At 40.2% G+C, this 71,777-nt stretch overlaps 4 protein-coding genes across 6 annotated transcripts in view; 1 reads left to right on the top strand and 3 right to left on the bottom strand.

Moving 5' to 3' along the window:
• The window catches only part of acat2 (acetyl-CoA acetyltransferase 2), a 6,678-nt gene extending 433 nt beyond the window's left edge, over window positions 1-6,245 (bottom strand). Inside the window, exons 1-9 of the mRNA XM_054618553.1 lie at window positions 6,122-6,245; window positions 4,620-4,754; window positions 4,256-4,437; window positions 1,513-1,630; window positions 1,267-1,410; window positions 1,059-1,181; window positions 760-914; window positions 559-669; window positions 1-473 (exon numbers count right to left, since the gene is read on the bottom strand). The exon at window positions 1-473 is cut by the window's left edge and continues 433 nt beyond it. Coding sequence (XP_054474528.1) covers window positions 303-473; window positions 559-669; window positions 760-914; window positions 1,059-1,181; window positions 1,267-1,410; window positions 1,513-1,630; window positions 4,256-4,437; window positions 4,620-4,754; window positions 6,122-6,170 — 1,188 coding nt within the window. The 5' untranslated portion in view covers window positions 6,171-6,245 and the 3' untranslated portion in view covers window positions 1-302. The remainder of the gene's footprint in view (window positions 474-558; window positions 670-759; window positions 915-1,058; window positions 1,182-1,266; window positions 1,411-1,512; window positions 1,631-4,255; window positions 4,438-4,619; window positions 4,755-6,121) is intronic.
• Window positions 6,246-6,828: 583 nt separating this feature from the next.
• On the bottom strand, window positions 6,829-13,501 carry wtap (WT1 associated protein). 3 transcript variants are annotated; one of them, XM_054618115.1, is made up of 8 exons: window positions 13,259-13,501; window positions 12,658-12,695; window positions 12,484-12,539; window positions 12,325-12,383; window positions 12,029-12,159; window positions 10,790-10,968; window positions 8,185-8,339; window positions 6,829-8,036 (listed from the first exon to the last, which is right to left on the bottom strand). In XM_054618115.1, the coding sequence occupies exons 2-8, from the start codon at window positions 12,685-12,687 to the stop codon at window positions 7,378-7,380; spliced, it is 1,269 nt and encodes a 422-aa protein (XP_054474090.1). In that variant the 5' UTR covers window positions 12,688-12,695; window positions 13,259-13,501; the 3' UTR covers window positions 6,829-7,377. The 3 variants fall into 3 exon arrangements, with proteins under 3 accessions (XP_054474090.1, XP_054474091.1, XP_054474092.1); XM_054618116.1 differs by having other exon boundaries at window positions 13,388-13,501; XM_054618117.1 differs by lacking the exon at window positions 13,259-13,501 and adding an exon at window positions 13,074-13,244.
• Window positions 13,502-14,796: 1,295 nt separating this feature from the next.
• sod2 (superoxide dismutase 2, mitochondrial) lies at window positions 14,797-18,230 on the top strand. Its single transcript, XM_054618118.1, has 5 exons — window positions 14,797-14,911; window positions 15,921-16,126; window positions 16,332-16,448; window positions 17,294-17,473; window positions 17,559-18,230. Exons 1-5 carry the CDS (start codon window positions 14,877-14,879, stop codon window positions 17,702-17,704), a joined length of 684 nt encoding a protein of 227 aa, XP_054474093.1. The 5' UTR covers window positions 14,797-14,876; the 3' UTR covers window positions 17,705-18,230.
• Window positions 18,231-39,043: 20,813 nt separating this feature from the next.
• fndc1 (fibronectin type III domain containing 1) lies at window positions 39,044-69,773 on the bottom strand. Its single transcript, XM_054618571.1, is given in 24 exon segments — window positions 39,044-39,813; window positions 40,088-40,210; window positions 40,320-40,481; window positions 41,266-41,295; window positions 41,595-41,674; window positions 44,309-44,417; window positions 46,510-46,746; window positions 49,894-50,028; window positions 51,006-51,080; window positions 52,585-52,938; window positions 53,123-53,234; window positions 53,813-53,928; window positions 54,111-54,193; window positions 54,245-55,229; window positions 55,232-56,404; window positions 56,498-56,686; window positions 56,951-57,058; window positions 57,653-57,840; window positions 57,949-58,066; window positions 58,321-58,419; window positions 58,632-58,877; window positions 62,129-62,197; window positions 63,698-63,889; window positions 69,701-69,773. Coding segments are annotated over 24 exon segments (5,172 nt in total). The 3' UTR covers window positions 39,044-39,697.
• Between the last annotated feature and the right edge of the window lie 2,004 nt (window positions 69,774-71,777).

The following is a 71,777-nucleotide window of genomic DNA, read 5'->3' as shown; positions in this document are numbered from 1 at the left end:
GCTGTTAGTATTCACTAGATTTACATTATCTAGACATTTTAAATCATAACATTAACTCACATGCCACACAACTATAACCTGAGGAAGGGTTAATTTAATTGAAGTTTACAGTGAGAATGGTAAACTATTGTTAAATAGGATCCAACAATCACAACTCTTATCACATTTGCCTTATGCCCAGTGATTGAAGGACCCAGGTAAACCATTTAATATCATATCCTGCACTGTAAACAATGAGTTAAGTATCCCTTTATACAGTAAAGATGAGAGTGCAATCCATGGAGCAGCTTAACGTTTTCTTCTCAAGCCCTCTCCACGCACATGGCGATGCCCATCCCTCCTCCAATGCAGAGGGACGCCACGCCCTTGGTTCCTCCAGTCCTCTGAAGAGCATGCAGCAAGGTCACCAGCACTCTGCAGCCGGACATACCGATGGGATGGCCCAGAGAGATGGCACCACCATTCACATTCACCTGAGGAGGACAGACAGCAGAAGTGTTGTGATGCTGTTCGATTCTGGAGTGAAATTTACACACATTTCAATGACAAGATAGTTACCTTGTCTATATTCAGGCCAAGCTCCTTAACAACAACAATAGACTGGGCAGAAAACGCTTCATTGATCTCAAATAAGTCAACTTGGTCCAACTGCCAGCCGGCCTTTTCAACCTATGAGAGGAGAACAAGAATGAGAAAATAATAGAAAAGATGCATTTTATCAATATATTCTTTTGATTTTGGTGCCTCTTGATTTCTCACCGCCTTCCTGATGGCTGGTATTGGTCCAGTTCCCATGATGGATGGGTCAAGTCCAGCTTGAGCCCAAGATACAATTCTGGCCATGGGTTTTAGGCCCCGTTTCACAGCCTCTGATTGGCTCATTAGGACAGTTGCTGCTGCTCCATCGTTAATACCTAAATAAAAAGTAAATAAACATGTTCACTTAGACAAAAAGTTGCCACTCAAAGTTAAAGCAGTGGCACTGTTATGTTAGGTTAAGAAGATAAGCTTCAGTGAGATCATCTCAACATGTAAAAAGAAAAAAAAAAAGACAGTACCTGAGGAGTTCCCGGGGGTGACGGAGCCACTGCTGTGCTTTATGAAGCAGGGTCTGAGTTTGGACATGCTGTCCATGTTGCTGCCGTGGCGAGGAAACTCATCCACCTTCACCTCCACCGGACCTGAAGGTGACACACTATTGTTACAGCTCATGCACACAGACAACAGACGAGAGAATTCCTCAATGATAAATCAGTGACAACTCGCCTTTTCTGGACGACACCATCACCGGGACAATCTCTTGATCGAAATGTCCCGCTTTCTGTGCGGCCTCCGTTTTGTTCTGGGACTGGACAGCAAACAGGTCCTGCTCCTCCCGACTGACTTCCCACTGCTTCGCCACATTCTCAGCTGATGAAAATATTGTCAGAAGATTTGTCATAATTATAAATACTCATCAGGATGTGTGAGAATCAGGTGTTTTTACATATGTATATTCTCAGCCATGCACACCTGTGATGCCCATGTGGTAGCCATGGAAGCCGTCTGTCAGGCCGTCAGCCACCATGGAGTCCTGCAGGGAGGCATCGCCCATCTTCACTCCTGCTCTCATTTGCAGCGTGTGAGGAGCCTTAGGTGGAACCAGGAAACAAAACAGTTAAGACGTCGTATCATCAAGGAAACATAACTCTTCCCTTGCATGCTGGAAAACATTCAGCCGTATGCAAAAACTGTTTTTTTAATTATTATTATAAAAACTTCTTGGTACAAGTATTCCAAGATGTATTCACCAAAATGTCTTTACTGCACAACAATCCTTTGTTTCAACTAGATTAATGTCCAACTTTGTATAATCAATGCCCCGATAATTGCCATATAAAAGGCTACTTGTGGGCAAGTTGAATTCACACAAAGGTCTTACAAGAGTAAAAAGAAATTCATGAATTTAAATGCTAAAATGTCTAACAGGAAATTGTACTGTGTGTGTGTAATTTTGCATAAAGTTTGTCTTAGTTCAATATTTGATTTTTGTCAATGTTGGTATAATATTTACACTCTGATTAGGACTCTTACTTTGCCTTACTTGTGAGGCAATCAATGACTCATACAACACGCTTGGACCACTCCAGTATTTTTTATTTTTTTTATTTAGTTCCTTATTACAAGTATGATAAAATGGATAAATGCAAATTATCTTAAATAAGACGTACATACGTTCTTCATGCATGTGCACTAACATCATAACTAAGGCATTTACATCTATGAGTGGGTACCTTTTCAAAATATACACACGTGGACAAAATTGTTGGAACCCTTCTGTTAAAGAACGAGAAACCCACAATGGTCACTGAAATAACTTGAAACTGACAAAAGTAATAATAAATAAAAATTTACTGAAAATTAACTAATGAAAATCAGACATTGCTTTTGAATTGTGGTTCAACAGAATCATTTTAAAAAACAAACTAATGAAAATGGCCTGGACAAAAATGATGGTACCCTTAACTTAATATTTTGTTGCACAACCTTTTGAGGCAATCACTGCAATCAAGCGATTTCTGTAACTCTCAATGAGACTTCTGCACCTGCCAACAGGTATTTTGGCCCACTCCTCGTGAGCAAACGGCTCCAGCTGTCTCAGGTTTGAAGGGTGCCTTCTCCAGACTGCATGTTTCAGCTCCTTCCACAGATGTTCAATAGGATTTAGATCAGGGCTCATAGAAGGCCACTTCAGAATAGTCCAATGTTTTGCTCTGAGCCATTCTTGGGTGTTTTTAGCTGTGTGTTTTGGGTCATTATCCTGTTGGAGGACCCATGACCTGCGACTGAGACCAAGCTTTCTGACACTGGGCAGCACATTTCGCTCCAGAATGCCTTGATAGTCTTGAGATTTCATTGTACCCTGCACAGATTCAAGACACCCTGTGCCAGATGTAGCAAAGCAGCCCCAGAACATAACCGAGCCTCCTCCATGTTTCACAGTAGGTACAGTGTTATTTTCTTTGTATGCTTCATTTTTGCGTCTGTGAACATAGAGCTGATGTGACTTGCCAAAAAGCTCCAGTTTTGTCTCATCTGTCCAAAGGACATTCTCCCAGAAGCTTTGTGGCTTGTCAATATGCATTTTGGCAAATTCCAGTCTCGCTTTTTTATGATTTGCTTTCAACGGTGGTGTCCTCCTCGGCCGTCTTCCATGAAGTCCACTTTGGCTCAAACAGCGACGGATGGTGCGATCTGACACTGATGGACCTTGACCTTGGAGTTCACCTCTAATCTCTTTGGAAGTTGTTCTGGGCTCTTTGGTTACCATTCGTATTATCCGTCTCTTCATTTTGTCATCAATTTTCCTCTTGCGGCCACGTCCAGGGAGGTTGGCTACAGTCCCGTGGACCTTAAACTTCTGAATAATATGTGAAACTGTAGTCACAGGAACATCAAGCTGCTTGGAGATGGTCTTATAGCCTTTACCTTTAACATGCTTGTCTATAATTTTCTTTCTAATCTCCTGAGACAACTCTCTCCTTAGCTTTCTGTGGTCCATGTTCTGTGTGGTACAAACCATGATACCAAACAGCACAGTGACTACTTTTCACCCTTTAAATAGGCAGACTGACTGATTACAAGTTTGAAGACACCTGTGATGCTAATTAGAGGACACACCTTAGTTTAACATGTCCTTATGGTCTAATTTTTCAATCTTTTCTAGGGGTACCATCATTTTTGTCCAGGCCATTTTCATTAGTTTGTTTTTTTAAATGATTCTGTTGAACCACAATTCAAAAGCAATGTCTGATTTTTATTAGTTAATTTTCAATATTTTTTTATTTATTATTACTTTAGTCAGTTTCAAGTTATTTCAGTGACCATTGTGGGTTTTTCTTTCTTTAACGGAAGGGTACCAACAATTTTGTCCACGTGTGTAAATTATAATACTAGCTACATTTGTATACACAGATTTTGGTAAAGATACTGAAAAGATTATATCCCTTAATTTGAGAAATATCCTGTTCCCTGCAAACCTATTTTTCTGTTTACTACAAGACCAATAGTTATATAATATTAAATGTTGTAAAAACACAAGCAGAGCAAGAAAATAAATAAGTCTGTATTTTTTTAATATAATCAGATACTATGTAATAAATGAATAGGTTAATTTATAATCATCTTTTAAAGAAGATACCCACAGGCTCCATTATCCATGTGATCTGATTGCAACTTCCTATTCCTCTCTAACGCTCCTTGTGTCGTGACCTACCCTGCTCATGCTCTCCATGCCTCCCGCCACCACCACAGCAGACTCTCCAGTCTGGATGGACTGAGCTCCCAGACACACAGCCTTCAGCCCAGAACCACACACCATCTGGCAGCTCCAAGCCGGGACAGCGTAGGGGATACCTGCCCCGACACTGGCCTGACGTGCTGGGTTCTGCCCATGACCTTAAGGACAGAAAGGGAACAAATACAATGGAGGTGAACGGCAATGAGACAAAAAGAGTTTGAGGGTTGGGTGAGTGGAAGTATAGCGAAAGGGAAGCCATATTTAGTCCGACAACTGTTAACACAACACATGTTGTAGGGGAAATAGAATATGGGACCTCTACCACACTTTGAGCTTTCACCTGCTGTTAGGACATGTCCCATGATAACCTCAGAGACCTCATCTGGATTCACCCCGGCCCGCTTCAGAACGTCCTTGATCACCGCTGAGCAAAGGTCAGGCAGAGGCACTGTGGACAGAGCACCGTTCAAGGACCCTGTGTGAAAAATGGAGTGAAAGACATAGTATTATTAGGACATAATCAGGGACAAAGAGGCGCTAAACCCACTGGAACACCATTAATCAACTGTTTTACATGAAGAGGAAACTTCTAAGTACATCTGCTGTAACTGAATTGTAATCCAACACAACACGATTTATTTTGCCAGTATCTCTGAAAGATATAATCACTATATTTTCCATGTAATATCCCTTCATTTAGCTGCTTGTTAAATGGATGTTTCTCCTGATTCATTTTCTTTTTACCGTTCCCTCTTCACCTCATCAGCCAATGATGTGACGGGTCTGGAGGAGTCAGAGAAAAAGTCTTCACACAGAGAGCAGCAGGAAATTCAAGAATGCACAGTATGTAGCTATTCCTCCACTTCCTTAATGCTTGGTTAGTACTTGAAGAAATCTTCATCAATTATTTATGAAATATTGTAAAAGACAAGATCATCCTTTAATAGTCCCGCAGCGGGGACATTTACAGGATAACAGCAGCATAGGGTATAGTGCAAACAAGAGACATAGTAAAAAAAACAAGTATTGTAAATAAGTAAATTAGTAATAAAACAGTAAAGAATATTAAATAAGTTAAAAAAAAGTAAAAAAATAACTAGAATATTGTAAATACAGACAGAATAATTATAGTATTGCACAGTGTATTTATATTGTATACAGCAGCAGGAAGGAAGGAGCTGCGGTATTTTTCTCTGGGCTGACTCATTTATTAATTTAAATAATTTTAGCACCACACTTTATTTTGTATTCATTAATTATCATTGTATGTAGGGTAAAGGTAACTTGTATCAAGGAGGGCATCTTTAGCTTTTATCTTGTTATTGACAGCTCAGAGATCAGCCAGTGGCTTGAGGGGAGCACTTTCCACTCTTACAGGGCAGCGTAAGTGTTCACAACACTCACGGGTAGAGGTTATCGATATTGGTTCAATGCTTCTAACACCTCTTGTAGTGGAAACACGCCCAACTGGCTCTGACACGCTGGACATGATTGTTGGTAGCCAATGGTAGGACGCTCGTGCTCCGTGGCACTATTAACAGCCGGCCAATCACCGGCCACAGAACGCTCCGAGCACACAGCGGACCAATCAGAGCTCCGCAAGACTCCACGCATGTAATTGAATGACTTCAACCACTTTGCCAAATTAAACAGGACCTCTGATAATACATCTTTAAAAGCAGCTATTTTGTAAGTATAAACACAGAAACATGATGGCTACATTCATAATTAATGCACACAGGAAGTTAATGTAACTACTGCGACAACGTAGCAGCAGAGTAGCAAGTTAGCAAACAGTTTTAATTAAACGTGTAGGGCACTAAGTGGGGTGTTAAAGGTTACCTATAGGTGTCCGTGCTGCAGAGACGATGACAACAGGCTCGGTGTTCATTTTGATAGACGGCTGGTTACAGTTGGAGTGCTTTGCTTGCAGTAGTTGTTCCTGTATGTCCAGTCAACACTGACTGCACTGGGATCTGTTGACTGCCTCTGCGTGCACTGAGTAGGATATGTGCGAGTGTAACTGGTGGGGGATGCACCACAGTGCCCCCTTGCGTTTGGGAGGATGATTCTCAAATTCATCATAATGCCCATTTACTATTTAAATAATTTTTCATATTATGCTTTATAAATATTAAGATCTACTATACCACATAGGTCAGGGTAACATACTTTATATAGCTTTGATTTATCTACATTTTCTAATGTCTTCATCTGTATCCTGTTATTTCGACCACTGCAGTCTTTGGATGCTGCAGTTATTTAAATTAAAATAAAATATTTAGAATTAAGACTGAGTTACAACACAAGCAAAACACCTATTCTATTTTTTATACATCATCCTCTCATTATAGTAAATTTGAAATAAGGCATAAGTTGAATACTTTTACTAAAACCTACTAAAGGAGCAGCCTTTCAGATCCAGTGGGGTAGATTATAGGGTGAAGACTTAATATTTATGCTTCAGATGAGCCAATTTGTTATATAAGTATTAAGTTTCCATATTGATTGGGTAGTAATAATGGGTTTCACTCTGTAGTATTAAAAATCTTTATTGGTATTTGGTCAGTACATGAAAAGGACTGAAGTCAGAATAATATGAACATCGCAAATAAACTACTCACAATTCAACAGAGTCTTTTGAACAGAATTTTTTTGTCAATGAAAAATTAAAATTGCATTAAAAAAGAAAAAACAAAACACAGGCCGACATCTAAAAAAAAGACCTTGAATATTGCGAAGCTACTGTAATTCAGTGATACTTACTGACTTTTGACGATGAGTTACAACACCAGATGCCTGATTTCAGTGTCAAGAGCTCAAACGAGAACAGCATAGACATGCTCAAAGAAACAGCAGAATGAAACGTACTAGTTTTAAATCATACATCCACTCAATTCAAATCTAACATTAACCCATACCTGTTATATCCCTGTTTAGCAACACAAATGTGACAGAGGCATCACGATAGGCAAGGGGAGGAGGGTGAAAAACCAAATGTCTTGGACAGCAGCGCTGTGTTACAGACTATGCATTTGTTGCCTTGTTTGTATATTGTTTTAAAAAAAAGGGGAAAGACAGTACATTGTCAAAGTACATTACAAAACCGCACTGTCGCTCGTGCTGGAGTCCAGGCCGTTCTGAGTGTGCCGTGACCCTGCAGTCCTGGTGCCCTTGGTCACCAGGGCGGCCTTGTCCTCGTGGGGGTCGGTGGTGGAGTCTGTGTCGTTCGAATGCTGAGTCAATGACGTCTCGCTGCCTGTCGGAGAGTCCACGCTCTCGTACCCTGCACTCAGCTGGCTCCCGAAACCCGCTGGTCCTCCAGCTCGCCCAGCAGCAGTCTGACTCCCTGACGCCTCCTCCGAGTGGTTGGACAGTTTGGTCTCAGTTTCACCGGGGCTGGAAGCCATGGGGGACATGGGAAAGTCTTCCTCGGTGCTGCTGACCTCCCGGTACAGGCTGGGTGTGGTGGTCTCGCTTCTCTGGGATGAGTTGCCGTTGCTTGGTCCGTTGGAGACCCTCCCGTAGTCTTTTCCCGTTGGTTCAGAGGGTGTGCTGGCCTGCTCAGGCTGGGCGGACGGCTCAGCGGACGAGCAGGCAGCAGTGGGTGAAGTCCTGCTGGGTCCTGCTCCGGTCAACGCCCCCTGAGTTTGAGACAGCTGCTGACGGGAGTCTTTTAACTGCTGCTGCAGGACGAGGATGGTGCTCTGCATCCCCTCCACCTCCTCGTCTAGCTGGATGATAAAGTCATTCAACTCTGGGAGGCACAGAGATCAGGAACAGACAAAAAACAAAGCTCAACATCAAACAGACAGAATGTTAAAAGATGTACACCTGACAAAGGTCACATTTGGCAGAGTAGATATGGTCGGGCTGTGATATGTGGATGCTGCTCTTGTTCTCACCGTCTTGACTGCTCTTGAGCTCCTCGCTGTATTTCTTCTGCAGGGCCAACTCGGCCTCCAGCTGGGCGATGCGTCCCTGGGACATCTGCCTACCCAGCTCCTGGTTTTCCTGAATCAGCATTCGACACTTGGCCATCAGTTTCTTCCCCGTTTGGCTGTAAGGGGAAACAAGTCTCACATCACGTAGTGAACCAGGGGACAAACACAACAGGTGGAGTGATGCCTAAGTGACTATCTGTTCTAAAGGCAAACTAACTGTCTAATCTGGCCAACCCTGAATGACTCACAACAAGACTTTCATTATATTCCAATGCAATATAAATTACGGACAGAAACCTGTTCTGTATAAATAAATGTTAATTATTTTCTTGTTACTGTACAAACTCACATATTCTCTCTCTAACTGAATTAAAGGCTTAATTATGAATATGTATGAAATAAATAAGTTGCCCATAGTTGCTAAAACCCAAAACAAGCTACCTAGACCCACATTTCTGTGGAACTAATGCATCCGATCTTAAACTGTAACTCAGTTCACCATGTTGCATGTTGAAGAAAAGTGAGCACTTTAAAAACAGTGGCAATTCTGCAGCAACCAAATAGTCAAATCCAAACGCACCCACCACATCACTGTGTGTGAAGACAAAGCAGAATAAAAATGTAACAGAGTTATATTAGATTGACACACTACAAGAAACCCTAAAATGTAAATATCAACCATTAACTAAAAGTAGCAAAAAAGGAAATATTTACTACAGAACCAGGCACTGGTTTGGTGTAGTAATCCCTTTAAAAACACACAGGAGCAAGTATTTCAGCAGGAAAATCAAATAGCTTAAGGCGCTGCTTTCTTTACTTCACAACATGTTAAGAAATTCTCCAACAGTCCATCACACCTGTTAGATTTACATTAGCTGCATTTGTGGCTATGCTTCACAAAATCCCTAATCAAGAAGCCAAATTAAAGAACAAATGACAGGCATACATGTTATTTAAAACCATAACTAACTGCAATCTATTTAGCTTAAGATGCCTTAGGAAGTCAGCTGCCCAAAGGAAAATATTAACAGCAGCAGCTGTTAGAAACTCAGCAACTGTACCCTACAGAAGAAGTCATCACAGTCATAACAGCTCATAAAACTGGTCAAAAACTAGTGGTGTTCTTGTCATAAGAATGCAACTGTGCACTTAAAGTTAATTAGTTAACTGCATTTACTACGTGTCTTCTCAATCGATAATTATCATAAGCACTCATTTCCCTAGAGGACTGGGGAGACATGCTTTTAGCTCTTGAAAGGCTGTGTATACACTGCCAGCTTAAAGTCTCACATTAGTGTGAGAGACCAGAGTATAAATTAGTTTTAAAGACAGGAAAACACATAACAGATTCCATGTGTTTCATTCTGAATACAGTGGCCAAAGATCTGTGCCACACAGGTGAGAATAAAGGTATAATGAGCTACTAGCGTAAAAGGCTGAGGGAGAGATTGTCAGGTCAATCACAGAAATATACAAAAATACAATAAATACATTCTCATCAACTCATAACATGACTTGTTAAAGACATTTGCATTCACAACTTGAAAAACAGGACTCAGTGCACCTACAGCAGTGTGTTTCAGTATGAATCTGAAAAATTAAGCAAAGCTTAATTCATCTTAAAAGTGCAAAATATGTACACAAGTGTAAACAATCAAAGCCAATCATGCGTCTCGGTTCACACACTGCAGTAAGTGTTTGTCTTGGAGAAACAAGAGAAAGATCAAATGAAATGGCAATCAAAAGAAACAAGTCACAAAATAAAAACATGTAAATACACTCTACCGTGAGTGGGCCCATGTTCAAAGACACAGGCGACTGGACCCTCATCCCTGAACCACAGTCCTCTGTGGACCGAGGATCTGGCTCCGCTCACAGTCTTAACATCATTTCTAGTGGCTCTTCCCCCCCACAGTCTTACTTTTAATCCTAGAAGCTTTCCTCATGTTACTGCATTGTATCTAGACTGTCCAAAAAAGTCTTTACGTTTCTCAGGCAGACTACGGGGTATGTGTGTGGTGTAATCCACAGTTAAATGTCTTTTTAAACCAAGTTTGGGAATTGTCTGTAAAATGTTCAATTGCTTTTTTTTTTTTTTTTTTTTTTTTTTTTTAGGCTAGGGATGCTCCCTGCCTGACTCAACCTCCACCATAACCCCCCTATTTAATAAGTGAACTGTCTGGTTTGAGCTGAGGGGGCGGGGAGGGCATATATCCGTGATGGGGAAGTGAGGGACCACCTCTTCGGGGAACAGTCCGGACTCCTTCAGGCCCTTGGACGGTGAGGGGATACGAGGGGAGAGAGCTGAAAACACAAGTGTCACCTGACCATACTGTCTTTTCACTTTAGGTTATGTGATATGTAGCTGGCACAGTGCAAGAGTACAAAAACAGTTTTGTTTTGCAGTGACTGGCTTTCTGTAAAGTCTGAGCCTCGTGGTGAGTACAGCATTTGTCAGCCTTCCCCCCCACCATAGTCCCTGCATGCCTGCAGTGAGAGTGAGGGTGGGGGGCATGAGGAAGTCTTGACTTTTTTGGGGGGAGGGGGGTTATTTTGATGTCTTTACCTATCAGGTGTAAATTTCCAGGCACTCAGTTCATTTTGGGCCTGCTCCAGTTTGTCTTTAGTCTGTTCTAGTTCAGCCTTCATTTTGAGGAAAAACAAGTTGATGGCTGGGTCCACCATGGATGACCGCAGTTGGGCTGCACTCGGCTGCTGGACTTGCTTGAGGTACTGGATCTGGGTCTGCAGGATAAAACAAACAGGTGTTACTGACCAGTAAAGTGTAGTATACCACTACTAAGGAGGAACTTTTGATTGTTATGAGTACCAGTCCTTTAGCTTTACCAATCTTCAGTCAATGGAGCCACATTAGCAATTTCCCCCAAAATCAGATGCACCTAAAAGTTCTGGTTCTAAAATCCAGCTACATTTTAGCGTTCGACAGTTTTTCAATCCCGATAAATTGGCCCCCAAGAGACAAAGATAAGGACACAAGCAATTTCTGCATGTGTGATCAGTTTTAAACAGCATCTAAATAAATCATAGTCACAGCTATTAAGATTAATCCTATATTAAGCCAGAGCCGCTTCAAATCTTTATCAAAAGCTTTTGTTAGATACGAGTTGCTTTCCTGGACACACCCAGCAAAGACTTTTATCAAATTTAAACAAAAACTCACCTGCCAAAGTCACAGACCTTGAATTTTACTGAACTTTTTATATGTTAAGGGGTGTAAGTAAAAAGCCTCAAAGCTAATAATTGAACCATCTCAACTCAATGGGTAGAATAGAAAGTGACAACAAACCTTTCTAACATATACATGTGTGTGTGTGTGTTGGGTTCTCGTCAGCTGCCCTGTAAGAATGGCATGTGCTTCCATAAAGCCACTGAGTGATCCACTGAGCTGTCAATCTGATAAGAGCTAAAGATGCCCTGCTTGACACTATTTACCTTTAGCCTACATACCATGATAATTAATGAATATAAAGGCATAGTGTAGAGCTGAAAGTACATCAATTAATAGATCAGTAAACTAAGAGGAAATGAGAGGATTCCAGTTTTAATTATTAATTGATCAATCCACTATACAATAGTCACAACCAACCATTCAGTCAGATTATATCATATTTAGTTTTTTGTTGTTTTTTAACATAACCTTTACTGTGTGATAACTACTTAATCTTGTTTTTACACTAATTTCTCTTGTTTGTTTGCACTGCCCACTGTGGGACTATTAAAGGATTATCTCATCTTATCTTATCTTTTCATTAAGCAGTAAGAAAGTGGAGGAATAGATACATACTGTGCATTCTTGCATTTCCTGCTCCTTGGTGGCAAGTCGCATGACCAAGATGTTCTCCCTGCGCGCAGACTCCTGCTGCTGCTGCTGCTTGAGCTTCTCCTCGGACTCCTTCAGCACCGTCACATCATTGGCTAAGACGGAGAAGAGGGGAGGAAAAGAAAATCCATCAGGGGAAGCATCCATTTAACAAACAGCTAAATATGAGTGCAAAATGTAGTGATTGTGGCTGTCTGAGATACTTTCTAGAGGCATAGTGTTGTGTTGGATTGCATTTCAGTCACAGCAGGTGTACTTACAACATAGCTCTGTATATTTTGCCTCCAGGACCTGGACATATGCTTCATGCTGTTTCCACCTGAGAGGAGCAGAACATGTGTAAACATTAACAGCTCAACCTAAATAGATCCCGTTTCCCCACAGAACAAATCCGCTGTAATGGTAGAGCTGTCATCTACCTCGTGCACAACTCCTCTCTGGTCAGGGTCTTCATGTCAGATTCACTGAGGCGAACCTGTAGCCAAGAAACAAAACGAGAACTGATTAAATAAAGAAGAATGCATTAATTAAGCTCACATTTAGACATGAAGGGGCTCGTGACACATGATTAATACACTAGAAATGACAATCACCTTCTTGGGCAGAGGCTCCTCGTTGGTCATTGTGAACTCTACAAGTAAGTATGAGAGAGAGAGAGAAATGATCATTAATCACAGCTTGATGTCGTCTGTGTGAAGAAGACGCTGGCTGACCACACGCAGTACAATAAGACATGTAGGGTAAGTTTGCAAACTTGCACAGAAACGCTGTGGTATCCGACCGACGAATGCAGCTCATAGATAGTGTGTGTGGCAGCCAATTAAACCACATGGCCGACCAGATAAAAGTTACCATTAGCAGTCAATAAGAGCTGTCGTGCTCAGTGTTAGCTGGTGTGGCAGGCAGCAACGATGCCGAGGAAACAGAAATAAGCTGACCGAGGCTACCTCTCTGGTGCTAATAACACATAGCATTCACTGGCTAAATAAATAAAGGCTATACAAATTACAGTGTATGGCTGCAGTATTTTCTTTATGTTCAGCTTGGCAGCATGCAATTCTTGGCTCTGTTTTCGGCTCCTTGTTATCACAAAATGGCGGTGAAGGAAATGACTCCCTCCCTTGCGCTCCTTTTTCCTGAAACTAGCGGGCTCTTGGCTGCAGATTTCGGGCCTTCGGTCATCAAAGCACATACCGGGCCCGTTTCTTTCGACGTTTCTGGAACCTCTCGGCTTCGCGGATTCTTTACAAGTGGATGAACTGCAACTATGTTAAAACTAAAGCTGTGAATTTATGTGTGGCAGGCTCGCTTCTGCGTAATCACCATCATCTTCGTCACTGACGGGGGAAACAGTGGCCGAGCTGCTGCACTCGCGTTGCTGCAGAGCACAACCAGAGACTGCGAGAAGAACAGCAGACCTCTCACTCCGCCGAGGTATTCGGGATCTAAAATGTGACTGACTTGACCATTAATAAATTCAGCTAAAAAAAACACAACAACAAAGTTAATAGTTATTTCTTTAGAAGAAATTAATGGGATATGTTTTTTTCCCCTCATGCACTTATTTTTTACTTTGTTGTAAGTTCAGGGTTTGTAGTGTAAGTGACACAGTTTGGTGCTCATCATACATGGGCATATTTGAAAGCTGTGTACATGAGAGGTGAAACAATAATAGCAACTGTATATTTTGAGAATCAATGAATTCATAATTGACAAAAACTTTTTGGTACCAGCTTCGTAATTGTAAATATTTGCTGGTTTACTTAGTCAACTATCATAATTAATTGAATGTCTTTTGATTTTGGACTGTTTGTTGGACGAAAGAAGCAATTTAACAGCCTTCTTTGAGCTCCTGGAAAATATGACAGATATTTTCCCGTTTTCAGTCAATATTTTATAAATCAAATTATAAATTAAGAAAAAGTTTGCAGATACATCTATAATGCTAATCATTCATAACAGTCTTTGTGTAGTTTATTGTGACAGAGGTTGTAGTGCTGGGCTGTGACTATAACTACATTATTTTAGTTCATCATCAAATGTGAGTTGAGGCTTTTCCCTGGTTTTTGAGTTATGGATATTTGTGTTATGTTGTTAGCGTGGGACATTTATTGAATGAGATGTGAGGAGGTTAGGTAATCCAGATTTTAGTTTGGCCTTCAAGCAGACCAGCAAAAAACATGCACTTATTTGTCCATAATATCAAAGTCTGTAGTCCAGATGAATTCTTAGGTAATTTATTACTGTCTCTATGGTTGGGGAAAATTGTGAACCAACCAATCAAAACTACTGAGGTGTCGTTGTTTCTTTCTGAGTGATTCATTTGACTTATTATAGACGATCTCTGGCTTTGCCTCCTCTGTGAGAGAGGCGTTCACGTGATCTGGTAGTTTTGATAATTGTGCTAAATTGTCCAAATTATTCACAATTATTATGTACATATTTTATTTTATTATGCATAACTCGGTGTGTTCTGACATTGTATGTTCCCTAAAAAACAAAACAGAGTACAATATAAACTACAGACATGAGCAGATTGGTTCTATAACAAAAAAATGCACTTTTTGGGTGAGGTATCTCCAAAAATGTAATATGTTTAGATTCAGTCCGAAAAATGAATCACATATGTTATCATACATAGACTATCAATATTTCTGAAAGGAGGACTGGCTTCAATCACCGCGGATGAGGAGTACCTCAAACCTGAACACCCCCACAGGACGATAATGGTACGGTCCGCTGCGCTGTCAATGTGCACATTTCAAGGGCAGTACTGTGTCTACTCTGTCCTATCTGCCCCGAGAGCACTATTATGAACATGCTGTGCAGAGTTGGCCAAGTACGCAGGTAAAACTGATAGCAATATACCATTGAGTGCCATTGTTTTATGATCAAACGACCACAAGGCATCAGAGCTCCTGCTAGCAGCGACTGTGTATCAACTTGTTTAAACATCAGAGCTAACAGTTAGCTAGCCGGGAGGCTAACCTCTTTTAGCAGCTGAGCGAGCCTTGTGGCGCACCAGGTGAAGGGTTTAGTGTAACTATTGCATAGTGCTGTACTCATGGCTTTATGATTGAATGCTCTTACATGTGCACAGATCTAGGTTAAGCCGGTGCCACCAGGTCATAGGTTAGTTAACTCACTGTAATGGTAACTTAACCTGCAATCAACACCAGGCAATTAACAGGTTACTTAACTGGTTGTGCAAGGCTTGTTAAGCTATTGAACCTAGCGGTGCCAGGCTATATTGGGCTAATACTGCAATGTAATCAGACAGGTACCACTGTTAGCTTAGTTAGTATTGGTTAAATGAAGAATCCCAATGTGTTTTTAATTTTGGAAAGTTGAATCATCAGTAATTGTGAAAACGAAATACTTCTTAGAGCCAGAAAGCAGAGAAGTTAAGTTAGATGTCTGAAGTTTTTATTTATTTTTTATCATCACCCAAATGAGTTTAATAATATTTGCAGTGTTTTCCGTTTTTAAGCAAAAAATGTATCATATAGTCAGAAGTATCTTCTATAAAATCTTTCCCAATTCATTGTCTGGAGCAGTTTCATTCTTTATACTTAATGACGTCACAAATGTGAGTTTTAGGATTTCAGAGAGAGTTGTAATAATATATATATATATATATATATATATATATATATATATATATAAATACTAATATATTTGGACTGTCATAAGCCATAGGAATACTGTATTCACTTTGAAATTTGGGAGTAGTTACCTTTTTAAGATCAGTCACATGCCAATTGAGCTTTTATGCTGGCTACTCTGAGCCAGACTCAAAGCTGTATTTTATTTCCAATGGTAACAGTTGGTAAGTTTGTCCTCTGCTTTGTTTCAGGTGTGCAGCCAGCCTCAGCCTAAATATAAGGCAGGTAGCTGCATCGCGGCAGAAGCACACGCTCCCTGACCTGACCTACGACTATGGTGCCCTGGAGCCCCACATCAATGCAGAGATAATGCAGCTGCACCACAGCAAGCATCATGCCACATATGTCAACAACCTCAACGTTACGGAGGAGAAGTATCAGGAGGCACTAGCAAAGGGTACAAATCACAAATTCGCTTTAAATAATCAGGAAATGGCTTTCGTATATAAAATATTGAACTACATCAAGTTGTAATCTAAATGATGACGATCAGGGTACAGTTTTTTAACATTGTTAAATGTGACTGTTGATTTAAGAGATACATGAATATAATTACAGACGTGTCTTTGTATTTAACTGCATGTATTTAACTTGTATTTCAGGGGATGTGACCGCTCAGATTGCCCTCCAGCCTGCTCTGAAGTTTAATGGAGGAGGCCACATAAATCACACTATTTTCTGGACGAACCTCACCCCAAATGGTGGAGACGAGCCACAGGGTGAGGCATTTAAAACTCTGAACAGCCCGTCGTTTCTTAATTTTCATGAATTGCTTTGTTTGGTAGTTAACTTAAACCTGCACACATGAATCTGTAACGTGAAAGGCTTGATACCAGTGCTGGACCTACTGTGAGTGAACAGCCAACTCTGCACCTCTGTGCAGCTTTAAGCTCATTGTTATGATTTATAACCTTTTAACAAACACTATTTTAAAGTCTTGCTTTTGACTAAAGCTTTGCCACTCGCTGAAAATATACGACCATTCCAAGGTTAAACAGGAAAGAGTAAAATAAATAAGTGGCTCGTGAAGCACCCAGTAAGCTAGTGTCTAAGATGTGTTTATGAGGATTTGGCATACTGAACCAGAGTTAAAAGTAGAACTTATATTTATCAGGTGGGTGGAAACATGACTCCAGGGCTTGGCTCTGGGAATCTCCACATTGTGTTACACTATGGTTATTTTCTTTTATCATTCTGCCTCCTAGTGGTCAAAGATGCTGCCTAGATGTGTTTTGTGAAGACTTAATTTAGCATACATCGTATCGATTGACTTGCCTCAAATTAAATTGCAAAAAGCATTAGAAGAAATTATTTCCAGACAGTATTAGGTCGACAAAGCAGCTTTGTTCCAGATCACATAGAATATATAGACCCTCTCAAACACAAACATTCTGAATGGGCCGTTCCTGTTGCAATGTTTCCAAATGCAGTAGCTGACAGGTAGTAAAAGGTCTACAAACTATGTAAAATTAAGTTTACTAAAAAAGGCTTTTTGAGTTATTATTTTTGCTTTTAATAACTAGTATTTCCCTGAAGTAGCACCTGTCTGTGTCACTACTTGTAGGGGAGCTGATGGAGGCCATTAAGAGGGACTTTGGCTCCCTCCAGAAGATGAAGGAGAAGATGTCTGCTGCTACGGTGGCAGTGCAGGGCTCCGGCTGGGGCTGGCTGGGCTACGAGAAGGAGAGTGGAAGACTTCGTATCGCTGCTTGTCCTAACCAGGACCCCCTGCACGGAACTACAGGTCTGTTGAAAACCGCTTTGATGGCTTTGTTTCATAAGTGCCTTATCTTTACCTCAGAGTAATGTTCCCTGTCTCTGACCCTCAGGTCTCATCCCCCTCCTTGGTATCGACGTATGGGAGCACGCCTACTACCTTCAGTACAAAAATGTGCGGCCGGACTATGTCAAGGCTATCTGGAACGTCATCAACTGGGAGAATGTGAGCGAGCGTCTCCAGACTGCCAAAAAGTAGAACCTGATCTTCAAATAGTCCCTTTCATCCTGACCTGGAGCTGGGTTAAATAGTAGTTGCAAATAATGATCAGTTTTATGTTTCATTAAGTGATGGTGTTTTCTGTATTCAGATTTACGACTGTTTGGCCGTTCATATGATCAGCTACATTAAAGTTGATTAAATGAACTTTAAATGATTTCCAACGTTGTTCCAGATAATGTTGCCTTCATGGCAAACTTAAAGCCCTGAACAAACACAGTCCAAAGCTTACTTTATAAAATGATTTGGCAATCGCTTTTTAGCTCAGGTCTGCTCCCGACTACTACTTTTTTCAAGCGCACAAATTAGCCACCTTTCACATCAAGGCTGGCTATCGTTAATCTCACTCAAATATTGGCTGCCATTAATGTGAATTAGCTGTCAGAAAACCAGAGTGCATATTCAGTGAGTTTTGTCAGAATGAATCACTCTAAAATCAGACTATGTTATTGCAGTCCATGTTGTTGATGTATTATTATAATAAATATATATTTCAATTGTACAAGCTTGATTATTGGGGCTTCATTCTTCTATTTCTATGTACTGTGATGGACAATCCACTGAGATTATTTTTAAAGCTGTTGTTGGGGAGTTATTTATGTCAGAGAAGGGTGACTGAGAAAATACAACACAGCGGTGTCTGGTGATAAACAGGGGTCAAGGCATTTCAAAATGGAAAAACAAAACGGCATAAACTTTGAATGCAAGCCTTAGCGCATTCTTTTATAACCACATTTAGGGAGTAATGTCAGACATTTAGAAACCATTCCACTTCAAAGAGTTCTCCCTGGCTGTAATCTTTGGCTTTTATCTTGTGTTACGCTACATAATGGCTATCAAATTCCGATTTGTTTCTCCAGCACGGCCAAGTTGGCATCAGACCAATGCAAAGATTTATATTTATCTATGGGAAAACGGTGCTTGCTGAGAAACCACAGCCCTGCTGCTAAAGTCAGCTCTTGTTCACACACTTTTGTTTGGAGAACATTAAACACTATTTAGCTAAAATGGCTTAAAAATGGCTTAAAAACTCATGAACCTGTGTTAGCTGAAATATCAGACTTGAAAATGTAGTTTTTGGCCACATGGTTGCCTGCATACTGAATGATCTGACTTCTTTGCAGTGTTACCAAAAGAGGGCAGTGTTTCCCAAGTTGTTCTGCTGTAGATGCTCTTGACAACTCATTGAGTTGTATGCACAAATTTTCTTAACAAAAATACGTTACTCTCAAGTGTATTAAAGTTATATATAATGCCACTGGCTCAAACAGTCTTTCAAAAGATCATCGCCTCTTCATCCATACAACATACAGTGGATTTCAAAGGGCTTTAGCAGTACACTTTGTGTGAGTTATGAGTTTAATCTTCAAAAAAGTAGGTTTCCTTCCATAAAATATCAAGGACATTACTTTAACTGAACAAATTGTTTCCAGCTGGTTCTTCTTCGGTTATCTAAGTGATGAGGCTCTTCCTGTTAGTGATTAGGACTGACCAGTTTGCCAGTGGGAATTTCACATTTCAAGGATCTCTCCCTTTTCCTGGAGGTGGTGTCATGATGCAAAGGTGAACTGGTTTCCAGTGGACACTGTGAGTTCAGGCACATGGTGACCAGACTGGAACCAGCTCCCTTTTTGTTGTGTTAGGTTATGTTTAATTTTGGTTAGGATTGTCGAACTAAATGAAGTTACTGATAAAAAAAAAACATCTAAATTTAACATTTCTGAATTAAACTTTGCAAATGCATCAGTTAATTATTACATATTGGTTGTAGAATGACTCTATCGTTACATGGGTATTGATTGTTAAATCTGACCTACAAGCCTTTTGGGACTTACATATCAAAATATTACTAATGTGGCAGTAACCAGCTCCAGCCGAAAGCCTGTGTGAAACCAGACAGATTAACAACAACTGACTTCTTTCTGCTTTTGGAATAAACAACAAAGAATTTCTTCAAGTTTATCTGAGCCATAAATAAAAGTAGACAAACTTGAGTAGTTTAATTTGGGAGACTGGCTCAGCCTTTAAAAAATAGAAGTCTCCCCATATATAAGACGATGGTTTGTCTAAATTTGGCCTACTTTTGCTCTGTAAAAGTTCGGGTGTGCCAAAAAATGATTTCCCTCTTCCTCAACTCGTAAAAACGATGGAACTGAGTCAGGATAAAGTTTCTTTAACCTCTGGAAGGGAAGAAAGAAAAATATTGGGACTGAGTCTAACTCCTCATTGAATTCTGTCTTTCTTCTTTCTCCCCTCTCTCTTTTTATAGTGCCTTTTCCTGCAAAACTATTTCATGCAAAAATCTGACTTTGTGAAATACATTCAACTTTGTGGACTATCCCATCAGGCACTTAAAGAATGTCCATACAATACTGCCTTGTTTTCACAAATATTGATCAGAAAGAATTTTCAATTGCTACAGAGGAGACCGTTTTGTTTATATTTCTTCAAACACACACAAGTTCCTTTGTTGGTGTGGTTTTTCAGTGGGTGCACACAAGCATGCAATTAGACTTTCACGTGGCTTGTTTCACATTCTTTTTGTAGTTATCAGAGTATTAGGTATTTTATTTTTCTTCTTTCATAACATTGTAAATGTTGTTCCACATTTCAAAGATAAATGTTGGGAGCCACGAGAGAGAAAAGTATTGAAACCTTCAAAAACAAAAGCACATTATTTATTCAGACTTGTGGCCAAAATCGATTTCTCTCTGGTCTTTTGTTGGGTTTTTGAACACAGAAACAGTGTAAAAGTACTGTGAACTAGAATGTATTTGTTTTTGCTTTACTGAGGATAAGGACTCTTTCTTTTGCACAGCACCCCTAGCAACGCTCAGGCCTGCATTTTAATTTAGATTTTAAGGTGTGTGTGTATATGTGGTACAATGGCGGGGTTTAGAGTCAAGTATACCCTGAACGCATCATCACAAATTTATTAGCAGTGTTTTAACTTGTCACGTGACAGGCCATGTTACATCCCACTTTAAGGCCATCCTCACATGGTTCAAGGAAGATTGAAAGAGAAGATGTCTCAGCTAAATATGTTGTCAAATAATGTGTGCAGTAAATCGGGTCTGCACGTGCTGAAAAGGTTCACTAGCTGGCACACGATCAACATGAGGATGATCGATCTGTGTCACTGCGGTGTCTACAATGCTCATGTGTCTCAAGACCGTGTCCCAGTCTTCATTCAATAGCCTCGTCACAATCCAGCTCCTTCATCTCTATCCAAAAAAATGGGATGAAATCATCTTCTGTCATTTAACCATCTGGAAAAGTTGATTCACAACAAAAGCCGAGTCAAGTTAAATTGTTTAATGCTAAGTGTACTTCATTTAAAATGCAAAGTTGCCTTGAAGTAACACTATAACTTTTTATGAATTCCAGATATCGCATTTTTTTGTATTGTGTATTTAGGATTATGTACTCTATAAAGCATAGCAGTCTTCATAATAGTCTTATCTTTACAAATTAACCTAGATAGATTTGATCCCTCTGTATATGAGAGTGCAGACATACCTAAATGTCACATTTGCGGGATCTATTTCCCTTAACAGCGGCATTTTGCTGCTGCTGTCTCTGGGCATTACAAGCCGCTTCTCTGCAAGGGTGGTATTTGTTATTTTGGTAATTTTGTTTAATGTTATTTCGAAGGTGACTATTTGTAACTTTAAAGTTACTACAAGGAACTTTCATTTTATGTTGATTCTGGCGTTCCCTGTGGACGAAAGTGGTAGTGTTTTTATTGAGCACCAGAGTCCCTTTGGAAACCTCCTATATTACCGCAGCAGGGTCTGACAGTCTGCCTCGCTCAGTCCTGGTTCTGGTTCTCCCATGCCTCCCTTATGTTTGTCATATAGAAGCATCTGTATTAAAATGAGACAGTTTCATAAACAGTTAAAAGGTCCTCACAGTAACTTAAAAGTTGTCTGATTTGTTTTGAACCTCAATAGATCCTCTGCTTAGTTTGCTCTACAGCATTCACACCTGCAGAGAAATCTCTGCAATGTTCTTCTCTCCCTCCCCAAGCCTTATAGCTTTGTCATCACATTTCTAGGCTCCAGACTATCCTCCGCCTAGCAAAGCTGTCCCACATTGTTCCCTGATGTGAATTGCTTTAGCTGTTTGCTCTACAAAAGCTGTCATTGTCCCATCTGGACTGGAAAGCCAATAGAAAAAGTGAAGTGTCAACATTTAAGGAGGTAAAACTTTCCAGCATTTTCTGTCCGTTGTTCCTGGCAGAGAGGGTGACGGAGCTAAATTCGGGGCACCCGTTTGGGGCTGAGCCCGAGTCTGAGTGCTTTGGAAAAGGGAGCTCTCCACCAGGCGCTGAGAGACAAAGCCAGAATTTTCAGTTTGTCTGAGGCTCCAGGGTTTTGTGGAAACTTTTTGATACCTCAGCCTGACAGGGTGATTGATTCATCACGGCTGCTGAAAAAAACAGGCAGACAGAAAAGCATCCTCAAGAGCTTGAATAAAGTATCGGTGTGTACAGTATATTTCATCAGCTCTCTATGACTTGGACACTTCTGCTCCTGTTAGTGTTTCATCTGATCGTTAATATTTCTACACCTGAAAATCTCCCTCTGAGAAGTAGTACTGCAGCTATCCATTATTTTGGTTAATCGAGTATTCTACCGACTATTCCATCAATAAATCAAGTAATCTGATAAAAAATATGTTTGCTTTATTAAGGAGCAAAAATAAATATACAAAAGAGAAATTAAGAAATACTGATTGTCTTTCTTTTTGAGAAAAAAAAAATCAACATTTTCATTGTTTAAATTGCATACAGTAATATCAGTACTAAACCTATTTAATGCATTTAAGTTTCATCTAACATTCTGTGTTTCAAGGCACTAGAACTTTTTTTTTACCGCCGTCCCGAAAAACATACAAAGCTATTAATGGAGTTACTCGAGTTTATCCAGGAATCGTTTCAGCGCTACGGAGAAAGTCTTTGCTGTAAAGAAAGAGACGGAAAGATTGTTTTAGCAAGAGGGTGTGACTGTGTCTGGTTAATTCTTCTCAGTTATGTAACGTCTAAAGGCTTGTGGACATCGTTCAGGCAGCAGAGCAGTGATAAATCACTCCAGGCCTGGGGTCATTCAGGTTTATTTGGGATAGATTCAAGCTTGAGAAATGCATGACTGATGTTTCTTTAGAAAAGTGAAATGCTCTCCTTGCTGCCAAATGTAGCTCATACAAGGAAGAGAATTGTAGACCTACTATTCTTGTATCCATAAAACAATAATTGCACATATTTACACTCATAACGCCTCACCTCCGCATTGGTTTATGGATCAGTTTACAAGCTTACAAATCAGAGAAAACTGGAGTCAAGCTTTGAAGCTTTGAAGGGCTTTATAACACAGACACCAAAATTTCTGCGTGTATTTTCTCTTTCCTTATCCAGAATTTCTAAAGCTGCCTTCTCCATTTCTGTATTATTCATCTTGGCAATTAAGCCTGTTGGATTTTGATTCAATAATCCCATTGGATACAATCAAGAGAGGGAATAAGTCTTCTCTCATCCTTTGCTGAGAGTCAGCACTCTGCAGATCCTCTTTGGCTGAGCACTCAGGATGTGAGAGGGAAAAGACTGAAAAGAAATGAAGAGTATCTGGAGGATACCCAAAGACTAAAGTATTATAATACAAAAGGGTGCCTTCATGTGCAGCAGACTTGACTTCCTGTCTGGGATGGAGGCGTCACTGCTCCACCGGGTTGAACTGAAAGTGGTCATATTCAAAAGCATATGGGTCTCTATAGGTGGCCTCTTACAACCAAAAAACTTCCATAAAATCACAAAAACACCTTTTCACCTTCTTTTCCAGGTAGCCACAAAATTTGCATAGGATGAATTAGCCGAAATTGCCATTAATTACCATTTGCCTGAAGGAGAAAATGTGGTAACTAGAAAAATTGGTAAATTGTCGTCCTACCAGTCGTGGGATTATGTACCATCTGAAGATAGGTGTGTGTTCGGAATTTTTGAAAAACAGTGTTCATATATACTAACAGACCTGGTTAGCTGGAGTATATGTAATGCCAGAATATATATATACTGTATATACTATTTTAATTTACAGTGTCTTTGGCTCTACAGTGTGTGTTTACAGTACATCTGTTACCGTATAACAATCCTGACGTAGTTTTGGCTCCAATTGTATAGATATCACTTAGAAACACATGTTGACCTCCAAGAAATGATGGGTTTATGAAATCCGCAAAGAGTAAAGCCCAGGTGAAAGAAAGCTGCAAGATCAAAGAACGGACCATATCTAATTATTGAGTAACAGTTGTTGAGTTGACAATGTGTGGACATGATAGCATTCTGCATCAAAAGACTGACTAAGCGGTGAAATCTCAATTTAAAACAAATGGTTTAAATTCAGTTACTAAAGAAAGTACACAACACAATGAGCATCAGTGCTGAAGCACGGTCGCAATAATGTAATATCATCCAACATACATAACCCTACTTCATTTATCAGTCTAGCTCTAATTCATATATAATATTAATAACAATAACAAATTTAACATTAGTATTTTGATAAATTCAGAGAATATGAGTCTAAAAAAGATATTAAATGTAAATTTATCTTCAATTTTGTAATATTTTTATGTGAAAATATGCACATACTGTTTTAATCTCATCCTATTGTAAGAACATGTGTAAGTCCCATGGTTATTAACAATTGACAACACAATACAACAAAAAATAAGAGGACAAAAGGTTTAACAAAAAAATTGGGATCTGTTGAGATCATGGATGGATGGATGGATGGAGATCAAACAATGTTATATAATTCTTGCAACCTACCAAAAGTATCCTGATCAAAGTAACATGTTCATGAGTGCATATGAGGTGGAACAAGACAATAAATAATATTAGCAGTACCTTTATATGCCAACACATTGAGCTGTGTCAGCAATATTTTCCTCTCAACCTTTACCAATACACCGTGGAAAGCTGGCTTTGTTTGCAGCAGCAGACACTTTGTATTCCCTGGGGAGGTTGAATGAAGGAGAATCTCCTTATAACACATTGGATGGATGGAAATCAGCCCCTTAAGCAGATGTGCATGTAGGAGAAATAAGAGTATAAAGTGAGTTCAGGCTTACTTTAGATAAATGTTTGTCATAAATGGATCCCAGGCATTTGTTCTTATGATACTTGTGTGATTGTTTATTACATTAGGGCTGCAGCTATCAATTATTTTAGTGATCGAGTATTCCACCGACTATTCCATCGATAAATGTAATTTTACTTGTTTTAATTGTGATGTCTATTACATTCAGCGTAGAGCTGGTGTTAGGAAGTTAAACAGGTCATATCTCCCTCTCTAATATATATGTTATATTGCCATGAAAACATCTCCTTCAAACAACTGTATTTATTCAAGCTTTTTGACAAACCAAATATTTTACAACAATACATTTTAACACAGCATGATAACTTTATAATTAACCTTAGTTTGAACGTGTCAAAATGTACCTCAATGGAACCTCCATTAGCTGTACTGCAATCCTACCCCGATTTATGATTTTTAGTAATCCAGTTACTCTAGTTTCTCTATAATCGTTTCAGGCCCATATTGGATTATTCAATATTTCTTCTTTCAACTGCTAAATACACTTTTTCTATACCGGAAGTTGCAATTTTTAATTTTTGGATTCCATTTTTTATATACCAAATATTTTCTCTCTTTGCAGTTGATTTGTGTCTCTTTGTCGTTGTTTTATGTTTCATTGTGGTCGTTTTGCATCTCTTCAGTGTCAGTATAAGTCTCTTTGAGTGACCTTTTGTAGGTGAAAGCCAGAGGGTACCTGACACTTTTGTTCAGTAATCCATTTGTGTCCTTAAGAGTCTTCATAGAAAACTGTAATCGATCAGCTCATTGTTGTATGGGATTGAACTATCACAGCAAGCTATTTAAATCTGATAACTGCTCTCAGCTGACTTAATATATCACACATAATGAAATCATGCTGGAGTCGTTTGTCTGTATTTTGCAAGATTCCATTCATCATTCAGGTCTGTTATATTTCATTGTCTGTGTAAACACATCTCGACATGGAAAACAATTAGCAGAAACCAGAACGGAAAAAATGACTGGGTCACAACAGAAGGTATTTAGAAAAGAGACACAATAAAAAAGAGTTGAGGTCAGAAGTCAGAAGCTACTTCAAATGTCACAATGGTAGATTTTTCATCTCCTCTCCACAGAGTTTGAAAAAGTAATAGAAAAGCTAAATGTCCCATGAAGACTTAAATGATTTTCCAGTCTAAGGGGAGACCTTTTGGGGGCTTTTCAACTCATTTCCTCTTCTTGTCTTGGTTCACCTGGCCTACACCGCTCTGAATCCTGTTTTGAAATGGTGACAAAAAAGCACACAACTACAACTGTTATGGAGGGGGAGGGGGGGTTGCAAAGGTCAAAGTTAGAGTTGGTTAAACGGTTAATATAGTTAGGGTAGAGCAGCAGGTTTAATGTCTATGTTTGTGTGCGTGTGTTTGTGTGTGTGCATGCGCATGTGTGTATGTGATCGAGATTTTCCCTGCCAGGGGTTTTTCCATAGTCGCTGCTGTATTCAGAAACAGATGCAGTACTGGCAGTCTGACCAGTATTCGGGTGGAAGTCTGAGAAAAATAAGCCCTCATAGCATTCTTCCAGTTGTCCCGGATAAATTCACAGTCTCTCACTGCCGTTCCTGCTTCTAATACAACCTCCTCAAATTCACTAATTCTTCCTGTTCACTTTACTCCCACTGCACTATTTTACTGTCAGTCTTGGCCTGTTTCTCCTCTCATTCTTTCAGCAGTTGCTGAAATCCTTCATTAATGCTGGACAGATTTAACTAACATGTAATTCGTTATCACGGCTTTATTATGTGCAGTCTGATTCTATTCCCTGTTCTTCCCTGCCTCCCTCTGCTGCTCTCTGACCATGTGAGGTGATTCAGCATCAGTCTAAATCTTTAAAGCAGCAGGTGAATGACCTCATCCTCACACATCTGCAGCAGTATTTTACCGGCCAGAGCACCACGAAGGGCCTCAGCACTCTGCAGGGTTTATGCTCAACACATACAAACAAAGACTCTGTAACATGGTGTACAAACATTTAACCATTCAAACACAAGAACATAGCATGTGTAAAAATGCATATCACATGCAATGTCTACAGTGTCAACTCTACAATTAGAATCAGGCCAACTTTGGTGTGTTTATCAACACAGCCTTGGGGAAAAAGCCTTGATCGCTCATGAGAATCAGAACCAGTTGTGTTTATATGGAGTCCAGAGTGGGGAGTTTGCAGCCAGTGTGTTTAGATGCAATAGAATAGACCTATGTCCATTCTTTATTGGGTGTGTAGGTTTGTTTCCATACCACAGAGTTATCAATGTATACGGGATGCTCTGGATTATGGCTGTGATATATTGGACCAGTAGACCCTGCCTGACACTGTTTGTTTTTTTTAGTTGTCTCAGGAAATACAGTCTCCATTTGGCTTTTCGTATTCAATGTTTGGCGTTGAAGTCCCATTTCAGGTTATTGCTGATGGTTGTGCCAAGGAGCTTGAAAGAGTTGTAATCGGTTGGTTGTTGATAAGGTAAGGCTGAATGATATGGCCAAAATGTTCTATCCCAATATAGTTGTTTTTTTTCTGTCAATTCACCAAAATATAACCAAATTTATAGAGAGAAAAAGCAATAAATATGACCAGCTATACACTGCCAGTTTACATTCATGCACAGAAATACATAAATCATATTAAAGTGGCCCTATTATGCTTTTCCACTTTTTCCCTCTTCTTTAGTGTGTTATATATATTTTTGTACATGTAAAAGGTCCATAGGGTGTAAAACCTGAAGTCCACGCCTAAAAGGAGTTACCCTCCAGAATCACTGCTCCTGAGCTGCCTGAAACGGCTTGATTGAATTCTCTCCTTCACTTCTGTAACTTTATGTGGTCACAATGTTACAGAAGTGACATAAAACTCATTCTGGCTGGTTTGGCCCTCACTCAAACAACAAAAGAGAGAGACATAGCTGAAGCTCCGCAGGAAGAATTTTTTTTTTTAAATGTGAAACGTTGACCAATCACAACAGAGCGGGCTAGCTGACCAATCAGAGCAGACTTCGCTTTCTGGAGGGAGGAGCAAGCGCTACAACGGAGCATTTCAGAGAGAGGGTGAGAAGAGATGCTGCAGGACAGCCAGGATGAGGAAAACATGGCGGATTATGAGCATTAACGCATGTGAACATGTTGTAACTGTAACTTGAGATAAAAATATGCACCCGGAAAATAGCATAATAGGGCCTGTTTAAGACAATAGTTTGATTTAACTAAGCAGACATCTTGGTGTGCAGGCATGCGGGAGTTGATCATAAGATAACATTGAAATATTGCTTCACCAAGTTCATGTTGCCTCAAGTCGATGATACTGCAATTGATTATTTACACATTTGGCAAACATGGGGGAACATTACATACATTGGGAATTTCTTATGTAACGTCTACTCTCAATGGAAAAAAGGTCATTACATGAGTGCAGCTTTAAAAGTAAGTACTCACAGTATTAAAGCTTCCTTCCCCACTGGTAATGCATACATACAAATATACACACAGAACCAGTGTTGTCACTGTAAAGTTGCACCCACAACTTCCATAAGCCTCCTTTTGTCCTTCTCATGAGCTTCCGTTTATTGGCCGTCGTTTTCCCTCAGCCCACCAGCCAGCCCAGGCAGCTCCTGTTGTGATGTGGATTTTCCATCCAGGGCTGTGGGGGCTCAGCCAATCAGCCTGAGAAGAGCAGGGCCTGTTCTTTCACAACATCTCTTGGCTCCCCCCGTCAAGGATGTTTTTTAATGCAGTGATTAATAATACTCTAAGTAAAAGATATTGCCTCCGCTTTGGGAAACTGTATTCTAAATTTTCCTTGGATGACTTCCCTTTCCTTAGAGATGGCTTTTCAAGATGTGATTTTTTTCTTTTTTTTAAATTTCTTTTTAGCCAGATTTGTTGTTGTTATGCGTTAGGCAAGAAGGGAGCAGAGCAATACATATCTTTAACGCCCAATTTAAAATGTCTTAAGTTAAATGATGTTTGGCTCAAGCATCACTTCCGTTACTTGAGTCGATCATTTTTGTATGTGCTTATGCATTGTTTTTGTGTCGATACTGCTTGTGTTTCATCTGTTTGCGGCATATGCCTGCACACACGGAAGTACTTGTGTTTCTGTTTATTCCGCATCGGTTTGTGTGCATCTGTGTATAAATAAATCTTGTCCCCGAAGTACGTTCCAATAGCGGTTAAATGATAAGTAACAAGGTCTACTGGTTACGTATTTGCTCAAATGCTTCCGCATGTAAAAACAGATTGTTTCTATGTGTTGTTGTGCTCTCTGTCTGTCTGGCTGTTTCCTCAGCCCCTGGCACAAGGTTGTTACATTTACAACTCCAAAAAAGTCAGACAGGCTGGGAGTAAGTTTAAAAGATTCATGCAAATGGAGGCAAGTCTCAAAGAAAACGGAGAGCTAAATTTAAGGGGGGACCAAGGCAAGAGGAGGTCAAACAGCATTTACAAACAGTTCTTTTAAAATTTGTTGTAACTTGACGCCACCTGAGCGGTCCTGGTCTACCTGTGCGATGCTCTAACAAATGCTAATAATAATTTGAAACAACTATTTTTCCCACTTCGACGTCGGTGTGAGGCTATTTGGCTTTGAGGGATCACAGCAGCTGAGAAGCAGAAAATTCAATAGCCCAGAGACATATGGGGATAAATTCCAAAGAGAGTAACGCACATATTCCGCCTTCATCTAACACATGGCGAAGAGGAATAAGTCAATTTGTCAGATTTACTCAGGCCAATAAATGAACTGAGAGAGAGGGTCATGATAAACCAAAACAGTTTCCATTCCACACTCACATGCAGACATGTCTGCTTTACATTATGCAACTGCTAGCCATGCCTTCTTTTATTTTGTGTTTATAATTTAACCTTGTTGACTTGGAGCTGTTTCACTGTATTTCACGAGATTTGATGTAACATCTCATCAAATGACCTAATATTATTTAAGTTTTAGTAGAAATTTAACAGTGTATTATAATCTTTGGCTAAGACATGAGACATAACTGCTGCATCAGAAAAGGCCACCTCCTCATTCATTTCAAGAGACCAAGGAGTTGTGGTTGTTCACCAGGCGGAGGATAAAGTAAATACTGCCTTTATAACTTTCCTGAAAGCAAATATTCTGCTTCAAAGGAGTTTAGACCGCTGTGCCGTGTCCTGCCATCTGATAAGCCTTCAAACTGAATTTCCTGGTTTGTATTTTATCTTCTCATTGGTAGAAATAGGGTCTAGTGTTTTTTTCCTTCTTTTGCTGTTGTCTTGTCTGGACAACGATAACAGCAGGCAAAAGGGGGATGCTCCTTGAGGAGAAACAAGGTAACCAAACAGTTACCTTGCTGTTTGCACAATTAACCTCCAAGAAATTACCATTAAGATGGATGATTATTTGGTTCTGCCCAGTGTTGACCAATAAGTTCCCCAGACCAGTCATAGTAAAATAAATATCTGCTGTATGCTTTTCATGCATGGGGCCAAAAAAGTAAAAAGCATGTCGAAAGAGACCCAGTGTTGCACATTGAGGGTAACAAATCCAAGCCACAACAAATCACTTGTCTCTATGGTACTTTTCCCATGCAATGATAATAGGATACTTGTAAGTGTCTATGGTGAATAAAATTCGTATTAGAGCAGTGTAAAAATCAAATTGACCATACTGATTGTGATTAAATCATGTCCTTGAGCTCAACAATAGGGGCCACTGTGTTGGAAAGTTGACATGGACAAAATGACATCCAAAACTAAACTTGTCAAAGGTAGATACCCTTGCCAACATTGTGTTTTGATTATCAAGAAACTGGCTTTGGTCTCCACTGGCACTGACTTTTCCGATGACGTATTTGCACGGGCTGCTGAGTTGGAGGATAATAATGAAGTAATAGAAAATATGAGCAACTTGAAAAGAGGAGTGGAGGTTATCCAAAGGTTTGTAACTATGCCCAAGGTCTGGAACACAGTTTCAGATGAGCTCAGTATAGGATAATAGGGTATGTTCTGATGTCAGATAAGCTGTCACTCACATAAAGATGCATACTAAATATATATTGAACAGCACTCTATTTGCTCTGGACTCTAAACTGTGATGAATAGTTACTGTTGTAAACATCCATCACAGTTTACGGATCCAAGATAATCAGTAAACATCCATCAGACAGTCTGGATAAAAATGTTACCATTTAAACTTTGTGGGGGTTTATTTCAAACTTTATGATCTGACTGCTCGTGTTTCTTGCCACGTCAGACTACTTCTGATTGTGCAGCACTCCAAATAAAGTTGGTAAGTGGCCATAAACACGATTCCAAAAACAAGATAAGTTTTATGAAAGGGAAATTTATGAAAGCAACAACAGTCCGCAGTGTCAAGCAATTAAGCAAAAATTAAACTTCATGTCCCCTCTCTCAAAAAGTCTGGCTTTGAGGAAATTCCCTTACTTACAGCTTCAGTTCTGTTTCCCTTTTTTTGATTACTCAGTACTGAAAACCAAACAATGTTCCCTTTTTAGTGCTGTCAACTTCTCAATAAGTCAGCTCAAACCAATGATTTATTTACTAAAATACATTTTTTTTTCTGTAGCTGTAATAGAACTAGCTTTTCAAAGTCCAAGACAGAAGAAACTACAGCATCTATAGTCTAAATTTGACTTCATTAAGGGTTTAACAAGGACTTTAAAGACACCACAACTCAGTAAAGCTCTTTCACTGCCTACTTATCAGATCTATATAAGTCAATCATGCAAGGTAGGATGACATAATGTTTTAGTTAGCCAAGAAAAAGCCATGGGAACAATTACCCATAATCCTAACCCCTATCTTTTTGGTTTATGGGCCAGTAGAAAATACTTCTTAGAAGCTGAAGGATGAGGAGCTGTTTGCTCATATTATTGAGTAAACTGAAGTGTGATTCATGATGAGCAGCATACGAGCGGTTGGTATGTGTCGTTGTATATAATGGGCCATGTTAAATGCACCGCAGACCTCACACACAGTCACAGCGGAAGGTCGGTAGCAATCAATGTCAGTGCTTAAGTGTAAGTAAATACCCCGCTCTCCCAGAGTTAACAAGGTCTAAAATCCTCTGTTTTTTCAAGCTTATTTCCAATCCATGTAATAAAATGAGTTAAGCTGTTGACAGAATATGCTGCAGCACTTTCTCAGCCTGACCTGATTGCCTTAAAAAACAATTGGGCTATCCTTATTTGACTGCCTTAGATTGTGGTATGCCTTCTGTGTGCCCAAAACCTAAAACAACAGGTCTTTCATAATAGAAAGCGTTTACTTTTTTAAGTTGAATGAATGTTGGCAACATTTCCTGGGTAACAGAAGCGGAGTTTAAAGACTTCCACAGTTTTTCATGACATGAATATTACCTCTAATTTCTAAGCTCCCTGTCACCATATTGTGTATTTTACTCCTGCATCTCTCATAATGGGAAATGAGACACAGCGGTTTATATTTCAGACTTTCGTTTATTTTCCGTGTAACCTTAACGTTTAAGACATAAGTTTAACCACAGATAATCTGGAAAGATAATGGTGGTTTTTAACTCGCCTACGATCACCTTTCAATTCCCCCTGCAGAGTTTCTTAGGTCTATGCGTGACCTATCCACTTGCCAAAAGAATGATATAATTGCAAAGCTCCGCAGGCTGAGTTCATAACTGACTTTTACAATGAGCTCAGAGTAGTGAACAAGAAAAGAGCTGTAACTTTGATCCAAACCCCATTAAAAGAACAGTGAGCTTAGAGCACAACAACAGAGTCTCTGTCACTGCAGTCTGCCTGTTATGTCATCTTGGTGTTCGGTAAATATTATGTTTCTGAGGAATTGAGAATTCCGAGTCCTTTCATTTTGATTAGACTTCTTTCTTCATGAAAAGCTTGTTTAGAGGAACTGGCCATTTTCTCTGTCTCTCTATTGTTTTATGGATCCCATCATTCCAAATGATACTCAATATTCCCCTGGGTTATCTGCATATCCTCTCTTCCAATGGATGTAACTGTATTGTCTAAGGGTTTTACAACCTCCTTGTCCATCATGAATAGTATTTGCCTGAACTGAAACAGCAACAGAAAAAGACAAATTTGGGTCCTTAATAAAACACAACGACTTGAGTTATGAAATTGAACTCTTTGAACAACAACATTATTGCAATGCTTTACCAGGAAAAATGAAGGCTTTTGGATACATGCCTCATAGTTTTACTCACAGTATATTTGAAATGGATGTAACACAAAGAAAACACTTCACAATCTCTTAAGTATCGCTTAACTAAAATTCTTCATTTTGAGGAGCTGTTTCTGACCCTCTTCCCCTCTCTTTTGCTTTTCTCTCTTCGACCTTCAACTGATTCATCTTGCGATGATTTCAGCTCTCTAGAATGAAGTCTAACTTTTTCCAGCCCAAACAGCGTGTGACCCACTTCTATCAAAAAGAAACAAAAAAAAAAGCAGCATGTGGAAAACAGTTAGAAGACCTGCATTCTTTCACAACCACACATTTTTTCATATGAGATTTTAATGGTCCTGTAATTAAGCAAATTTGTGGTGTATTCAAATTAAACTAAATCAATGGAATAATGACAGGAGGAGCTCACTGGCATTGAGCAGACAGTGTGAAAAATAGCAGAATTCATAATGCAAGAGCCACGTGTGGAAAGTCAGCTGGGCCTGGACTCAATCAAGCAAGTGTGGCCTTTTGCCCCTTTTTTATATAAAGGATCTGCATTTTGCTCTGTGCACAGACCTTGACAGAGGATCAGACACGCACTGGAAAATAGCTGACACATGATGTTTTAGTGGTGCATCATTATGGATGGATGTTTTGGTGTCAGCTTGGCTGAAAAGAAGCGCAATTCCAACAACTTTGGACTCATTTGAAAGACAGCTTTTGTGTGTTATTTTTGTTTATGCTTATATGAAAAAGATGTTGATGCTGGTCACCATTTCATCTATCTGTCTTCTGATGTCAGGTTTTGGCTTCTTGATCAAAGCAGATGGAACAAATAGAAATGTTATGCTGGAGAATGAAGGAAATTTTTAATGAGAGGAGAAAATTATGACGACATCAGTGATCCTACATTTGATTAGCAAAACTCTGTCTTTATGTGTGAAGCACATTTTACCCTGAGGACCACCCTGCCTGGAAAAACACAGACTCCACCTAAAAGATTGCAAACATGTAATTGTTGTCTCAAATAGGCTTTTATCAGTACGAGCTTCATTGGGGAGTAGAGCTCAGGGGCCATATTCTGGAAGCTTAATAGTAGAAAGAATTGCTACTAGTGACAAAATTTAAAGAACATTTTTAGAATTATGATGTTTTCCAAGACTTTTGCCGTAAAGTTAAGACAAGATCCTGGTAATGGTAAAAGTTATTCACAACGCATCTTGGAAGGAAGAGGACTTTCTTAATTATAAGAGAAAATGGCGGAAAGACAAAGAGGTAGGAAAATAAAGCAATAACGTCAGAAATGAAATTGATCACAACACTAAAATATTTGGCAAACAACAAAAATAAAACAGGGTTTAGTGGTTTATAGATTTACATGCTGACAAACGGTGCTACTTATATTGACAGGCCAGCAATCACGGAAACTGATGAAAGCTGAGACATCTTCGGGGTAAACCACACCTCATCACTAAGGAATACGCTTTCCATCCCTGCCTCCAAAGTCTCTAATGTCAACTTGATGAGCTTGCGGCTTGTAACTAAAATGACAATAGCTGGTCCACCCTTAAAGCCAGCCCACCGTAAGAGCCTGTACAGAAGTTGTGGCTAACATCAGGGCCAAGCCCCTTCACTTTAATCAGCAGAACGGAGTGGATGGTGGTGGCAGATTGGCAGTTGAATTGACTTTACTTTGCATAGCAGGAAAATCACCGGTGCAATTAATAACATTAAGTGGATCCAAAAATGAAATATTTATTCAAGGACAGATGTTCGTGACAATGTGGGCTCCATGGTAGCTCTGACAGCTTGACGGATTTGCAGCGGGGCTTAGCGAAGGGTAAATTAAAATGCTACTTTTTGAGCTTCTGCCTTTGTTTGACACTCTCGCCTATTTTTTCTTTTCTTTTTATTTCTCCTTTTAAAAAATGTCACGGTACATCTTCACATCAAGTGGAAAATCACTGACAGGTGTAATTGTAGAAGTAACTAGCTGTGGGGTAATCTAGCAATTAAGAGACACTGTGTGATATGCCTAACATGAGGCCAGAAGTGTTTCTAACAGAGGATATATTGGTGTTGCAGTCAAAACTTTAAAAAAAGCACTTACTTTTACATTTTCTATTCATAACTTTATTAAAAGCTCTGTGCTCTTTTACAAGAATTCTATGAATCATCAATAATCTTCAGTGTGGGGTCTGTTTTTAGTTACTCGATGTCAAAACTCTTGTTTGAAGCTTTGGTTTTTATTTTATTAGGATGGAAAGGGTGTTTTAAAATGCCTGAATTAGGAGTTTCAGCATCACATGCTCTAAATGCTGTGTCTTTCCAAGAAGCAATGCCTCTGGGAAAGCTGTGGTGCAGAGTTTAAGTCTTGGACCACACTCCTGTTTTCCTGTTTGTAATTCTGCTTCGTCCTGATGTATTGGTTATGGTTTATCAATTTTTCTTCTCCCCTGACAGCAGTCATAATTTCTGACCGGGACACACACACGCACACATACAAGTTTAGGTGTGACTTGATTCTCTCTAACATCTGTAGCAGATGTGGTAGCCCTCATGTACACGTCTTGAGACTCCTCCTTTCCCTTTTTCTCTTTTCTTTTTGTCTCCATTTCATCCTTTTGTTCCTCTGGTGTTTTTCTAAAACAAAAACTCTTTTAAAGATAAAGAACAATGTTTTGTATTTTCAGGATGGGTTCCCACTTAGTGCATTGTATTAGACACCATTATTCACAGCTCAGGTCAAATGGCACTGCAACTTGCAGCCAAAGAAAATATTTTCAGGCAAAGAAAAGCCTATCACTAACTAAAAAGGCAGAGGCTGTCGTCCACATACTGCATACCTGGAAAATATGTTATAAGATGTGATAACCATCCAACAAAGTGCTGACAAATAGCTTAGTTATCTCTCCAAAAACAACCACATTGGAGCCAACCTCATCAAAGTACCGCCTGTGCTCCTCAGATAAGGGCTTGCAGATTAGACCTTTGATACTGTTAGTTAAAGTAAGGGAAGTAAGAGCTGAACCAACTGTGCTCAATGTAATTGAATAAAAGTAATGTTTTTGTTTTGTGAAAATCCAAAGGCCAGTAGGCGATTTGTTAATTTTTAAAAGGGGGAGGACTTGGTTTGTTTGGTTCGCGGCTTTATTTCTTGCCCTAGCCTGAGTTGTGTAACAGTTTGTCTTCCATACTCCCTGTCACTCTGTCTCACTCACCTAATTGGCTCACTCTGTTCACCTGCCTGTCACTCTCTCTCAGTTCACTCCGGCCACTCCCAGTTCCACTTCCAGCTCACAGCCCAGCCCCCCCTCTCTCTCACCACACTCTCCCTCACTCTCCTAATCAGCCTCATGCAGTGCACCTGTCTGCCACACCCACCTCATCAGCACAATCCCTCTCACCTGCTCACTCTGCTGCACCTACACCCTGCAGTATAAATGCCCCACTCATTCACACACTCGCTGCCAGATCGTTCGTTGTATTCATGCTAGACCTTCCAGCAATTTCCTGTGGACTGATTTCCCGTTGCCGACCCTGCCTGTTTGGACTTCCCTGCCTTGCCTGTGCCCCGGTTAACGACTCGGCCTTCTGTCCCCTACCACCGGATTCCCCTACCTTGCCTTTGCCTCGGTTAGCCACCTTAGCCTTCTGTCCCCGACCACGAGTTTAGCCTCCGCTTCCTCTGGTTTCCGTCTGCCTGACCCCCTGCGAGTCTTATCCTGCTTGTTTGTTTGCTGTTTGTCCCACTAACAATAAATCTGCTGCACTATATTCCTTGTCCAGTCGCACTGCTATTGGGTCCACACTACCCCTCCCTGACAAGTTGACTTTGATACCCATTCTTGGCTTAAATACCAACAGACTAAGTGTAGTATTAGGTGTTGTACTGATAGATGTACTATAGCATATTGATAAAGTATATTGCCTATTCTTAGTTATAAAGACCAATTCCATTCCTGGGGGACTGGGATTAATATCGTAGCGCTGCTACTGGATATCATTATTATGATTATTATTGTTATTATCATACTGAGTCAAGACTGACAGTTGTAATGCGTGTTTGGAAAGCACTTAAAAGGGAAGCACCGGTTCTGCTGTTGGGCTTTATGGAAAGAGCGAGACATTTTGAGAAATGAATTTCAAAATCCCATGACTGGAGTAATCATTAATTGGCAACGCATACGAAAAAGAACCTCGCTATTCATTAAGCTCATCTGTTTTCCACCTGGTTTACTGTGGTCGTGACCCAGTTATGATCATACCTTTTCCTTTTTTTGTTGGTTATTTTACACAGATGGACTATAATTCTTGGTCAAACAAACAGCACCATAATTGTCTTTCGGCATGAAGATGAAAGTCTATTCCTTGTGAAAGATTTTATCTGTAGTAAGCGGCATTTTAAGTACCTTCTCACTCGTCCGCCATGCTGGTAATTAGATTCCAATGATGCAGGATATACCAGAGATAATTGGTTCAACAAATGTGTACGGTAGGCCTTTCCAAATATAACACAGCTAATATAGATACTATTTCAAGCAGAGTTACAGAAGAGTTACAGAAGTATTACAGGCAACATGTACCTCAAATCAAAATTGCCGTGTGGACGTAATCCCTTTTAAGCATTGATATGCGATGACTTTGAAATGTATGTACTTCCGTTTTATGCAGCTTTATACTTCTAATCCACTACAGTGTATAGATACATACATATTGTACTTTAGACTCCACTACATTATTTTAAGTTACTGGTCACATTGCAGATAACGATTTTAGACACAAAATACATGATGCTTTTATAAAATATGAATACATATTATACTACCTACTATTTACTCATAAATGCATCAATAATGTAGTAATAATTATACGTTAATATGATATACAATACAATCACACTCACAGTGGCCAATTTTCTGCATTATGAGTACTATGAATACTTGATACTTTATTCTACTTATTAGTATGCTTGTTACACTTGCTTAACCACAGACCAGCTAAAACTAATACTTGTTGTGTTTTTGTTGGCTTAGAATGAGCCCTGCATATCTAGTTAGGGCGCCAGTCCTCTTCCACCATTTTGCACCGCCATGTTAACATATGCACAGAATTGACAAACCAAACACTGGCTCTTGAGAGGGCCTTTTGTGTGTTTCACGTTACCTGAAGGTTGCTGCAGGTGCTCTGACACTCTTGGAAAGTGAGGGCTGAATGGAGGGTAATTCAGTGGGTTGCAATCTGCAATTTATCTTAAATAAATACATTTCAATGCTTAAAGTTACTACAAGGAACTTTCATTTTGTGTTGATTTAATCCCCTGTTGATAACATTTAAATGTTTTCCGAGCAACAGAGTTTCTTTGGAAAAACACGCATTTCACTGCATTCTTGTCGGACAATAGGCTCCGTGCAGTCCTAGCTCTGGTTCTTCCGTCCCTCCCTTTCCTTCAGCGGGCCCAGCAGTACGGTCTGGGTCTCCAGCGGCATCTAAGAGTTTCTGCTGAACCTGCATGAATTTGCCTGATCTCGTGCCTAGTCCGAGCTTGTGGCACTGATGACAAGCATTAAGAATAAATATATGGAATAGTCAATCTCCTCGCTGATTGTCTTGTTTATTTTTGTAGGCCATTTAGAGGCAACAGTTACTAAGACTGTTTCATAACCAGTTAGAAGTTTGTCACATTACCTTGAAGAAAAATACTTGAGTTAATTTAATTTGTTATATTCCACCACTGATTTCAAGCCAAACGGTATATAAAGGTATGCATTAAAAAAACAATTTGGATATTTATGGGGCAGTGTGTTAATGCACCACTGAACCGGTATTCTCTCTCTAACGGCTGCAGTTCCAACTGGCTCGACCAAACTTTCTCTGTTACGCAAATCTTTCATTAGGTTGATTAAGGAGATCTGGTTCACATTTGGAAGCTTTTGCTAGAAAAGAATGTGTCAGTGGGAGAATATGATATGATTCATGTTTTGGATTGCTGTAGTTTCCATTTCCACCGTTTATTCAGTCTCTCACAATTCCTGAGCAAATATTTGGTATTTTATTCTTTGTCTGTGTACATACAAAACTTAAACAGTAACTTTTATTGAATTCTGGTGAATTCCAAAAGGATGTAAAAAAACTGTATGATGGTTTAAGAAAACAAATAAACAGACAAACAGTAGCTGTCAGAAGCCATTACATTATGAAATACAAATCCCACAACGGAAAATTAACAGACCTATACACACCTTAAGTGCCCATTCTTACAGTTTGCTTTGCAGCTTGTGCTTTGGTCCAATGTCACTGGTTTGACTGTGTGAGTGCTCTATTAATGAGATAAATAACACTGGGTGAGGACCTGTCTTTAGGATAGTTGGGAATACTACAAGGACACTTTAAGACAAGAGTTATATTAAGCAAGAGCACACATGCTTCTTTTTTTTCCCTCATATACAGACTGCTTTATATAACAAAAGTGCATTGTAATGATATACATTGGGTTGTTTAAAAAGTACTATATTCTCTTTCTGTGACGCTCTTATGAATTCGTAGTGGTGTTATTTCATTGTGGCAGGCAAAAGTCTGTTTTTAATGGCAGAACCAGAGCCAGTAAGAGCCCGCGGCAGGATACAGAAGGGTCGCCCACGGTAACAATGTCTCCTAATCCTCCTGTTTTACCACTTCCCGGGGATGGGCACACCGCATTCATACCAGCCCACGAATGGATGGGATGTGCGTCGACCAATAACTCCAAATGAAACAGGCTCCTGTCTGTAGGCGCGATAGAATCCTGCAAAAGATAGAAATGATAATGCTGTTCATAGCCATTTAAAGTATAATGAGGAAAATGGTCTGCAGCATGTGATGTTTTGACTAAAACATGCAAAACTCTGGTAGGTCCTTTTTAGCTCGTATTAATTTGAACAATACAATGCATCTGTAATCTGCATAGATATGATCAATGCATCTGGTCCACTAGGGAGCCAGAGAGCTAGACCGCATGGAAACAATTTATAATAGGTTAGGATTTAAATATCAAGGCCACAAATGTGCAACTCGTTTACCTTGTGCTGAGGCCAGATTATTTGAGAGGTAGGCCGGACCTGTCCTTCCGTCCCTGTAGGAGTCCACAAACTGGCAATGGTCTTCTCCCTGACCAAATGTATCCCCTATACTGTAAAAGGGCTCTGTCGATAGAAAAAAAGGGAATGCATATCATTATTCGTCTTTTTAGGATTGCACGGGGAAAAGTACTGACTACAACTGCCTTTAAATATAGGCAAGGTCATACGTTACCTCTAAGACCATCTCCCATGAAGATCTTGTATCGCAGAGAGTTACACAAAACCACGCCCACAAACTTCCTGTACCATGTCCTCTTGACAAACTGGCTGCCCTTACAGCTGCTGTGGGCTGAGTTATACTTGAAGGTAAAGGGAATCCAGATTGGTTCTCCACCTGAGGAGCAGAGGAGGAGATGCATCATGTGAATAGACACATCATGTATACATTGAGGATGAAATGATAGAAAGAATAAAATAACTTTTGTCTGTAAAGCTGAAGCTATGTTTGATTTTATCAATCCTTTCTGAACCATCTGGACGGCTTAGACTGGGTGTTGTCAGTTCACTCTCTCCAGAGACAAAACTAAGCATGAAGCAGTGTTGCGTTTTTGTGCTCCAGGCCCACATATCAAAAAACAAACCCCAGAGAAAACGTGGGGTCCGCTTCAACTCTATGCTCTTTAAAATCAAGATTTAAACTTCTGTTTGGCAATATTATTATTTTAAATTTGAGAGTATTCATTGATATCTTGCACCACACTGTAATTTCCATTTTCCTTCTCTATTATTTTATTTGGCAGTTCTGTTTGTGTCTTTTTATCCCGCCATTTATATCTGGTCTTAATCTCTTTTCATATCTCATGTTAAGCACTTTGCATTCTTTAGAAAATATTCTGGGAGGGAAGCAGATGAGGTTATTCAGTAAATTAAGTTTTGTCTCGTTTTATTTCTTTATATGCATTTTGAGGGATTATTTGTAATTTATTAATAGAGTCCTGGCTTATTCAGAGAGATCTTTGCCTATTTAAAGTAGCAACCACTAGTGATCATTAACAGTAAAGTAATGAAAAGGGTTAAATCCTAACAGCAGGATTGTTCCCTCTTAAAAACCTGCAGCTTCGGAAGGATATAGCTTGTTGACCTTAAACTAGAGATGTGCAGTCGGTGTATGGACTTACCAGGTGGTCTTTCAATGAGAAGAGGATCGTCTGAAAGAAAGAATGCGATCATTTCACAAGGGAGGAAAAGCACGCAGGCAGCACTGCAGGTTTAATGCATTCTCCTGATATTGAGAAGAAATACCCATAATGCAGAGTGCATCTGCTAGTCTGCTTTTACTGCAAGGGATGGATTTTATGTTTGAATATCTTGCATCGCAATACAATGCACGTCACCATAACATTGTAGTCGTATGCTGCAGCACAACAGAAAATCTAAAGCCGGGTTGAACTGTGCTCAATGAGGCGTATCAAAGTGTTATCTCTGCAGGCGTTGACAGCATACACACCTGATTCGGTGACATAGGTGAGCGTATCGCTGACGGGTCCCAAACCAAACACGTTCTTGGCCTGCACTTTGAAGTAGTATCTGAAATGAAAACAAACCACGACATAAGGATTTACATGATAGAGTTAAAGTGTTATTCTGCCTGTGTTGTTGTGACTGTGTTAAAGCGAGAAAAATGTTAATGACCATAGCAGATGACTGGGCATGCTTCACTCAGGCTGATTTAAGAGTAGTCTGTTTTATATTCGATTGACTCCAAAGTGAGCGCAGCACAATAAAATGGCTATTTGGCTCGTGTTGAAGGGAGAAGGGAGGTGAGGGGAAAAAAGAGCAGTGCAGATTAACAGAAGATAAAAAGAGGGGGGATATGGAAAAAGTAAAGCACAGAGATATATATGCTGAAAGATAATGAATAGATGATAGGAGGTTGAAAGATAGGAAGAGTTCTTAAAAGAGACATTTCTCACAGAGGGCTTTAATATGGCAGTGACTGAGCCCACTTAGTCTCCCGGTGGTGGAGAATAACTAAATCCTATCCGATTTAAAAACAACACCACTAGTGACAACTCTTCCACTGCTGACTGATGTGTTTGTGCAAGTGTGTGTTCATTTATGCAGTATTGTGCTCATACATATGTGCTCCCTTTCACTCTGAAAGGTCGCATACAGTAAGTTCATGGTCAGTCAGTTCCTAGCTAAAATCTTCCACCACGTACAGCCTCGAGGCCTGGATCCAATCACCATAGCCACGTGACAACAGTGACCAAAATATATATCGCCAGAGAGAGAGAGAAAGGCAGCTGCAGAGAGATGATGTAATGAAAGAAGAAATCGGAGACGGTAGAAAAAAAATATGTGAAGTATAATAGAAAAACAGAGAATGGACCATAAACTAGCCATTTGAAAACCTTCAATACAGAAAACTCTCTCTCAGCGACCTTTGTATTAAATTAAAATCAATTATTAGATTAAAATCTAATTCAGCCCTGCCATATTATATGCTCCTCATATATATATATATATTATATATATAATATATATTATATATATAATATATATTATATATAATTATATATATATATATTATATATATATATATATTATATATATATTATATATATATATATATATATATATATGCGATTATATTTGGTCAATAAATCACCAAAAACAGTATAAATTCCCATCGCTAATTCTTGGAGCCCGGGGCAACATCATGAAATGCTTGTTTTGTCTGACCAACAAAGTAGAGAATCAATTTACTAATTCAGCAAATTCTCACACAAGCTGGAATCATTAAAAATAAAGTCCTTTTGTAATTCACTCCATTTATCAGCAGGAAAACATGTGGATCCAAGGAAATTTGTCCACACGTGAATCAACATTTGTGTGCGTTTAGGACTTTTGTAGCTCAGCAGTTCTGGCAACCAGAAGGACCCTGCAGCAGAGGAAATGCCAACCCTGTCGCATAAGCCGTCCCAGGATCAACCGTAACCACGCGAGACACACTATCATGAATACAAACTGGTTGCCAGGGAGGGAATCCTGCTTTGCAGACTCTTGGAAAACTTTACCCATTGCACACAGCCCTGTTTGTGTTCAGCAGCAGGTGTTGGTTTTCTAAGGCCCAAGATGAGACACTTATCATAACACCTCAAGCAAAATCGTGCCTCCACTGATTGAGAGGATACTTCTATCCCTGAACTCACACATCGGAAACTTTTCCACCAGATTCTTGTGTGACATACAGCTTGCAAGTTCTGACTTAATAGTAGAAGACAATTTATAACTTGCTTCATACATTGATTAAATTATAAATAAACAGACATGTGCCTATTCTGGTCCCTTGTTCCCATGTAAAACTGGTCAGCAGTACATTTGCAAAGAAGCTAGAGCATTTTAAGACATGAATCATTTCCACGCACAACTTGCAAGCAAAAGGTGCTTAATGCAAAGCTATAAATGAAACAAGAAGTTTGGGGGTTTTGGATGGGATCCTTCCTCTCATGGGTCCAAGTGCTAAAGGCTGTTTCCATGCATTTATTTTTAAAACTTTAACCTGTGTCTCATAAGACAGGGTTTTGGAAACGTGCTCTAATAACTGAAACAGACCAAGGTGACTGTATCTGCGAGGAAGTGTCAGATAATGTGTGCTGTATTTATGTTCCATTGAATTTCCAAGATCCCGACAGAGTTTTTACAGCATTTCACATCTTGGTGCAGATTCAAATGTTTTTTTACCTGCCTCCATTTAGCCAAACTGATTTACTTCATTCTTGGAGGGTTTTCCAACCTATTATACAAGCATTACAGTATCAAGATCCAACTCACACTCTGCTCTGATCAGTGTCAGTCTGGTTCAATATCACAATTGGAAACCTGTTCCCACATGAACATGGAGTAATTCCAACAGACACATGCTTGTTATGTGTTTTATGTGATGACGGATTAATGATATAAACACTCCACACCACGGCCAAGCACCTGCACCCGAGGCAGCAACCTCATCATTAACATTACATGCCAGTCAGGATAAGGAATCTTTCAACAAAGCATGTTCCCTTTTTCTATGAATCCCATGTGGGAGAAGATACTGTGAGTCAGTGAACATGAGAGCGTTGTGTACGTGCTCAACGTCCCTCTAAGCATGAGTATTGTAACCATGCATACACAATAATATAAACCCCACATCAGGTGGGTTACGGTATGTGTTACCTAGAGTTTGGTTTTAGATTCTCCAAAGCCAGGTGTGTCCCTTTGGAGGGACTAGAGGACCATCTATTGTTGAGGACATCGTCATATGAAGCGCTGTGGACCATGTAGCCTGCAGGGAACAATACAGAATAAAAGGGAAGAGCTCATTAGCAGTTAGAAAAGAACTGAAAACGAAATCACTGTTGCAGACAATAGGTTAGGAGGACATTGTATATGTTTATATCAATTTTAATGTGAAACAAAACACTACATAATAGGTTCAACATTAAAGGAATACTTTCACATTTTGAGACTTAGACCCTTGTTGTTTAGCTTAGTTTAGCTTAGCACATATGGAGAAAAACAGCTAATCTGGCTCTGGCCAAATGTAACAAACTTGCCTACTGTGTTTTGCCTACCCCCTTGCATGATCAACCTTGGCCTTGCATGACCGCAAGTATGAACATTTATTTTATCCTCTCAATTATTTTTTGAGAGTAGGTGGTCCCCCATATACATTTCACTAAAGAAAAACTGTTGCCCTGGCAAGTCAAACTGACTGTCCTCCAACCTGCCAGCGTGTTTCTTCTTCTCAGTCACGCAGACTAATCCTTAGACTCCGGTAAGCAACCTCAGGTCACGCAGCTCTCAATCACTCACTTTAAAACTATGGAGAACGGCTCCACCGACCACCGCACATCAAACTACCAACTGTTTCTATTGGACTTCTGAGTCTTGAGATTATATTTGTACTGGAGCCCCACCAACACAGCTGGCTGCTGACAGGAGAGAAGGGAAATACGTGCTACTTTGTTTTTCTTCTTTTGTTTTTTTATTCCTACACCCTTCTACATTGTTAAACTGAGGCTTGATAGATTAGTATGTAGACTCTTGCCTACTCTTCTGTCTCTGCTTTTACATGTGTTAAGTGTTTCCGAAGGAGTTGGTCCTTTAAGCCAAGTGCAACACTAATAGTACTCAGTGAATAATTAGTATGTCTCGCCCAAAACATTTAAGCAAATGTCATCAATTCATCAGAGTTAATGGAACCAGAAGTTGGGTTTAGGTTAAAAAAAAAAAAAAAAAAAAACGTAGGCCAATGTCCCTCATCTCTTCAGTCCACTTGCTAGCAGCTGTTTCCATCCACTTGTTTTGAAAGCTGTGACCCATAACTCCAACTGTAAGACACAGTTGTGCAAACACGCCCTTATAACTTGAACAGCACGTTGTGATTGTATATTTTGCATTTGTGAATTTGTACCTGCAGATAATTTCAGCTGTATGTAGAGTCTATAACGTTGCAATACGCAATACATAAAAGTAAGTATGACTCAAACTGTTTTTTCACACATATAAGCGGAAAACCGTACATCAGCGTCATGGCGCTTAAAATAAATGAGTTTCTGGAATGTAGCATGGTATGCAAGATAAAACTGACAAGGAAAGTATTTGAAATGGGAGAAAATAGTGATAAAGTGCAAAAATGCTTTAAAGGTATACAGAAAGCATCAAGATAGTGTGTGTGTGTGTGTGTGTGTGTCTGTGAGAAGTACGGAAACACCAGGGAGAGCAGATGGAAAGAAATTGAGGAAGAAAACAGCAGTGACAGCAAAGACCAACTATCTGTTTTACACATCTGTGCACGGTCCAGCCCACAGCATGACCAGGAGCTAGTGTTTTCCTGCCAAAGAAAACGTACAGCCTCTCTAGCTGGCCAGGCTGCTACCTTTTACAGTCCACCACGTCTCATACAGTATGCTTTTATCTTCACTCTCTGCTCTGTCCAAGAACAAAAAAAAACTTGAAGAATGTACTGTGTGTGTGTGTAATCATTTCTTAGCATAAATAATTCAACTTTTAGGTATGGGTGAAGCAACAATATATATATGTGTGCTCAGAGTTTGTGCACCACAGAAAAATGTGTTATTAAGCACAGCTAACGTATGGTTCAGCGGTCATAGTTTTTCTATGAATGGGATAGAAAAACTATGACGAAAGTTTAACTGGAACACGCATGCAGCATGCTCTCATGTGCACCCCATATGACAGGATCACAGAGGGGGCCGGTAAGGAGACAGACAGGGCCAGACGGCTGGTAAAAACTTTATGGATTTTTTTTGACCGTCAACTGGCCCACCAATGCAGCGGCACACATGTATAATGGGTTTCTAAAACGATCTCAGATTTAACTTAACCTGGACAAAACATCAAACATCTCTTACCTGACACCATATCATCCCTCATTGGGCGAGCCCAGTCCAGGATGATAAAGGAGTGGCAGCCCTCCATGGCGACCACAGTGAGGTTATGAGGCTTGTTTTTGGGAGGCTGATTCTGATTGGCTGCCAGGCTGTCCTTCTTTATCAGGTCTTCTAGGACGTCAACCTGAAGATACTCCAGAGCCTCTGTCAAGGAGCAAGGAGAAGCCGGGTCCTTCTGGATGTAGTTCACATAGGGAGCTGGTGGCAAGAAAAAATAGATGGAAAGGAGGAGTTATTTATTTTGACTACATAATTGCTTCATATAGGCAATTCATAATAAATAGTAATATTTATCTTGCAATATTTATTAAAATCGTTCTTAATGGCACAAACTTTTGTATGTAACAATTTCAGTGATAATACTTTTCTAGGCCATACTATTTTCATTTTGTTAGGCCTATTCAGTCAATTTCAAAAAGCCCAATTTAAGGGTTTATTCATAGTCCTTTTTTAAAATTGGGTACCAGGGTCATAAGAATACCACCCATCTTTCCTTTGTTTCCTCTCCGGCCCACTTTGTCTCTTTTTGTCTGTTACAAGTACTCTGGAAAAGCCAGCTGGACTGACAGCTGTGAATATTTCAGCTATCCCACTATTAAGTCTGACTGCGATTTGAAGGGAGCCTCTGGAGCCTGGAATCGCTCCTACCTCCCCAGATGATCGGCCCTTTGCACATGCCAAGAGTGTAACACGTGTCAGTAGCCTATCTAACCATCAAAACACAGTTTGTGAGGCTGTAGGGGTTTAGGCTTCAAAAGCTCCTACTGTATGTATATAAGCAATCATATGGCTTATGTATTCCGCACTCCTACACTGATATACATGATCTGTCGTCAAGGTAAGCAGATTCATGTGTCTATCAACACACAGGGTGCTTGTAAGGCTGCATTTCTGTAGATCATCCACATGTCCAGGATCAGTGCAGGCTCATACACACAGAGAATCCAGATGTTTTGCTCTGTTCATGTGTACTTCTGTCTGTTTTCTTCTGCTGGTTTAAAAGCCAAATCCAAAAACACAGAAAAAACATCGAGCCAGACGTGGATCAAATGACGCTGGGAAACAGTATCGGAACAGTTCACATAATGTCAATTCCAATATCAGTCCAGTAAGGCATAAATTAGCATTCTAATAGTCCAAACATCCTGTCACTTCTTTTCTAGTCCACTGTGGCTACGTTCACACATCTGGATCTAACTGTAAAGCAGATCCATGCAACTGCTGAGAATTATTATCTCCAGCAGGAGAATCGGCCAGTCCAGTGAGTGTGTGAATGAGTGAGTGATGCAAAGCATGTCAGTAGACTGGCAGGCTGCTGAAGTGAACCTAAATTATATTAAACTAATAAATATGAAAGAGGATAGCTGCTCATTGAGCCAACAAAGCCTTCTCTTAGCGCCGAGGTCAGCATCCTTAACTTTTTTATTTCACTGCTCTTCTGCTCTTGCTTTTTTTCTTTTGTTTGATCTCAGGGAGAGTAACAGCTTTCAGATGGCTTTATGTGAGGGAATCACAAGGCCGTCGTTGTTTACCAAGATAGATGGTGACAGGAGTAAGCCATGTTATTTTCCCACTGTTGCTTCTGGAGCCCATGATACTGATAGCTCTAACATTGCACGGTTAAAGACACAGCCACAAATCTTCCCTTCTAAAAAGTTGCACACAAATCCCTACAACAGGGACAGTAACAAGTTACATTGAATCAGTCAACAAATGATGGTGAAGCCGTTACTCAAGGTTTTATCCATTTTGTTAGACTAGTAGCAGGCTCAGCACTCATTTGCATCCAGACCGATAACCCCTGATTCTGATTGGTCAGAATGTGTCCATTACTTCACACTCCACCAGTTTCAAAAGTCTGCCATGACTCTGGAAGGATCTTTGTCAAGTCTGATAAAAATCATCTGTCATGCAGCTTGGCCTGAGTTGCATTATGGGAAGTGTAGGATCCAGTGTTTTTGGAACAAGACCAATCCTAAGGACTAAAAGACACTATATCTTGGTTTCCACTGTGTTGATTAACTTCCAAATCTATTAAGTGAGAACTTACTGGTATTTGTCTAAAAATGTACTATTAAAGCCTGTGGTTACAGTATTTACACAGTTGTTATTTCAACAGCTGAAACACAGCGAAAAGTGCAGCCATTAAACATAGCGCTATTAAAAAAGACCTATGACATTATGTAATTTTTTAGAAGGTTGGAGTAGAGTAGATGCTTTCTTTATTTCTGTCAGGAGAATATTGCAGCCTGTTTGTGCAACCAGATGAGATGATACGTCATGAGAGGCCAAAGTAAGCACGTAAGAACAGTAAAAAGAAAGTAGGGGGCCGAAGTTTACTGAGATCACGTCTGGAGAGCCTGAACAATGTGTCCTCAGTGAACTTTTTAAAGTTTGATCCAATTACGGAGGGAAGAAACCAATTTCATTCAACTATTAAAGACACTATTAAAGAGACTCTTTAACCATTTTCCATTAAGTAATATATGGATAAACAGTATATTTCCCAAAGCAGTGGTTGATTGCTTAACTGTAGCTGCAATAATCTACATTATGTTATGCATGAGGAAATAATAACTTTGATCGAAGATTTTTTCCTATTTCGCACTGATGGTTACTGTAAAATATAAGAGGGTCATATATTTAAGAGGTATTTCTGAGAAGGTGAAGTTAGAAGTCCAACTTTATTACTATGTACATCAGTCTAGACATTCATCACACACACACACACACACACACACACACACACACACACACACACACACACACACACACACACACACACACACACACACACACACACACACACACACACACAATCACAAATGGGGACAAAAAAACAACGGTGTAATACTCAGAAGTCAAGCATACATTTTCAATCATGCCCTGACTTTCTTAGCATGAGACGTATGTTATTTATTGTGATGTCTGGTAAATATTATATGTCTTTCTCTGGCATTAACAGTCAACTAAACTCATTGTAACAAATGAAAAATGATATATCGGTACATTATCCTGTTTTCGGGAAGAGGATGGTCAAAGTTTAAATTATTTTTTATTTGAAGGGGTCAATATTCTTCTTAAAAAGCAATCCATCATGCTTAATGAAAATGTGCTATTAATTCTAAAATAGGAATTTGAAGCTACACACATATTCAAAGCTTTACTCTGGAAGACCAACAGAAGAGTATAATCTTGTTCCTTGAGAAGAAGGATGTTTTTCATCCATTAGGTGAAAGTATGACTTATGACCTGTGTTGAAGTTCCTTTTAAAAGGGGATAGTAATGTGAGTACATGAGAATACTCTTTTTGATGGAAACACACACATGTCAGTAATTGATTACCTGTGAATCGCTTCTTCCCACTGAGGTCAAACTCCGATGATGGGCCATGGTTGAATGGTCTGGTGTCTGGCTCCGGAGTCGGGATCGCTGTCGTGGTGGTGGTGGGTGTCAGGGTGGTCTGGAGAATAAGCTCATCTGGCAACAACACATGTGTCAGTGAGCTTTTGATTTAAATAGATTTATAATATTTACATCCAAATTCTATAGCATGCTGCTTTGTTTCATTAATCCTTTTTAATTGGCACCACGATCTGCGGAATAAGAGTGTCAAATGGATTTAATTAATTGTGGGCAGATGTGTGAACTCACTTTGAAATAACCCCTTCTCCCCGAACACCCAAAGCTGTATTCTTATGTAATGATTTGCTACCCATATTTTCCATGTGAGGGTGGCCTGAAGTCAGAGGCCATTTCACAAGTCTCCAAGGCTGACAAATGGGAGAAATCCAATTAGTTCCTTCTGCTGTCATCACTTTTTTTTTCCTCCCGTGCTGCATCAGTGGGCCTTGGCATTACATCATGGTCCACACACATGCAAACAGCTTTGAGCCATGGCAAGGAAATGCTAAGAAAATATTGTAATGCTCAATGTGTCTTTTCCCCAAAAAGAAAGCAAATATCAAATGCTGCTCACATGCAGCAGAATCCTTGATAGATCCTAACACGTGTAGTGAAATTACGACAATGACTCAAATCAACTAAACGGTGCAGTTTTCCACTCAGCTGGTGTTCAGCCGAAGCTGAGGATCATCTATCACATTACAAAGCAACATTAAGAACAGCAAATATATTGCATTAAGCCAAGCCAGGGAATTCTCTTCAGCTTAGTAATGCAGTACACGTTCAAGTTTTTGGAAGAAAAGTGATTAAAAGAAGCTCATAATGGAAAATATGAAAAACCCCAGCCATGAACCAAGACCAGGCCAAACAAACATACAAGAAGAGAAACAAAGTGACCACAGGCAAGGCAAAGAGGAAGAGACTGGACGAGCTAGCAAACAGATAAACAGACAATAAAGAAACAGTGCAGTAAACAGTCAACAAACAATGAGGATGTAGTGTAGTTAAGCCAAAGAGCGGTAGGACGGTCCGAAGCCAGACTCAGCCAATACCTTTCTTAAGAACTAAAGCATCAGGCACCATGGTCACTGTAACCATGTAGTCCATTTCCATTCCTGAGGATTCCTCTGTCAGAGAAGTAGAACAAGCTGTAGCATCAATCTCACATGACCATTTTCCTGAGCTAGCATAAACACATTGACATGTACACCCACGCTTCCATATGAAAAAATCTAATTCAAATACATGCTGTAGGTACCAGCACTTATACACATTTTGACACTAATGTAACTCTGGCTGGATTTAAGTGAACCCAATTGTGTGATAAGTAGGAAAAAAAAGTCTTATAAAATCTCCTCTGCACCCACCTTTATTTCATACTGTGTGTTTGAGATTGTACATGTTCCTGCGGCACTAATAATATGCACTGTAAGGTAAAGAGCAGCCATGGGAAGAAATCATTATCATACTAGTATTTTGTTACAGTGGGAAAGTTATCTATTATACATGTCTTCATAATAAGACAATTTTTCCATTATAATAATAGGAATTTGCATTATAATGACCTATTTCTCAGTCTTTATAACAAGAACAATATCCCAGAAACACTGCAGATTTAAATCATCATTACTCTGGGTTCTTATGAAATAGAAAACAATACTTGTAGGTTCCTAGAAAATGTATTGCTTGGCAAGATTTTACTGCCATCAAATGTTCACATCCAGCTCCACAGTATAGCTCCAGCTTCACTTCTTCTCTGTTTATAATTCAAAACCCTGACTATTATGGATTATGGGTTATAATTTGTACATTTGCAATTGATTTGAGGTTCATAATGCAATGTAAATTACAATGGAAGTTCTCTGCTCACAAAGTCAGATTTGTTTTAAAATACTTTTGATTCCTTTGGTTGATTGCAAATCTACAACTCTGATCCTACAGGCTTGGTTTAGTTAAATTATTTTCAAATATCCCACCATGTGTACTGTAATAACTATAATACCCTTGGTTTGTGTGTTCATGCATGTGTGTTTAGTAAATATCACTTATTGTCTTTGTACAATAACATGAATGGCAATGTGCAACTGACAGCTCATAGTATGTTTAAACCAGCAGTACTCTGACCACATTGAGGCACCAGATGTGGAGTACTTGCATGTGTTTTTTGTTGTCCCACATCCCCACACACACACACACACACACACACACACACACACACACACACACACACACACACACACACACACACACACACACACACACACACACACACACACACACACACACACACACACACACACAGATCACACAGTTAAGGAACACCCAATTGTAAAGTTATAGAACGCTGTTGGTACAGACAGGAAACAACTCACGGCCTTGGCCTAGATGGATATGACAAACAATACAACTGAACAATTTAGTGAAGTCACTGTTCTGGCTCTAAAATGAGTCAGTGAACTTGACTTCAGTTATGTGGAAAATCTATTTACAAAGCTATGTCGCAAGTTGGGGCACAGCAGTATTTTGTTTCCTTCCTTTAGCATTGATCGATTTCTAGATTGATCTTTTAAAATGCTGTCTGCAGTGCATTAGGAGGAATTTCAGCTACAAATGTAATTATCATAGTCTCACCTTCTGGATAACAGTCCAATATTCCTTCTGCATCTAGCAACGGATACCCGTATTCATCTGTTTTGGAGAAGGTTCCAGGTGGACAGGTTGGGAATGGTGGTGCAGTGCTAGACTCTTCTATGATCCACTCGGTGGTGGTGGGTTCAGGTGTGGTGGTAGGAACCGTGGTGGTGGCAGTGGTGGTGGTGGTGGTGGTGGTAGTGGTGGTCCTAAGTTGAGGACGGTCCAAGCCAAGTACAGGTTTCCCTCCAACCATGAGGACCTTGTCTTTGGGATTGACCACAGGCCGGCTATCTCGGCCGTGACCAAACAGAGCCATGCCTTCCTGGTTTAACAGGGGACTGCCCATGTGGTCTGGTGGTCGGTGGAGTGGAGGAGCAAAGAGTGGGGGAAGCATACAATTTATTCTTCCAGCTTACTTTGTTTTTAACAGTAAGCAAATAATACAAATTGATTGAGAATTATTCAATGATTTTCATATATTCAAGCTGTATACTGTTTGTTTAAATGTCATGCAAGATTGACTGAAGCATATCACCAAAAATTGTGCGTCCGTCTTCTCCAAGCACCACTCTTTTAGGCCTGCCCTGGGAGTCCTGGAGAACCTGACCATCCTGGTTCATAAGAACCCCCTGCTCCAAGTCTACTATCTGGAGAGAACAAAAAATGCCAAATCTATACAGCACTTCATATAGATACAATTTTAATAACTGCCTCATCCTGAAACTTGGTTAAATATTTCGCCTATTACATTTTTCTTAAAAACAGAATTAGTCAAACTTTAGAATTAGAATATTAGATCTGTAACCTTTTAAAGAAATTAGTAAAACGTTTTGGATTTGTTAGATGAGAAGACCAGCGACCAAATAGCTTAGCTTAGCACAAAAAAGGAAATTGATCAATAGACTACTAGGGGAGAATACCTTTTGACAGATCCTTGCCTGCTGTTTCCCCATTTCCAGTCCTTATGCTAAGCTAAGCTAATCATCTGGTGGATGTAGCTTCATATTTACTCCACAGATCTTAGAGTGGCACCAATATTTAAATCTAACTAGGCAAAAAAATGAATAATCGCATTTCCCAAAATGTACAACTATTCCTTTTGAATGATGAATTATCAGTATTTCATGCTATTCCAGTAGAAAATACTAGTATATATAATATAATATGTCTCACAATGTAAGATTAAATCTATTGTTACAATCACTAAACCATTAAATATATTTACCCATTTTGTTCCATCAGGTCCTGTGATAAACTTTTGACCAACGGCCTTGCTGGTTCCACGAGAGGAAGAGGAATCTTTATCACTTGTTGCTGTCAGGTTTGGTCGTCCATTTTTACCTAACAATTATACAATTCAAGAAAATGTATTTTTTTTGCTAAATTATTAACTGATTACTGTATCATAACATCTACAAATGACTGATCAGTTAGCTTTTTGCCAAAACAAATCATTGAACCTTTTGAATCAAACATTAGCAGGCATTGGCACTGGCAGCAACTTTAAATCACATGCACCTTACCATTTCCATTTGCAGGCTTGAGTAGTCCTCCATTGGTTGGTTTCCCTCTGACAATGGGATAGCGAGACCGACCTCCCTGGCCCCTAAAGCTGTCTCTAGATGATGATGAAGATGCTGAAGATGAAGATGTAGACCGGGAGTTGCCATCAATTAATCCCCCTGTCTTTGTCACAGTAGTACCACCACCAACGTCATGATCTGAGGTCAAAACTGGCTGGGGCAACTTTGAGGAAGAAGAGGAGTCAGATGATGATGATGATGATGATGATGATGAGGAGGAGGAGGAATCGGACGTTGAAGAACCAATCCTTGAGTTCTGTGCTGGTTGTGGTCTTATGGCAAGCCTAGATCCACCAAACTGCCGGTTAGCAAGCACAGGAGAGTGTACTCTCCCATTCAACCCCACACCAGGACGACGATGAGATTGAGTGCCTCCAGACGGTGATCCAGGTCTTGTCCTGGAAACAGTTGCCCTTGAATCCACACTGTCATTGTCTTCTACATGTTTTTTAGGGTCAGCTGAAGTTAAAACAACTTTATCATTTTTTCCACTGATTTCTCTACTCTTTTCATCGAGATAATCCTCATTATGATCATTGTTATTGTTATTAGACGTTTCTCTATGGACTGGCTCATTTGAGTGTCCGCGTCTACCTGACGAATAATGGGAATCAGAGTTTGAAGAAGTTGCTGCCAAAGAGGAAGATGATGAAGTTGATGAAGAGGATGAGGTAGTTGGGTTTCTAGCGTCACTAGAGACTGTATTTTTATTGGTCAAAGAGGGCTTAACTGAACCCACGCCCTCCCCATTTTTTAGTGAATCATGCGTCCTCAGATCGTCACTTGTCTCCTGTATCGTGGATACTCCTGCGGCACCTGTGGCACCTGACACTCTAGTGGGTGTCCCCCTCAAGATGGGTCGGCCAGCCCCCATGGAGGATGACGCCCTCGTCAAGGAGGTCCTACCGTCCTGTCTGGCTGAAGAAGCTCTCGTCCCTGAACCAAACCTGCCTGGGTAACGGCTAGCTAGCCAAGGGAACCTTTCAGCAAATGAGGGGTTAATTCTGGTACGAGAAACAACAGGTTTTTCATTACTGCTATCCTCCCTTGCCTCTTCCTCCCCCTCTCCTCCTCTGTGGGTTGTGGTTTAGAGCTTGAAGTAGGCTCTTCGACTGTGGTTACTTCTGCATCTGTGTTTTTGGGATTGCTCTCATCATTTCCCTCCTTATTTGTTGCGTCTGGCTCAGATGATGTCCTGTCTGGTAAAGTGGACTGTGACGTTGCTGAGCTATGTGTGTTTGAAGTTGCTTGGTTTGGAGTTCTGTTTGGTAAATTCAACTGTGAGGTTACAGCAGGTTTGTAACCATTTAGCAATCGAGTTGAATTCCCTCTGAACAAATTTCCAGAATGTCTTCGACTGTAACCATATCTCGAGCCCAACCCAGACCCCTTGGTGCGCCCCGCTGAACCCGAACCTCTTCCAACAGATGTAGCCTCTGTCTGCTGTGAATTGGTCTCTTTTACAACTGCAGAGGAGGGTTTACTATGTGTTATGCTGGGCTTATCGTAGGTGTCTTTGCTCTCTGGGTATGAGGAAGCCACATAGTCCTTTCTACTCGCTGCTGACTCTTGAATACGTGAGGAGGGAGTAGAAGATAAGGAGGAATCAAAAGAAGAGGAGTAAAGGGGGGAAGTGGCAGAAGATGAGGAAGATGAAGATGATTTAGACAAAGAAGAAGAAGCAGCTTTGGATCCTGGTTTCTGATGGACTCTGATCTTAATGGGCCTCCTGGGCGGAGGATTGGGACGAGGTTTAACTGGGGAGGGCTTTGAAACTTTGAGGCTGGGGGTCTCGGTAGTCAGAGGTTGTTCATCATATCCCACTTCATCTTCAAATTCAGGGGAAACATCATTGTCCGGTTCTTTTGTCTCCAGTACAACCTCCATGGTTGTCGTCTCTTCTACTGGAGATGCAGTTGTGGATATTTTCTCCTCTTCTTCCTCTTCCTCTTCTCTATCTTGATCTCTTCCTCTGGACGACCCTCTGTTCACTGCTTTCCTGACTGAGCCCCTTACAGAGGAGAAGATGCTGTGATAGGAGCGTGACTGGGAAAGTGGCCGTACACGCCTGTTGACAGGTGCAGCAGAGCGTGGCTGAGGGGTTGTGATTGGTTCTTCTGTCACCTTTGTTAACCGGAGCTCAGATTCATCATGGTCGGTGTCCTGTTTGGAAGGAGTGTGGATAGTCCTGCGGCTGTCCTTGGTTTTTGAGAACGACGAGGCAGCGCTGCTGGCTGGCAGTATACAAAAATTGTCATGAATATAGGATTAATCAAATGTTGAAGCATACATGCACGCACATACTGTGTACAGTAAAATGTGCTTACATCCTGGCATGACAACACTGAGGACCTTGCTCTGTGGTCCCTGACCCCTCCTGTTGGTGGCTCGAATCTTGAAGATGTACCGATCTCCCTGCGTGAGACCATCTACGGTGGCTGTGCTGCTGCTGCCACGGTACGTCACACTTTTCATTCCAAATGGCTTCATAGCAGGAGCATAAGACAAGATGTACTCTGTGTGTAGATAGAGCATATATTACTGTTGTGAAGAGAGGTAGTGGGACCATTCAGGAGAAAACTTGAATTCAAAAGTGCAGACAAGAAATTGTTGAACTTTTCCCAATAAACCCATAAAACAATGGAACTCCTGTGACCTGATCTCTCTGTACGTTACCCAGACGTTTAGTATTTAGCATCATTATCATTATTGAATGTGCCAATCATTTACAGTACTCATTTGATTGCAAAAATTATTGAATTTATTCTTCCGGGCCTCACCTCTTATCCTCCCATTGGGTTCTTCAGGTGGATCCCATGTTGCTATGACAGCAGTTCCTTTCCCTCGAAGTGGTTTGACCTCAAAGTTCTCTGGTGGCCCAGATGGTGCTAGCAAGTGAGGAAAAAACAAGTGAATGTCAAGAAAGCAGCGAGAGGAGGAGCAGCGGGAAAGAAACCAGAAGCAGCGTAGAGGGAGCAGGGTGAGGAAATTGCTGCTTAAAGAATGTAAAAACAGCGAGTTTGTGCCAAGAGGCTTCAACTGAGAGAGGCACTGTAGCCATACGTTGTCAGGAACCTTCCTTTGAGATCATGTATGGAACTGCAGATTGATGTCTAAGCTGTTAGCCAGGCAGTAAATGCTGACATTCCAATGAACCGCAGCTCAGGATTTGCTATGACATGGTATAAAAGCTGCAATCATGAAGGAGCTGCAAGCCAAAGCTGGAATCAAATATCAAATAGGCATTGAACCGATGAAATGTGGTATTCAGGAAAAGAGAAGACAAGAGCTAACTGACAGTTATGCAAGATCAAAATTTTTCACGCAAGAATTTATTCTCTTTTCTTATTCTAGGGAAAATGCTGGGCTTTGGCTTTTTATAGCTTTTCCTCTTGACTCACAACTCAACACTTTCCCTAAACTGACCTACAAAATGATAATCTATAAGCAGTTCTCGGCCGGCATTTTCTGCATGTGCCTACCTGACTCAGGGGTCCTCTGAAAGACAGAGACGCTCCACTTTCCATGATTTTCTCCCTGAGAGATTCTGACAGCGAACTCGTACATGCCGTCAGCAGACAGGGTGTCTATCATCATCCTCCTCTGGGTGCTGTCCTTGTACTCCCAGCGTGCTGACTCACCCTTCTCCCTGTACCTAATTGTGTAGGATCTGGGTGAAGACAAAGAGGGATATTTTACTCCAGTGGAAAGGGTAAGTGCTCAGTCAGTCTTTGTTATTAATTCACTTTCTATCACACACATTTCAACACATTCCCACCTGATTACCCCAGGGACGACCTTTCCCATCTCAACAGCAGGGTCAACCCAGGAGATGAGGACTGACTGAGGAGACATGACCCTGACACTGATGTCCTTGGCCTCGTACTCCGGTGGCTCTGGGCAACATACATAGACACAAAAACTTAGAGACGAAAAATGTCTAGCTCCAAACCAATAATAAAATCAGCTCTAAGGTCATTACATTTGGTTAGTGGTCAGCCTGTGGTTTCTCACATTTCAGCCAACGTGATAAACAAACATCATGCACTTACATAGATATTTATGAGGTATTTTGAGATATTTATAAAGCAAATAAAAGACAGCTAAATGTGTAGAAGAATGAAGTGGTTCTCTGTAAACCTGCAGGTACCTGGTGTGGTTGTTTTGGTTTTGACTGCTCTGTTGGCGGATGCGCTCTGACTTGGGGCTTTCTGTGCCTGCAGTGACACCACATGAACGGACTCAGACGCTATGAATAGAAAGGGATACCAGGCACGGCCAGGGTTTACACTATGGACACTAAAGATTTATACATTTAGCTTATTGTCATAAAGAATTCAATCACAACATCTGCAAAATGTAGTTTGGAATCTGCCAGTCTTTTCAGTCTCATTTCACTTGAACTGAAAGCTTTGCCCTTTAATCTGGTGGTTAAAGAGTGTGGAATGTGAGTCCTCTTACTTAGTTTGGCGGTGTTTCGGTTTCTCTGGTCAGATTGAGGCTTGGTGTGGTGTTGGGGTCTCCTTTCCAACAGGGGAGCTCCTGGCAAAGCTCTCTCAGGCTGCCTGGGACCTGAGGAGGACTGAGGGGCCCTCCTGTGTGTCCTGGTATTAGACACTCCCAAAGGGCGGGCTGTTCTGTTCACCCTGGTGGCCCGATGAACTGAAGGCTGATTTCTGACAACAGTTTGTGGTGACCTGGCTGGACCTGGTGGTGGATGATAATGGAGGGCAAAAGTCAGAGTGCACCAGAGTTTATGTTACCTTAAAGACCCTGTATGCATAAAGTTAACATCATTCACAAACTGTGCTTTGTGCTGTGTTTTGGCTTTGGGGTGTAGTTCAAACCAACTGCCATGGAAAAATCATTGAATATAATTTCTCCACTCAAGACACATCCGCACAGTGATAAACACATGATTACATGTCAATTTTATCCAACAGTGTCAGTTTACATGCCCAGTTGTCACACAAGGGACATGCCAATGTCAACTGTCATCTGCTCCAACTTCTGGTGTCCTCCTTCCTGCTTCAATTCCACCCTATTAGTGACTCCATCTTGGACAAAGACTCAGACATTGACTCAGACAGACAGACGATCCCCTTCATCTGGCTGCAGTGTTGAGCGATAGCATTGGCATAAAACAAAACAACTCTTCTTTATTTCCCTCTCCTCCCTACATCCCTAATGCATCTGTTTCTTATAATCACAGTCAGATGAAAAGGATCTACCAAGTTTCCCATCAGGATAGCTGCATGCAGCGCTGGGTAAGTACTGCTAGGTCTGCTCATGTAAGAAAATGGATTTGACAAAATTCAAAGTAGTTTTACGGAATAGTTTTACAATAGAAGCCACCAAACCCCAAAAGTTGTCTTTAGCTATGGCATAAAAAGTGAGAGATTAGGGGTTTTAGTGCTGGTAGACTTCCACCATGACACTGTATATCTGGGGGATACAAACATGACACAAAGTGGATGTGAGGACAAGTATGAAAGCACACTAGAGAAGCTTTAAGGAAGCTCTCCCTTAGTCACATTAAGTACAGTATCTCTGTCTGTCCTGCCAGCACAGCTGAGTGCATTTCTCCCATTTTGATCCAGGAAATTGGCTGTTTAGTGATATCTTTCTCTGATGTTGCTTTTCCTGTTTAAAAATTCTTCTCTTCAAGATTCTCCTGCACCTGTTTCACGGATTATCTGTTTTGTATGTTCCTCTCGTCAGTTACAGCAAACCGTCACTGTTACTGTTTGCATGTCTGTTAAGGACAATGGTAGCCAGTTAACCTTAAACTTCAACTTAACAGGATCCGATATTGTTTTTCCCAGTTTTATTTAATTTACTACAAATCACATAGCCTTCTTACGCCTGACAGTTGCTTTATTGTTTTGCTTGTGTGCTTCTGAATCTTAGTTTCTAAAAATTCAATTGTGTATTTACAGAGTCGTTTATTTCCAATCATTTTAAAATGACCTGAAAATAAATTCAGGAACATGAAGCTTGCAAACGTCGTGTTTTTGACTGCTACTTAGGCAACACTGTAAAGAATAACAATAACATGGGCCAATCCTCTTTCTCATACCCACTGTAACTCTTTGATTGTCTGTGCTTGTTCCATCTGACTTACAAAAAGAAAAATTTGGCCTAAATCAGCCTGAATCTCCTTTTCCTTATTTTCTTCTTCCTCTTTTTCTCTCTCTGGAACGCTGTCACAGTGCATAGTTTGGCCCTTGTGGCCGATGCCGCGGACCACTAAACCATTGACTCCACAGTGCTTGCACTTGCCAATTCTTTCTTTTCCTGGAAGCTTGATGGTTGGAAGTGCTTTGAGGCTGTCCTCCAGACAGACAGACATACCACTGCTACAGCGGAGACCCACCTCAGTGTGTTCATGCAGATGCTGAAGAATGTGGATGTTTACAGCTGAAGAAAGCAAGGTTTTATCCACCATCTCACCCAGCATATTTAAACTTTTCAAAGCATGGATTTCAGTTTATCCAATACAAACACATAAATTGCAAACATAAATTGGTGGGATTGGTTACATTGCTCAGTTTAGCCACAGCATTATTCATACAAACAACTTGCAGTGGCCGAGCTTCATTGGAGGCAGGAATAAGTTTCAACTGACATATATATATATATTGTTAACTGGGATTAACATTAGTCGGTAGCTTGCTAGATAACGTAAACTAATGTAACGTTCGCGTGCTAGCCAGGCTTCGTAACACGCTATGTCCTTTTCACTGCCCGTTATTCTAGCATTACTTTGCAATCAACACAATGGATCTTTGGCTCCATTCATTGAGGTTAAACTCAACAAATATGATTAGCTGTGTCTCCAGAGCGGCTTTGCCTCAAACAAATACAACTGAAAATCCAGAGTGGCACGGTGGTTCAGTGGTTACCACTGTCGCCTCACAGCAAGAAGGTTCTGGGTTCAGTTGCTGGTCCTGATCCTTTCAGTCTGGATTCTGATGGGTTTTCTCCATGTTCCCCACCGCCGCAGAAAGATTTGCCCAGTCAAGTGGTTTGGAGAGACTAAATTGTCCATGTGGAACAGAACGAACACAAGTGTCTATTTATGTCGCCCCTTGATAGACAAGTGTTTACATGACATATGCTTAAAGGTCCAGATGCCTCATTACATCACACAGAAATAAACTGAGGTAAAAATGAGGTAATAATTTATTGATTAAAAGTCTAGTATGAAGGTTTAACCTAGCTTAATTTAGTGTGTTTGACTCCAATGAGAAGACCTTTTAATTTCCTCTAAAAAGCTCAAATAGAAAATTAAATACATGTAAGAGCTGTAAATTATTTTTTTCATTTAGTCTATAAATATAATATCACAAAGAAATGCCCATCATAAATTCATAGAGCCCAGAGTAGCCAACAGGTAAAACATTTTTTAGAATGATATAAAATTATATAAAATCCCCCCGAAAAATCCCAATTTGTAAAAGCTGTTTGCTTGGCGGTTCATTTTCTATTCATTGATTCATTCAGTAAATTGAATATGCACAAATATGTCACTGCAGTACACTTCACTATATGGTTAATTGGGTTACAAGCAATTTTGTCTGCTGCTTATTTCCCTGCATTATAGTCTGTTGAAGTCAGTGACTATGAATATGTGATAATTAACATTGCCTCTATTAAAGGCAAAATAAATCTTAAAAGTAAAGTTTGGATCACCAGCAACAAAAGGGGACCTATCTGAATAGAAGGGAACTTATGAGTCATAGGCAAGAGAGTGTTTAGAACAGAATAAGTGCAATGTCTTGAGCCCCAAGACATTGCAATGTGAATAATCATCCTATTAGATTCGGCGGTTTCTGTTATATCCATGATGACAGCAGATCATTTCAACGAACCACATAGTTGTAAATCTACAGCTGTTAACTGAGACACACCACTCCCATGTAATGTTGGTAAAGATGCCTTGAGATCAAGTTTACCTGCTGATGAGTTCCTGACCGGTGCACCGCCCAACACAGCAAAGCCGTCCAGGTTAACCCATTCAGGGTCTAAAAAAAAGGTTAAAAAAAGGTTAAAAAAAGGTTAAATGATGTGGCCAATAGAAACTTGGCAAACAAGCTGTAAATTATACACATTTAAAAAGAAACTCAGATTGACTGAATAATTTCAACCTGATTTAGACATATTCAAGTGAAAGTGTTATTTTTTTCTGGTCAACTTTTAAATGTTGGTAATAGATCCCGGTAAGTCATGTCTCCGTTTTGTTGTTTTACTGTAACAGCGGATGGCATGTAAAATGTATGATATGGAGGCAAAACAGCATGGTGTTATTTATGACTACTGATACTGCTCTCATGCTGCTGAGGGAACAACACTCAATCTGCAAGGAATTTCTGGAAAGGCAACACTGCTCGGTTTCAAGAGAGTTATGGCAAACTTCACCAGAGATGGAGAAACCACAAGGCTGCCAGAGCACACACCCACACACACACACGCGCACACACACACACACACACACACACACACACACACACACACACACACACACACACACACACACACACACACACACACACACACACACACACACACTCTCACATAGACAGAAAAGTATCTAAATACTTTTTAGTATTTAAATGCACTGACACAGTGTACAAGACATTGCATGAGTCAACACTTGGATCCACCCTATCCTCTACCACAATCACCACCAAACATACACATGTCGAACACACACACACACACACGCACACGCACACGCACATGCACACACAGCAAGTGACCACAACAGAGGGGTTTTGGGTTAAAGGAGCTGGGCTGGGTTTGGATGTGGAAAAGAAGGGTTGACTGCAGACTACTCTGAGCTGCTGATGAAGTATGGCTCTAAGATGCCAAGGACAGAGGGAAATGGAATAATGACAAAAGCAGACTAGACTGTGTCAAGACTGCAAACTGTATAGAAACATAATACTTTTCTTGTGTTTTACAAAGCGGAATTAGGAATGAAGAAGCCATTAAGTCCTAAAAATAATGTCCTTCTTCAGCTTAAAATAACCGCTGTCTGCAGAGTCGGAATGACGATCGCCGGTCAAGCACACCACCACCCCCAAGTGCTCTTCCTTTCTTTCTGGCAAATTTAGATGACCTCACATCCAATGATGAAGTAATCCTCTGATAAAAATCAATCGTACTTGCACAAGCATGCGTGTGCGTACTATTTACTTCCTGGCATCTCTGCTTTGTACACAGCTTTGCTCATCCCCCTCATTACTCTTGGCACTTGTCTTGAGAAAGTGCAGGACTCCAAGATCAGAACAATTACTCCACTGTTTAAGCCAAACCTCATTTTCTCGATCTCAATGCATTTATTTCCTCTTAATTACTTTTATTTGTCTTGCAGTGCGACCTCAGGTCTCTTAGAAACATACTCGTCAGCTCCCACTTTATTTGTTCCTGTCACAGCATCTCAAACATCGTCAGAGTCTTGTCTCTCATCCTCGTCCTGCTCTCATCCTGTCTTTTTAACATTCTCTATGTTTCTGCCTTACCTACATCCTCCAGTAGATGCGAGCGACTGTCCTTTCCTTTGACGAAGCGGTGAGACCTTGTAGGTTTGTTGGAGCTGATGACAAAGCGGTCCACAGGTCTTCCATCCAGATGAATTGAAGGCTCCCAGCTCTCCCTCAGGCCCTTATCCACAGATGTCTGTTTCCCATTTTGTGACCGCAGGGACTTCTCTGCTGCAAAACAAATGACGTCAGGATCAATTGAGTCTGTATAAGTTTATTTTAACAGTCATACGTCTTTATCCCTTATCGTACAGGCTTGCTGCCCAAACACATTGTAGCAGTATGTGGTTCTATGTTCATGTTCAGTAACCTGTTAATAAACCTCTTATCTAGTGCCACCAGTACAATTTACTCTGTATTTATTATACTTGGCATTTAAAGTAACCCTGATAATTTGCTTTGATAGCTAAAAGCTCAATACAATAGGTAATCTTCAGTCTCCCCCTTGGCTAGATTTACTCAAAAGTAAAACAGAAAATAGTAACCACCACAGTGTTTTAGACAGCAACGGCCTCTTGCTCTTTTGGTTTGCATGCTAATGCAACGTAGGGGTTACAGCACAATTATCCAACAGCCCAAGAGTATGCACAGATATAAAAATAAACAATTGAGCGTGACTCTAACACAATATCATTTGATGAAATCCGCTTGTATGAAAGAAGAAAAACTGCTGAAAGGTCCCAAATAGGAGTGCGTTCATGCACGGAAAATTAAAAACAAACTTTCGGGATTTTCAAAGTAGCTGACTTGATTTATCGTGTGCAAAACAATGGCCTAGTGCCTGAGAGCTGGAATGGATGATGAAACCTCAGCTGACTCAACATAAGTGTGGTGAAATTTGTACAAGTTCAACACATAGTTCGAAAAGAGACTCTGGTTTAATGATTCTGCTGGGAGAACTAATTAACAGCATTAGTTAATAATGTACATGAATATTAAATCTTTGTCAAGTCAACCGCATAGGCCTAGCACAAGGAGGAGTTTAGGCTGGTGCAGGGAGCTACGGCAGCAAATAGTGTTGGCATTACTGTAACTGTGATTTAGTGACAGATAATAATGACTTTACACCAGCATGAATCTGATTGGATGTTTCTAGTCGATGCCAATCAGCCAATACAAGACAGATTTTTCTGCTCGTGCTTTATTTATGGCAGCATGTTAGCAAATCGTTGCCTGGTGACACATACAGCAATTATGGGCAACAATAGCATTAATTTAGAGCCTTGTTTCTGTCCTCCTGATGGAGGTAAATCCAATATTCACCTTCATTTAGCTTTGCTTTTTTGGTTAAATGTTACATAACTGTTACAAGCAAGAGGCTTACTTATCTTCCTGTGTGCTTTTTGTGCTGGGCAGGTAGTGTACGGTTGGTTATCAGAGCTTTTTTAAACTGAAAATAGCAGCTGAAAAGTTGCTGATGAGTTGAGGGTATTGTTTTGGACCAAAGGATGGCCTGAAAGATGCTAAAGTGCTCCAAAGAGCTGAGGGGAAGAGCAGAGACTTGTGATAATGTAGTGCAGGGTTTATTGGCAAGCTGGTCATTTATCGCCGTCACATATAATTGTCAGTGTTGTCCGTCCGCATCGTAAACAGCTGGTCCTCATGCTCCCCAAATGTTCATAGCAGCCGTTTCAGTTTAGCATCCTCACAAAATGACTTCATCCCTTTGAATTCTTGTTGTCTGCAGGTGTGCGCCCAGCTGGATTTGCACTTTCATTTTTCACATTTAGTAAATAATTCGCCCAGACCTCTTGTGCTTCAATTTTACAGCTGGTCGCAGCTCTGTAGAGGCCTACATTGTTGTCTCTTTAGTAAGTGCTGAAAGATCGTCTCCTTACTGTTTCTGCTGACTCCAGTTAGCACACACCCTGAGATACATACTTACACGGCATTGTGCCAGAGTGCATAAAGGCGTGTGAGAGGGTTTCCCGAAACAAAACACAATCTCTCCTCATTATATCCTCATTAATGCAGGGTTACAGCGGAGTCAATTTTATCAGCTGTTTGTGGCAGACTCCATTGACACGAGTCTGGACGAACTTCAATCCCTCCTACCCTATTTCCAATAAGGCCATGTACTACGTAGGAAGGGATCTGCTCCTCTGTCCAGACATCATTCTGTGATTTGGCCCTTCTGGAAATGTATGATCCAAGGGCAAAACAGATATTTCTGATTAAATCAAGACTCCTTTGAGCACAGCAGATGCATGGTTGCCATCCAAGAATAAACAGTTTGGGAAGCAGTTAAGCAACTGAGTTGTTGTAACATCAAAATCTTAGGGAGGGAGGCTTGGTTTCAGAGCGTTGCCATGGGTAACCTGGGCAATAATATAACATTAAAAGACGAACAGAGTGTGATTGAGTTAGACAGTGGAAAGTATTAAGTATCTTAAGAATGAGGGCAGGGCCTTAGGATCATTGTCTTTGTTTGATAAAAATGTGTGTGTTAAAGAGAGAGTGAGACAGACTGACAGACAGACACGCGTGTATGTGCATGTGTAGTTTGGTACAAGAAGCATATGCAGGTAAGCCCTGAGGTCAAAGGACTCCTGTAAAACTGTTCTAGAAAATACTTGTCCTCATGCAATGTGCTCCATTTTTACAAGAACACCTTCTCACCTTGCACACAAAATCACAGACTCTGACCCCCAGCTCACCCCTAATGTGTTTGACATTAACTCCTAATAACTGTCCTCTTCCAAAAACTACCATCAAGACCAGCAGCGAAGGTGTGTGTGTGCTAAAGGAGGTATGTGTGGATGGGTTAACAAGGAAGTGTTGCAATGTCAGGCTAAGACTGACTATTCTGTAAGTTCTAAGAAACGAGACCGAAGTCTCAGGGGATCAACAAAGTCTTTCTCATCTATTAATCTTATGTCTCATATTGTATTGTGAGTGGGTTTCCGATGGACTCCGATGGACTTCTGATTGGCCAGACTGAGTCATTAAAGCCATCAAGCACCCCTGACATTGGTTCAAAGGGCTGGTTTACTCAAATTGGGCAAACAAAAAACAAAATGATCTGCGGATACTGGCTCGTAAATGAAAAAAATATTATTTGGGTAATTTGGGTAAACCAACTCTTAAAAGTAACAGTTTGAATTTTTTGAAAAACATTTGCTTTCTAGCTCAGAGTTAAATAAAGAAGGTCAAAACAACACATCTCACGCATTAGTCCCTTAAAAATGAAACTTTAGTAGACCAACTCGAGACGCTTAGCTTAGCATAAAGACTGCAAATGGGAAAACATGTTTGCTCATAGTTTTGTTTGTCCTCTAGAAAGAGCAGGCCAGCTGTTTCCCCAGTCTTTCCAGTGTTTATGCTAAGCCTAGCTAAGCATCTCCTTGTGTTGCTGTGAGTGGATTTTCTCATTTAACTCTTGGCAAGAAAGCTATTTAGTATATCCCTAAATGTTGAACTATTCCTTTACCAATAACTGTTTGGATCAAAGTAACTACATGGGACTTGAATACATTTAAAAGTAATTTTGAGCTGCATCTATGAACATCATATCATCTGGGTGGGGGGGGGGGGCTTGGTGTCAAAACTTGCCAGGGGCTACAGAATTCTTTGTAGCACCTCTGTAAGCCTCCCTCTGACCTCTGATCTTCAGTAAACTCTTCACAGTAACCAGCATTGTCATAAAGCCGACACACCAGACCGAGACCATGACCAATAACCAATAACCAGAATGTCAAACTAGAAACTGTCATTTTAATATTGGGTGTTAAGCCTTATTTAAAAGGGAAATGTGACTGAGAAAAATATCTTATTTAAGGCAACAAACTAAAGTGAGTAGTAGTTTAACTTGGTAAGGTTATATGAGTACATAGACAACATTACATGTGACATTTACCAACAGAAGCCAACCAGAACTTTAACCGTCTAACAACTTACCTTGTGTTTCAGTGTTGGTGGTCAAAAGCTTGAACCAAGAGACTTCCCAAATGATTCAAATGTTCCGTCACTAATGACATCATACGCTGTAAGTTTATGCTATATCTTCCTGCAAAACACTTGGTATTCTGACATCTACTCTGCTGTGACAGGTGTGCTCATGGCACAGGTGGTACTTGTTTAAACAACTGGAACCGCACTAGAGATGACATCATGACACGAGACACGCCATGGCTGGCAGGTTTGACAGGCAGCCAAGTTGCAGGTGGGTGGGGGCACTGGGTCAGGGCCATGTCAGGTGATCTAACATACCCAGTATTGTGGAAAATATTAGGAATATTTTATGCGTCATATTTTCCCAATGCAGAGTTATGAAGTTACTCATCCTAAACGTTTTTTGAGAGATCTGTCACCGGGAGCACCTGCAGAATTCCAGTGTGTTAAGTGGAGCAGATAAATTAAATTCCACTGGCCTGCAAAGACATGATTCCCCGTTTTCCCCTCACTCTCTGTCCCAATTACTCCCTTCATCCACTTTTTGTGAGGAATTTTAGACTGACAAGCTGATGACGTGTGAGTGGAGAAAGTTAATGAGTAACACTCTCCTCTCCCTTAACAACTACTGTCAAAATACCCGAGAGGGAGACATTTAACTCTGAGTGGCTCCAGCAGTGAACTGTGTTTGTATGAAGTAGATCCCAGGTGTGAATGTATGTATATAACTGAACAAATTAGAAGCAGGGTGTTGCAGAAAAAGTGAATGACTGCTCTGAAACAACTTCCTAAAAGATGGAAAAGAAAACGACTCAGAGGAAAAAGACCACAACAAATAGCAGCTGCCTATATTCAGAGAAAGCAATGACCTCATGCACTAAGTGCTTTCAGTTGAGAAGAAGGGATATAGAAACTTAAAGATCAACTGACAATATAAGTGGACTGAGTATGTTGAAGAAAAAGGGAGGGAAAAAAAAGAGGCTGGCTGAAACGTGGCTTTTAAACTCAGTCAAAATAGTCGGCTCTCTGCACCCCAAAACTCATCAGGCTTTATGGCACTTTTGATATTTTGACTGTCTGGAGGATGTGGGCGGCTTTCTCTGAAAATTGATTTTACAAACAGTCTTTAAGAGAGTTTAAAAACATGTGTGCTGCGGTCTCTGTGCCTGTCAAAAATGTATTTGATTTATCACCAGGCATGGATTACAAATCAAATACATTTACAGATAAAAAAACACGTTTTCTTGTCAGTAAAAAACATTTGGAATTAATCTCTTTTAATAATTTCCAATAATCAGGATAATTTCACCCACAAGTTTCTAATAGCTGCTGATTGATATGCAACTCCAGAGGACTTGTGACAGAAAGAAAACTTAAGCATCCAACCACCTCTACTCTCCCATGAAACTGAATTTTACAGACAGGTCATTTATCAGCCACAAATTTGGCATGATACCCCTTTAGCAGAAAGCACGATGACGCAGTCTGAAATTGATCATCATCTTTTAATGTTGATCACAGGTCCTCCAGCATGTGTCTACTGAATGAGGTAAGGACTTGTTCCATGACTGCTGCTAAGAGGCCAGCTGCCCACATCATATTTTCCCCCCATAAAGTAACAACAGTGAAAATACTGTCAAAGTCCCCATATGCTGTAGTTTGCTCACTCAAGCTAAGTCTTTCACAAATACAAAACGAAAACTGCAATTGAATAGTTCAATGCATTGTAAATGGCCACCGTTAACCTATTTCGTTTTGATGAACATTTGCAGCCACTGGGGAAATATTAATGCCTCGCGCACAGAAATGGATATGCACGCGCTCACTTAGACCTTGTAGAGTTTTTTTTTTCCTTTCAAAATAACAGCATCAAGATAAATAAAAATAAAAAAATACTTTTGAATTCACTAAATTCGCAGATTGCAGCAAAAAAAAACCTGGTCAATGTCAAATACCAGCTGTCTCATCAATCAAATGTGATCATTTAACCACACGAGGAGAAAGCAACAATGCACCAGCAGTGATCAAACTGAATAACTTTTTTAGTGTAAACATGCACTTTTCTTTTCTTAAAGTGTACAAATCTTTTACCTGCCCATCCGCATCCTGGTGCGCAAAACGTAACGAATAGCGCCAAAAGCGTCCTGCTTGCGGGTAAAGCCATATTGAGAGTGGCGCACTACTGCTGCGGAGCGACGCACCAGCTGGATGCAGAGGGCTGACACACTCCAGCCCTCCCCTCCCCTCCTCTGATGTGGCTGCAGCTTCTCACCGTCAACTCTCGGCTGCTTTATTTCAGCAAAAAACTTTAAGAAACCAATAATGAATATCACATCCATAAACCTCTGTATTGAATTTGAAATAAGTGATTACACTTTGTGGAAAAACAACGTGAAACAGTTTGCGTCTTCAATATATAAAGACCAGTTGTCATGATTTTATTTTATGCAAATACAATATTTTATTCCGTAACGTATCAGTATTCTTCTCAGATCTTCATGCAATTACAGACACTTTTTCTTTATAAAATTGACTAAATGTCTCCCTCTTCAGGGAGCGCCACTGATTACATTCCCAAACTGAAGCTCTGGTAGCAGGTGGAGGGGAAAATAAAAGGCTGCAGTATGTAAAACAGTGATTAATGACAGAATATTTCAGATCTGAGATTTTAAACATTATAAATGTCCACTATAGTGCTCTTTTAATTTTCGAGCACAAATCTCATACTTTGCCTGATAATGTTTAGGACTGTGTGTTTTTCTTTTTAAAATTACAGGAACGTTAATTTTTAAGTTAAAGGTGCAGTATAGTTGCTCATCTAAAAACCTTTATGCACGCAGTCCAGTTGCACCTGTCCTGTTCTGTTCAAGTTTCATTCTTGCAGACCTGAACCACTTCATGATCAAACATTTCCATGACACCATAGCTTAACAAAGTGTTAGAACAGGACTGTGGGCCAAGACTTCATCACATTATCTAATCTGTGCATTCACAATTACATCCCTTTTCCAAAGGAGTCCCTCAACCACTAGATGGAGCAACAAGCCATGTTTTTAAATATAGTATAGCCTGTGTACAATAGAGGTAAGATTGTAATTATAACTGGTGAAGTTTTATCTGAAATGTCCTTGGTAAATGTGATTTGTCTATAACAAATATAACTATAACTATAACATAGTTTTGTTTGTGCTCCAATGATGTTATCGACAATTCATACATAGCATAGATGATGCACATGTTGTTTTGCTTCTGTTAAAGATAAACATGTGTGATGGTGCCAGATTTAAAGCTATTATAATTCTGTAAGGAAGTGATAATTAGAAATTATAATTGAAACGTCCCTTTATCCTGATTACTTTCCCCATGGTTACTATCACACCAAAGTCGGAGAGTTTTCCGCCTCACTGGACATCTTTTTAGCACTTTCTGCATGTCTCTTAATGTTTCCAATAAATGATCTGGCCTTTGCTGTAAAACCTTTGGCTGTTTTGTCATAACAGCAAACGACCAGCGGCGAACTGACAGAAGGGCAATTATTCTATTTATTCTCCTTTCACAGTGTCCCATAGCTCAGGGGTTAATTTATCAGTAATTCATACTAAAATAATTTGCATGAGTATTTGATAAGCAATTGTCTCTTTATTGTTAATGATCTATCTATCAAAGTCAGTGTCTGTATGGGCTCATCATGTGACAAAAAAAACAGTTTTGTTTACTTGTCTGTAGGTGGTTTTACTCCGGACCAACGTCTCCCTCTGTTGGTTAGAGCCTTTACCTACACTGTGGAGATATTTCAGCGGCCACTTATTCATTGCCTAAAACCAGAGTCTGAGGAGGTCAGATAGAAAATTGGGGTTAAATATAGTCACAACACAGTAGCGGCTCTGTAAAAACTACAGGGGCAACTCAATCTCTTCAGGCAGTTTTGTATTTGTTACTACAGAAAAGGGGCCAGAATTGCCACAAAATCAATACATGTGTCAGCTGGCATCTTTGGGACCTCCAACGGCCGATAAAGCAACTGCAGTTTGTCTTTTTTAAGTTGTCTCTGCCCTCAACACCCGAACATCATAAACTAATTACTAGTGCTGATTGAGTCTCTTGAAGCCTCGCTCTCTGCCTCTCTCTCTCACACACACTCATACACACACTGCTGCAGCAGCTTGCA

This window comes from Anoplopoma fimbria, chromosome 18 (assembly GCF_027596085.1).
Source record: "Anoplopoma fimbria isolate UVic2021 breed Golden Eagle Sablefish chromosome 18, Afim_UVic_2022, whole genome shotgun sequence".
Taxonomy (NCBI): Eukaryota; Metazoa; Chordata; class Actinopteri; order Perciformes; family Anoplopomatidae; genus Anoplopoma; species Anoplopoma fimbria.
Note: the sequence above shows the minus strand (reverse complement) of the source record. Positions and strands in the feature narration are given on the sequence as shown.

Excerpts from the sequence above, each read along its gene's own strand:
- sod2 (XM_054618118.1), top strand. The coding sequence starts at position 14,877 with ATGAACATGCTGTGCAGAGTTGGCCAAGTACGCAG. Across the intron at positions 16,449-17,293 it reads TGGTGGAGACGAGCCACAGG|GGGAGCTGATGGAGGCCATT; the intron begins GTGAGGCATTTA and ends CACTACTTGTAG. Across the intron at positions 17,474-17,558 it reads CCCCCTGCACGGAACTACAG|GTCTCATCCCCCTCCTTGGT; the intron begins GTCTGTTGAAAA and ends TCTGACCCTCAG.
- wtap (XM_054618115.1), bottom strand. The coding sequence starts at position 12,687 with ATGACCAACGAGGAGCCTCTGCCCAAGAAG. Across the intron at positions 12,540-12,657 it reads AGGAGCCTCTGCCCAAGAAG|GTTCGCCTCAGTGAATCTGA; the intron begins GTGATTGTCATT and ends TCTTGGCTACAG. Across the intron at positions 8,340-10,789 it reads TGGAAATTTACACCTGATAG|CCAAACGGGGAAGAAACTGA; the intron begins GTAAAGACATCA and ends TTCCCCTTACAG.